General features: G+C 35.2%; 1 pseudogene; it reads right to left on the reverse strand.

Moving 5' to 3' along the window:
* Window positions 1–37,748: 37,748 nt before the first annotated feature.
* LOC111152481 lies at window positions 37,749–39,457 on the reverse strand (annotated as a pseudogene).
* Between the last annotated feature and the right edge of the window lie 32,632 nt (window positions 39,458–72,089).

Here is a 72,089-nt window from a genome sequence, read left to right on the forward strand (position 1 = left end):
TAGAGATAAATGCTAAGATTGATATATAAAGAGGAAGTGCTGATCTTTACAAATATGGTGAACTCATAAGAAACTTCTGTGTATCTATATATCTACTTCAAAGATAATGGAAGAAATGTAAAGCCTGATGAAATAAAGACTCAAAATGCAGTATATTGGAAGTTTCTTATATGGGTCTGCATTTGAAAAAGCACTAAAAGAAAGCAAAAGCAAACAACTTGCCTGGTTGTTTGGTGTTCTGCAGACACAATTTCCCCATCTTTAAGAGTTATGGATGATGGATCAGAAGTGAAGTCTGCAGATGAACTTCATTTTTTGGCTAATTGACAATACCTGACCTCCTAAACATCAAGGACTGGATCTTGGTAGGATAATATCACTAAGGCTTGACCCAGCTCTGGCATATAGTGGGTAAACAATGAAATTGTTGAGTTATTGATTGGTTCAGAATTCATTATAATTGGCAATAAAGAACATGGGTTTTTTTTACTTGAACTTCATAAATTTCTTTCCATGGTTAAATTTCAGGAAGTTGTGTTAAATGTTTGAAATGTAGGCAAACATTTACATGGGCTTATAAGTTCTTATAGTAAAATTCTATTCTGGAGATATATCTGATTATTTATACATTGTAAAACTACAGTTCTAGCCGCCCTGAAGAAATAGTCTGAAGTGATTCTACAGCTACTAAATTAAACATATTCAAAGCATTGACAAAGTTGTATCAATAATAGTGTGATTATATACCTCTGATGAGTTTGACTTGCCCATAAACATGCCATACATTTGAATAAAACTGAACAAAAACTTAAAAATATCTATATATTTTAATATATCGGGACACATGGTATTGTTAAAATAAAATACCTAGAACTTGGACTGAACACTTTTATCATATTTTAGCATTATGCTGCATGGACAGTAACTCCATCTACGCAATTTCTGTGGAGTAATGAGCAGCAGGATATACCAGCTGGTTATTACCTGAAAAATCAGGTCTATTTTAACTGCATGGGAAATAACATTTTAGCTACAAAATTGTCATTCTGAAATATACCTCACAGGTCGGCTTGCTTAGTTCTTCAGGAGGTAAGGAATTCCTCCTTGTTGGACTACCACAAAGCATTCATAAATATGACCGAGATCCTTTTTAGATTTTGATATCTAATAAATCCTATCTTCTGTATCATATCATATGGCCTATGATCCATCTCCTGCCAAACACTTGTGAAGGTATCTGAACCCGAGATGCCTAATGAACCTATTCACTATCCATTAGCTCTCCAACCCCCCAGGCCACCAGAATTTGTATAATCACCTTTGGTTTCTCCCAGCATAATTCTGGATTTCTATAATAAAGAAAGATAGATCTATAGAGGTAAAAATCATATATCATTTAACCATTAATAGATAAGGTCTTTTTACTCATAACATAGGGGAGTCCTATTTTTTTTAAATATTTATTTATTTATTTTTAAAAAGATTTTATTTATTTGACAGACAGAAATCACAAGGAGGCAGAGAGGCAGGCAGAGAGAGAGAGAGAGAGAGAGGGAAGCAGGTTCCCTGCTGAGCAGAGAGCCCGATGCAGGGCTCCATCCCAGGACCCTGCGATCACGACCTGAGCCGAAGGCAGAGGCTTTAACCCACTGAACCACCCAGGTGCCTGGAGTCCTATTTTTTAAACAAAATTTCAAAACACATTTTTATGTTTGCATTATCTGGATAGCTAGAAATCACATTAGGTAGGCTGTCTCCTTGAAGTAGTGATCAGTTTTATTAGAATGAGGATCCCCCAAGCTGTAAGGAATATAATACAGTACAAGCCATCTATACTGAAGTCTTCTGACAACTCAGTCCTTGGAAACATAGCTTAGAATTTAGGTGAAGGTGAAACTGACCCTCTGAGCATTTAAAAAGCAGTCCTAAAATGCCTTTGGTAAAGCCATGAATTTTATGCTTTAGGTTTTTAATCAGTTTTAGTGTCTCTAACTTACTTTTTATGTAATAGTTACTTTTTGAGCACCTTTTTGAGTTACTGTACTGGGTGCTTTGCATATTTTTACATAAAAGCCTCAAAAATCCTTATGGAGTAGTTTTTCCAAATTAGAAAGTGGGAAAACTGAAGCTCAGACAGTTCAAATAATTTGCACAAGTTCAAACCATTTGTCAGCAAGCTGCCATTAGACCTAAAACCAAAGACCTCATTCCTTAGTCTCTCCATCACTTGAAACACTTTGCTGGTTTCCCAGCAGGTCAGAAGCAGAGAATTAGATGGAAAACTGGAAGGCTGTCTGATGCTGGCACGAAAATGGAAAGAGAAGTGTTGTATGCTTGGATTTCTAAGACTCTGGCTCTATCTCAGAGGTCCTCTTAGGTCACAGCAGGAAATATGAATCATTTCTTTGACCCAAATGGAATCCATTTATGGCTGAGGAGCAATGTCTCTGAGACAGCAGGCTTGTATTCCCAGCTTCCTCCTGTTTTGGAGAAATTGTTCTGTGACAAGTGTCATAACTCAGGGCAGTATATCTCAAACTTCTGCTTGTACAAATCTTTCAAAGAAAATTTTTCTCAACAACCCCTAATGCAGAAGTGAATTCTTTAATTACAGTATACCATATTACTGTATAAACTTCACAATGGGTATTAATTTCTTAGGTTTATAATTCTTATACACCTTGGAAACAATACAGATACACAAAAAGTATAACAAAAATAAAACAATTTCAAACTAATAATATTGATATTTAAAAGATGTTTTATTGAAGTGAAACAGACATACCTATAATAAAGTAAATGAATCAAGTTTTAAGTTGTATGAATTTTATACACTTTGTTTATTTATTTATCTGAGAAAGAGAGAGAGGGTGAGCATGAGTTGGGGGGAGAGCCAAAGGGAGAGGAAGAAGCAGACTCCCCACTGAGCAGGGAGCCCAGTACCCTGACATCGTGACCTGAGCTAAAGGCAGACTCTTAAGCGACTGAGCCACCCAGGCACCCCCACACTATTTACTTTTATATTCACCTGAGTAATGACCTCATGAATCAAGATATAAAATATTTATAGATCCCCAAAGGACTACTTCATATCCTTTTGCAATCAGTACTGTCACCATCCACCGCTTTGCCACAGGTGTAGGCACTATTTTGAAGCTAGATTTCTTCTTCCTGAAATTCATATAAATGGGATCATACAGATTCCTTCATATCTTCCTTCTTTCCTTTAGTATGCCATCTTTGAGACTCTTCAAAAACTTTCCTTAACACAATTATGAGTGCTTTTTGTTAACATGCAATTGCTTCTGAAAACACAAGCACAGACTGACGACAGATGTGCTTGCTTTGTGGCATTTGAGATTCCCAGACTAGCATGTGTCCTCTGATTATGCATTTTCCCCTCCTTTTTTGTTTTGTTTTAGAGTATAACCATCACAAAAGTACAAAATTAAAAATTTCAACAGATCATCTGTGGAACTCCAAAATCTGTGGACTCTGTTTTGGTATATCCTGATTTAGAAGGAGGAATTCTCTAGTACCTACTCATTTAAGCCTTGACAGATATCCAAGTAACAGCTGGTTCAGATGTGCTTTCATTGGGAAACTTTCAGGAGAGAAGCAAAACTTCTCTTTTGCCACTTAACTTGTTTGGGTACCAGTGCTGATTCTGGAAGACATTGGTTTTTTAGCTAATGAGTTGTTTCCTTTTCAGCTTACTTGGGCAAAATTTGAGCTCATCCCATTAATGCCGACAATACTCGCAGGTTCTTCCAAAACTGCATCTAGGTTCAGCATTATATTTCAGGGAAAGTTACAATGGGGACCCTGAAAATAACTAGAACAATAGCCATAATGTCAGGATAATGTTCTTCTTTTGTAACCAAGCGAATTGATAAAAAGGATTGACACTATCCTACCTTTGCTCTCAGGAGGGCTGTTAGGAAGGCTCTGTAATGAAATCGGGGACAATAAAAGGACCCTGTCATGCCATTTGTAAAATTCTTTATAGCAGCCCTTGAAATTAAATGCATTCTTTATAGCTATGCTTATACTGTAGTTTTATTCAAGTACTTATTTGAGATCTTTGGGGAAGAGTGTTCTTACAGGCATGGAAAAAGTTGTAAAAGTGAGGTGAAAGTAGAAATAAATAAGTGGTAGTGCTTAAACAATATTCCCTCAGCTTAGAATGCTCCAATAGAGACGCTATAAAGCAATAATAATTTGTCAGTTAGATAATAATTGTTTTCTTTATTTATATGTAGAGTCAGACTCTCTTTTCATCTGAGAAACAAAACAAACGTGGCATGATCAAAATCAGACTACTGGAGGAAACTACCTGAATGCAAAATATATGTCAGTAGTTTCAATGCTGATCACAAGTTTCACCACTTACTGGAAAATTCTAATGCAGATAAATCAGAACAAATGGGTCAGAGAGTTTTTATTACTTTAATCCCAATGGCCATGTAATGGAATAAAAGTTCTAAATTTTCCTTTAGACTTGACTTAGCTCTCTTAGGTAAATACCTATGACTTCTCAGAGAAAGATCTCTTACCACAAGTTTCAATATTTTATGGTTTGCTAAGTTTGGGGAATTACCTAAATCAAACATAACCAAACTATAAACCAATCCACCGCACAAACAAACCAACAAATATACATAGTTTGGTACTAAAGTCTTTTTCCGCAAAGAGTAGAAAATAGGTTTTCTTTTTTTCTTTTTTTTTTTTTTTTGGTTGTCTGAAGGAGCTACAGATTTATCATCTCATAAAGCTATTTTTCTTGAATAAGAAAGAATGCAAAATAAAGAAAAATTGTATAAAAATTAGTTTTAAATGAAAGGATGAGTATTAGTTTTAAATGTTTGGTGTATACCAGAAGGGATCACATCTCTTATTACTTACGTGTGCGGGTGTAGGGAATCACACTATCTCTATTTTTAGGTTGCTCTTCATAGGAGTCATTAGTAAAATCTCAGAGAAATTTGTAATTATCCTTGAAATCTGTAGAATGGCAATTTCTTGCCTTTTGAAGTTAGCTGTGGCCATGCAACTTGCCTTGTTAGTGAAATGTAAGAAGTGATACTGGTCATTTCCAGAAGACACTTTTAAGAGCTAACTTGTGACTTACCTCTCAGTCTTTCTCTCTGATATGTTGACTCCAGAGAATGGCTGTTGTATTAGCCTGTTTCCCAGACTGAGGATGACATGAGGCAGAGCCTCAGCTAGACCAGGATGGACTATGAGCATGAATGAGAAATAAAACTTACTGTTTAAAAATTGGGGTGTTTGTGTTACTGGGTCTCGACTGTGGGAGTTCCATTTCATCCAGTGTCAATGGCAAAAATCAACACAGACAGCTCACCCACCTGTGTGCTCAGGCTCTAAAAGAGAACATATAGAACATATATGAGGAAAAAAGGCAAGAGAGATACAGAAAGGTAGAGGTGAGTTACGGTTAAGTAAAAGAAGGAAAGAGAAGAAATATTTAGAGAAAGGTAAAGGAAGGCCAGAATATATTCTGATTATTATTATTCTTTAAAGATTTATTTATTTATTTATTTTAGAGAGAGAAATGGTCGAAAGGGGACAGAGGGAGAGGAAGGGTGAATCCCACGCAGACTCCCTGCTGAGTGTGGAGCCTGATGCCGAGCTCAATCCCATGATCCTGAATCATGACCTGAGCCAAAATCAAGAGCCAGCTGCTCAACCGACTAAGGCACCCAGATGCCCCTATTTTGGTTATTTTTAATTCAAATGATTGTTTTCTAGGGTATTCATTTTATCTCACTTAAAGAGTGTATTGTGAAGACAAGAACTTGGAAAGAAAAGAATAAAATCTTATTTTAGGTAAAATTCCATATTATTTTATTTCTGTACACTTGTACACTTCTGTACACTTGTATTTTATTTCTGTACACTTCTGTACTTCTGTACACATGATCAGAGAGTGAAAGAGCCTATAAAATCTCATGATTTAGCATGAAATGATTGATTATGGTCTTAAATGCTCCTGTGGGAAACTCAGAGATCACTGATTGTGACAGCTTGGCAAATGTAGCTGATGAAGACAAAGGCAAAACATACCAAGTCTGTTTGCATCATGACAACAACCACAACACATGTTGAAAAGTGGCAAATTCAGATACTTAGAACATTTTGTCTGAACATCATCAGTCAGCTGCATGGACTCAGTATTTATTTTGCTTTTAAGACACTGCTAAGAAGAAAGAACATTCTAACTTAATAACTCAATTTGTTTGCTAGTAAAATCACCCATTCAATACCAACAGAAGAGATCATACACATTATGCTGCAAACAGACAAAAAGAATCAAAACAAAAAGACAGATGTACTGGGACTCTTTCATTAGATTGTGAAGCTAATTCAATTCAAGAATCATTTAGTATTTGCCACATGCTTTGTTCAGAATCCATGATGTGCTACTCACATCATCCAGTGAAGCAAAATGACAAGAACACAATATCAACAATTAACTCTCTCAGAATTCTTACTAATTGCTGAGACTTTTTCTGAAGTGCTTTAATATAAAAATATAAAGTGCTTTAATATAAAGGTTATCTAATCCTCTCTACCACACAGTTAGGTTGTTACTGTTATAATGGTGCTTTATAGATGAAAAACTGGGGCAAAGAGAGGTTAAGGAACTTGCCTGAGGTCTCATGGTTAGTGAGTAGAGAAGCCCAGAATCAAACCCAAATAATAAGGCTCCAGGGTTGGGGTACCTGGGTGGCTCAGTGGGTTAAGCCTCTGCCTTCGGCTCAGATCATGATCCCAGGGTCCTGGGATGGAGCCCCACGTCGGGCTTTCTGCTCTGCAGGGAGCCTGCTTCCTCCTCTCTCTCTCTCTCTGCCTGCCTCTCTGCCTACTTGTGATCTCTGTCTGTCAAATAAATAAATAAAATCTTAAAAAAAAAAAATAAGGCTCCAGGGCTTGTAACTTTTCTGTTTTGTTGTTTTTTGGAAAGAGGGCAGCAAATTAGAGAAACCCAATCATGAAGTCAGAATCTGATTTCCGAAGAAGGTGATTGGTTCATTATTTTGAATGTAAAATTGCAAAATAATATAAGAATTGCAAAAATGCTTTTTTAAAAAAGAAAAAAAACCATTCTTTATGTTCTCACTCTCCATGGTTACATCATTTTTTCCATTATAAATTTATAATTTTCCATTATAAATTTTTCCCTTAATATTCATTGTTATTCTGGACTTTATTCAAATGCATAAGGAATTTTTATATTGTTGGAAGCTTAATATATAATTTTATATTCCATTTATTTTGTCTTTCTCCTAAGTAATTACATATCCCGATGCAGCTTTTAATAATTACATTGGAATGGATGTCTAATATTTCATGGAGTTGATATACCAGAATTTATTAAATTATTTTCTGTCAGCCATTTTAGTTACTCTTTATTATTATTTTGCAAATAATGCTGCAATGGTTTTTTCCAAAATAGTTCCTTAGGAAGAACCTACTACCATAGATTTACTTATAATTCATGAGTCTCCTTGTAATTCATGCATTTCATTGCTAAATTATGTTCTAATTATTCTGTCAGCAGTGTATAAATACAATAACATTACCATGACTTTACCAGCATTTAGAATTATCATTATTTTATATTTTTGTTGCTTTAGAAGGTGTGAAACGGTATGTGCTATTTAATTAGTTTCTTTGATGTAGCGGGGCCATAAACTGGTGCCCTATGCTCTGATGCATAAAAAAATATGCAGTTATTTTTATTTCCTAGGCAATCTCATCTCTTTTTATGTGTCAGTTGATACAGTATCTCTGTCTAAACACTTGGTCTATTCAGAGTTTAATTCTTTACTAGAACTGATTTAGCTTTGTAAGACTGTTCAGTCTTAGGTAAATGGTAAGCCTTAGGTAATGCTCAGTCTCAGAATACGTCCTTAGGGAAATGGTTAGTCTTTTATGGTTGCACCCAACCTCCTCCACCTTTTCATATTGGAGTCTGGAAGTCTAAGGGGAACTATTTTGTCCTTAAAGGGAAAGGACAGGGGAGGCCTCAGCTCTCTGCCTGTTCCCCAGATACTCAGTAATTTCTGTTGAGGAGTGGCTGATGTGGGTTCTGATTTTTGTATTAGTAAATATTCAGGTATGGCTGATGCCACTGATGCTTTTCCACTTCTTGGAGTGACTATTGGCACCTCCTACAGAAGCTGGTGCCCTGAACAGTAAATCCCAACACACAGCAGCCACTTTGTTTTCACAGGAGACCCCTGCTTGCTCTGCTGGAACACAGCCTCTGCCTCCCTGGCCGCTCCCATAACCACTGCCCTGCGGGTGCTCCTGGCAACGTCTGCACCTCCGCTGTGGGAAGCCTGGAGGGCTGCCTCATGTAGGTCATTTATCTGGACATCTTCCACCAACAGCGCAGCACCATTATCCTCCACCGTGTTAATATTAACCATGGGAGGGGTTCCTCTGCTAGAGGCTTTAAGCTGCCCAAACTTAACAGGGAGAGAATTCCAGCACCATCCAGGCTTTCCAGTGGTCCTGGTCTCTCTAAATATAGTTTAATATGTTTTACTGGACATTCCCTCTTTGAGCTCCATTAAAAGAGGAGGCACAGAAGGATATGTACTGTCTGTATTCATTCCCCCATTCCTTTCTTTTTCTTTTGAAATCTGCTAAGCAAGAAGGGACAGATTTTATTTTTCAGATCCTATATAATGTTACATCCTGTTTCTTCTAAAGTGTTACTCACGCTCCCTCCTTCTGTGGGTTCAGTGGCAATCAGGAGACGGTATAGGGAGAGCAGTAGGTTGCCAAACAAGAAACAGAAATTTATCTTTTTAAACTTTTAAAACTTAAATGCATTTGTACTGTAAAAAGCACAAATCTAAGGGCACCTGGGTTGCATAGTCAGTTAAGCATCTGACTTGTGATTTTGACTCAGGTCTTGACCTTGGGGTGGTGAGATCTAGCCCTGCACAGAACTTCATTATCAGTGGGGAATTTGCTTGAGATTCTTTCTCTCTCCTCTCTCTGCCCCTCCCTGCCCTCTCTCAAATAAATAAATAATTTTTTTTAAAGTACAAGTCTTGAACTTTGTTAATTTTTTCTAACACAGTGAAAATACTTGTATAACCACCAACTGGGTCAAGAGATAGAATTTAAATGGCATCTCAGACATTTCCTTTATGCCTCCTTCCAGACATCACTATTCCATCTCTCAAAGCCTGTGACTAGTGATGATGGTTTTTCTTTCTTCCTCCCTCCCTCCCTTTCTTCCTTCCTTTTTTTCTTTTTTTTTTTTTTTTGCTTGAAGAAAAAAATTTTTCTTTAAAGTTTGGCTTGATATCTTACATAAATTTTGGAGACTTCTTGGCTCTCTCTCTCTCTTTTTTTTTTTTTGAAGAAAGAGAGAGTGTGCAGGAGGAGGAGCAGAAGGAGCCAGAGAACTCAAGTAGACTCTGCACTGAGCATCTGAGCCTGACCTGAAACTTGATCTCAGGACCCTTAGATTTTCACCTTGGCTGAAATCAAGAGTCGGTTGCTTAACTGACTGAGCTACCCAGGTGCCCCTTGTCTCTCATTCTTTATTGCTTCTGCCTCATAATATCTACTTCTGGGACTCCAAAGACTTTCTCCATTTGTTATATTGAAGTATTTTCCATCTTAAATCAGTGGTAATCCTAATTTCTACTAGTCTAATCTGGTTTGGAACCATTAATTGAATACTTAATTTCAATGATAGTATTTTAAATTTCCATAATTATTGTTGGATTTTCTATATAGATTCCAATTATATGGTAGAAATCTTTACTTTTCATCCATCCTCAAATACATTAATCATAGTTTTTTACAACCCATGTCTAATAACTCCAATATCTCAATCATCTTTGTATCTGTTAGTATTTGGTTTTTTCTTTTGTTTTTAAGTTCCTTGGTTCTGTATCATGGCATGTCTATTTTTAAAATTCAATTCTAGATATCATGTATGTAAAATTGTAAAGTATTGATCAATGTTTTCTCTCTTTGGCCCAAGTTTGTATGTATCAGTCAGACTTACCTTCTTGATTATGAAATGTAGCCTACTCAGTAGGCATGACCGTTGATATTCTATAGAGCATTTGAAAACGAATATATATTCTCTACTTAGTAATTGATATATATCTATTAGGTTGACCTTATTAATTATATGTGTCACATTTAATATTTTGTGTTAAAATTCATGTAGTTTGATATTCAGCAATATTAATTTTTATTTGTTTGTTTACAGTTGCCTATCACTAATTCTGTGTGTTTCCTATATACATCCTAGAGTTGGTGCTTGGCGTAGGATCAAATCTGATTTTTCTTAATAGGTGAGTAAGCTCATTTACATATAATTTACATATTGGGTTTTAATTCCACTATGTAATATTTTCTTTTTATTTTTTTTCTTAAACAACATGGGCTGTTTTATTTTTGTTTGTTTTTGTAATTCTTTTTATATTTAAGAAATTTAATACTTTTCTTTCTCTCTCTTCCCTTCTTTTCATCCAGGAGGGATGCTTATTCTTTGGTGTTAACCTTTCTTGCTTTTACATATGCTACTACTCTTTTTTATTTTATTTTTAAAAATTTCTTTCTCTTTATTGTACATACAACTTGCAAGTCAGGATATAATGAGCTTGTTGAAACTTTTGAATGTAGTGTGTTTATACACATGTGTAAGAGCTATGTGAACCTAATAAAAGAAGCAATGGATATTCATATGCACTTTCCTTTTTGTTTTTTGTTTTTGCCTTTGACTATACTTTAAATTCAATTAACTAACATATAATGTATTATTAGTTTCAGAATTAGAGGTCAGCAATTCATTAGTCTTATATAAAACCCAGTGTTCATTAAATCACAGCCCTCCTTAATGTCCATCGCCCGCTTAGCTCATCTGCACCCCCCCACCCCCCACTCTGCCATTCAACAAACTTCAATTTGTTTCCTATGATTAAGAGTCTCTTATGGTTTGTCTCTCTCCCTGATTTTGCCTTGTTTTATTTTTTCCTCTCTTCCCCTATGATCCTCTGTTTTTGTTTTTTAAATTCCACATATGAGTGAGATCATATCATAACTGTCTTCCTCTGATTGACTTATGTCACTTAGCATAATACCTCCTAGTTCCATCCATGTTATTGCAAAATGGCAAGATTTCATTCTTTTGATTAGCTGAGTAGTATTCCATTGTGTCTATATACTACATCTTCTTTATCCATTCATCTGTCAATGGCCATCTGGGCTCTTTCTATAGTTTGGCTATTGTGAACAAATATACTGCTGTTATAAACATTGCTTACTGCTTTTATAAACGTTGGGGTGCAAAAGCCCCTTGGATCACTACATTTGTATCTTTGGGGTAAATACCCAGTAGTATAATTACTAGGTTATAGAGTATTTTCAACTTTATTAGGATCCTCCATACTGTTTTCCAGAGTGGCTGCACCAGCTTGCTTTCCCACCAACTGTGTAAGAGGGCTTCCCTTTCTCTGAATCCTCCCTAACATCTGTTGTTTCCTGACTTATTAATTTTGGCCATTCTGACTGCTGTGAGGTGGTATCTTATTGTGGTTTTGATTTGTATTTCCCTAATGCCCAGTGATGTGGAACATTTTCTCATGTGTCTGTTGGCCATTTGTATATCTTTTGTGGAGAAATGTCTATTCATGTCTTCTGCCCATTTATTGAATGGTTTCTTCATTTTTTGGGTTTTGAGTTTGATACATTCGTTATAGATTTTGGATACTAGTTCTTTATTGATAAGACATTTGCAAATATCTTCTCCCATTCTGTCAGTTTTCTTTGATTTTATCAACTGTTTCCTTTCCGTCAGATTTTTTTTTTAATTTTATCAACTGTTTCCTTTCCTGTACAAAAGATTTTTAACTTGAAGTCCCAATTGTTCATTTCTGCCCTTGCTTCCCTTGCCTTTGGTGATGTTTCTAGGAAGTAGTTGCTGTAGCTGAGGTCGAAGAGTTTGCTGCCTCTATTATTCTCTAGGATTTTGATGGATTCCTGTCTCACACTGAGGTCTTTCATTCATTTTGAGACTATTTTTGTGTATGGTGTAAGAAAATGGTCCAGTTTCATCCTTCCGGATGTGGCTGTTCAGTTATCCCAACACCATTTTTTGAAGAGACTGTCTTTATTCAGGCTTTCTATTTCTTCCTGCTTCAGTTTTGGTAGTTTATCCATCTCTAGGGATGCATCCATTTCTTCCAGATTGCCTGATTTGTTGGCATATGGTTACTCATAATATGTTCTTATAATTGTTTGTATTTCTTTGGTGTTGGTTTTGATCTCTCCTCTTTCATTCATGATTTTATTTATTTGGGTCCTTTCTCTTTTCTTTTTGATTAGTCTGGCCAGGGGTTTATCAATCTTCTTAATTCTTTCAAAGAACCAGCTCCTCGTTTCCTTGATCTGTTCTACTGCTCTTTTGGTTTCTATTTCATTGATTTCTGCTCTAATCTTTATTCTTTCTCTTCTCCTGGTGGGTTTAGGCTTTATTTGCTGTTCTTTCTCTAGTTCCTTTAGGTGATAGGTTATGTTGTGTATTTGAGACCATTCCTGTTTCTTGAGAAAGACTTGTATTGCTATATACTTCCCTCTTAGGATCACCTTAGCTGCATCCCAAAGTTTTTAAATAGTTGTGTTTTCATTTTCATTTGTTTCCATGAATCTTTTCAATTCTTCTTTAATTTTCCGGTTGAAGCATTCATTGTTTAGTAGGATGCTCTTTAGCTTCTGTGTATTTGAGTTCTTTCTAACTTTCCTCTTGTGATTGAGTTCTAGTTTCAAAGCATTGTGGCCTGAAAATATGCAGGGAATGATCCCAATCTTTTGGTACTTGTTGAGACCTGATTTGTGACTCAGCGTGTGATCTAGTCTGGAGAATGTTCCTTGTGCACTGGAAAAGAATGTGTATTCTCTTGCTTTAGGATGCAATGCTCTAAACATATCTCTGAAGCCTATCTGGTCCAGTGTATGTCATTCAAAGCCATTGTTTCCTTGTTGATCTTCTGCTTAGATGATCTGTCCATTGCAGTGAGTGGCATGTTAAAATCCCCAACTATTATTGTATTATTATTGATGTGTTTCTTTACTTTTGTTATTAATTGGCTTATATAATTGACTTCTCCCATGTTAGGGGCATAAATATTTACAATTGCTAAATCCTCTGTTGGATAGACCCTTTAATTATGATATAGTGTCCTTCCTCATCTCTTATTACAGTCTTTGGTTTAAAATCTAATTTGTCTAATATAAGGATTGCCGCCCCAGCTTTCTTTTGATGTCCATTAGCATGATAAATAGTTTTCCACCCCCTCAATTCCAATCTGGAAGTATCTCTGGGTCTACAAGGAGTGTCTTGCAGACAACATATTGATAGGTCTTGCTTTTCTATCCAATCAATTACTCTGTGTCTTTTGATTGAGGCATTTAGGGTAACTATTGGAAACATTCAGAGTAACTATTGAAAGATATGAATTTAGTGCCATCGTATTCCCTGTTAGGTCACTGTTTCTGTATATTGCCTCTGTTCCTTTCTGGTCAATGTTACTTTTGGGCTCTCTCTCCTCTTAAAGGATTCCCTTTAATATTTCTTGCAGGCCTGGTATGGTGATCATGTTTGTTCTGGAAGCTTTCTATCTCTCCTTCTATTTTGAATGACGGGCTAGCTGGATAAAGTTTTCTTGGCTGCATATTTTTCTCCTTTAGCACGTGAATATATCAGGCCAGTCCTTTTTGGCCTGCCAGGTCTCTGTGGATAGGTTTGCTGTCAGTCTACTGCTTCTCTACTTGTAGGTTATGGACCTCTTGTCCAGAGTTCCTTTCAGAATTTTCTCTTTGTCTCAGATGTTTGCAAGTTTCACTATTACATGTTGGAGTGTTGACCTATTTTTATTATTTTTGACAGGTTTTCTCTGTGCCTCCTGAACTTGAATACCTGTTTCTTTCCCCCAGATTGAAGAAGTTCTCTGCTATAATTTGCTCCTATATACCTTCTACCATGTGCTCTCTCTCTCTCTCTCTCTCTCTCCTCTTCTGGGATCCCAATTATTCTAATATTGTTTCACTTTAAGGTATCACTGATTTCTCCTCTCATGATCCAGTACTTGTTTATCTCTCTTTTTCTCAGCTTCTTTATTCGTCATCATTTAGTCTTCTAGATCACTCATTCTCTCTTCTGTCTCATTTATCCTAGCAGTGAGAACCTCCACTTTTAATTGCATCTTATTAATAGCCTTTTTGATTTTGACTTGATTAGATTTTATTTCTTCTATTTCTCGAGAAAGGGATTCTCTAGTGTCTTCTATGCCTTTTTAAAGCCAGTATCTTTATAGTGTCCTTATAGTCCTTATTCTGAACTCTAGTTCTGACATCTTACTTATAGCTATCCATACTGATTAGGTCCCTGGCAGTCAGTACTGCCTTTTGTTCTCCTTTTTGAGGTGAATTTTTCCATGTTGTCATTATGTCCAGAGAAGAATAGGTGAATGATTGAACAAAATACTAAAATGACAATGACCCCCAAAACATAAACTAAAGAAACCTGAAGAAATCTGATGCAAACAAAAATTAGAAATTAAAAGAATAAAGAATTTTAAAAAGAGGTTCCTGTGTGCATTCTGCTCTGTTCATTAGAAAACTGTATCCCCAAATTGTAAGGAAATAAAAACTTATATATGTGCAAAAATAAAATTAAATAAAATGAAAGGATAGCTTGTAGCTGTAAAAATGAAAATTAAAAAAGATTTTTAAAAAAAGCTTTGATAGGGGCACCTGGGTGGCTCAGTGGGTTAAGCCTCTGCCTTTGGCTCAGGTCATGGTCTCAGGGTCCTGGGATCGAGCCCCGCATCGGGCTCTCTCCTCAGCAGGGAGCATGCTACCTCCTCTCTCTCTGCCTGCCTCTCTGCCTACTCGTGATCTCTGTCTGTCAAATAAATAAACAAAATCTTTAAAAAAAAAAAAAGCATTGATAAGATACAAAATAGGTTGAGAAAGGAAAGAAAAAAAATTTAAATGGAAAGACTAAAGAATCCTGAGGGGAAAAAGCATGAATTCTGTACACTATTTTCCCCTAGCACTGGAGTTTTGCAGTTTTCTATAATTGGTAAACTTGATTTTAGCCAATTGTTCTTGCTGATCTTCTGGGCAAGGGCTCTGTTTATGCTGATTCTCAGTTGTTTTTCCCTGGGTGGAATTGCATCACCATTGCCAAGGAGCCAGGCTAAGTAAATGCTCCAGATTTCTTTATGTGGCTTTTGTTCCCTGAAGGCTTTCTGTTCTGCTTTAGAAGATGGGAATGAAAATGCTGTCTCCCAGGTGCTGAGAGCTCAGGGCCTCACTCCTCAGTGTGCCCTCAGGGAAAAGCAGTCAATCATCCTGTCTCCCTAGTCTCCATCTGCACTCTGTGTTCACCCAGCCTGTGGCCAAGTGTTTCTATCTCAGGCGGTGACCCTGTTTCAAGTCTCCAAACCCTGCAAGCTCCTGTCTTCCTGGGGGTGGAAAGAGGATCTCCCTGGTTCTGTTGCTTACTGAGCCATTGCATGAACATAAGCCACCCAATTGTGCCATGGTTGAGGTTTATGGCAATGCCAAGCTGAAAACCCACTCCTGGGTTCCTTGATTGCAGCTAGCTTACTTGCTCTGATGCCTGGGAACTCTGCTACACCCAGGCAACCCCCAGTCCTCCTATGACACTGGTGATCCTGATACCACTGTCCCAACCAGGATTCTGCCCCGCTTTACCACCTGACAGCCTTTCAGGCAGGGACATTCTTCACTGGAACAGACTGCTAAAAGTTCTGATTTTGTGCTTCTCTGCTATATCACTTTCTGATGCCAGATTACAGAGGCTCCCTCTTCTGTGGTTTATCTTTTGATATATCACCTCAGATTCACTTCTCCACACATCTTACCTTGTAGAAAGTGGTCACTTTTCTATCTGTAGAGTTGCAATTATTCTTTTGTTAGATTTCTGGTTGAGTTTGCAGGTGTTCAAAATGATTTGATAGCTATCTAGCTGAATTCCCAGGACCAGAAGAAACTAAGGCCTTCTACTCTTCTGCCATCTTGGATTGTCTCCTTTGTGCTACTACTCTTATTACTTGAGTTATTCTAATTGATATTTTTCTTGCCTTTTAATTCTTAAAATGCATTAAGCAGCCATCTTTTTCTATGTCCCAACTTCTTTCAGAATTACACATTTTGTGTAGAACTCCTTTAAAAAGTTATATTTTTAAGCTCCCTTTTCCCATAACTTTTTGTCTTACTCAGTTATATATATTATTAAATGTTATTTTTGGTTTTTATGCTGAATTTCTGTAGTCATATTCTAGTTAGCTAAATTTAAATATCTAGTAATTTCTTTAAGAAAAGCCTATGAAAACATTATTACCAGAGTTTTTGCATGTTCAAAATTGATTATCTGTAGTGTTTATAACAGAGGTAGATTATGGCTGGTTATAAATTTCTAGGCTCAAACTTTTTAACTTGAATACCTTGGAAATATTGCTTAATTACCTTCTGATACTGAATGTTGCTACAGAGAAATCTGAAGTCATCCTATCTTTTCTTTTTATACACAGAGTGATTAGGTAATAGATCTTCAAGAGCAAGAAATTTTAGGTAGAAAAGAGAGAAATAACCACACAAGATGCGGGGTAAATCGTTATAAACCAGAACCATCTTCATCCAATTGTTATGTATGGGCCCCCAACTTATTAGAGTATTTTCATTCACATATAGCTGATTTTGTTTTCCCTAGGGAATTCAAATCATGTGAATTTTGGTTCTCTTTTGATTTTACATATTTAAATTATTTTATCTTCAGTATGTTAAACATTTAAAAAAATTTCCATTTTACTTTATTTCTTTCTCAATGTCCCTTATGGTATTTCCAAGTGTTTAGTCCTTTTTTACTTCTTTCAGTTTTGTCTTTATATAGAGTGTGTGTGTGTGTATGTGTGTGTATGTTGATCTACTTTTTTTTTTTTTGAGTTCTGTTAATACATTTCATTTCCAGTTGTCTTGCCATTTCTTTGCTAAATTCTTTTATTTATAAACAGGTGAAGGAGAGTCTTTTTATTGATCAAAACTAGAATACACATTAAAAGAACACCATAATATTTAATAAATACTAATTAGTTCTTGGAGATATCAAATAAACTCTCATAACATAGTAATATATAGAGTAGTATATATCCATACATAGAAATCTGCTTCCTACTGACAGGAACATGTTTTATTTTCAAGCTTCCAGGTATCACTTACTAAATTTTTCTGTGTATTGTGAGCAAAAGTTCATTCAGTAAGAACAAAGTAGAAAATGATCCAGAACTCTTTTGCTGACCATAATACAATAAACTGGAAATTAATAATTAAAGTATAAACACAAAGTCTTGGCAATTAAAGAAACTCTCTCTAAATGACTCTTGGGCACAATAAAAAATTAAAATTGCAATTACAAAATAGAGAATAAGAATAATTAGTACATTCTTTATAAAAATTTATTAGATATAACCAAATTACTCAGATAAAAATTTGTAGTCTTAAAAGCTCATATTATTAAATGAGAAATAATAAAAATAAAGCAACAAAACTTTTACCATTAGAGGCTAGAAAAAGAACAAAAAAAACTTAAGAAGAGAAAATAAAAGGAACAAAAATACTTAAAATCAGAATCAATATATTGGGATAGTAAAATAAGAGATGGTGAAAATGATGGGTTAATTCTTTGGAGAGCAAAATATCTTATGAAATCAATAATTAATTCAATTTTTTAAAAAAGGAAAGTTAATCTGAAAATAACTTTGAAAATTAGGCTTTGAAAATTATTTTAGAGAATCTCAAAAGGTAAAAAGTGTTCCATTTTAAAAAGCATGATTAATTTTTGTCTAATTATATCTAATAATTAGAGTTACCTTGAATTGCCTTTAAAAACAGAATAGTTTCAGGACACCTTGGGTGGCTCAGTTGGTTAGGCACCTGCCTTTGGGTTGAGCCAGTATCCCAAGGTCCTGTGATCATGTCCAGTGTTCTGCTTTCTGCTCAAGAGGGAGGCTACTTCTTCCTCTGCCTGCCAGTCCACCTGCTTGTGAACTTGTGCATGCTCTCTCTTTCTCTGTCTTTCTGACAAGTAAATAAATAAAATCTTAAAAAAAAACAAAAACAAAAACAGAACAGTTCTCCAAGCACTTCTTATACTTCCTTACTCTGCTCTATTCTTTCCATGGCCTTGTTGGTGAGGATGTGGAGAAAAAGCAAGCTTTGCACACTGTTGGTAGGAATGCACATTGGTGTAGCCACTGTGGATAACCATACGGAGATTTTTCAAAAAATTAAAAATAGAATTAATATATAATCCTGTAATTCCTCTACTGGGTATTTAGGCAAAGAAAATGAAAACACAAATTTGAAAAGATATATACATACTTATGTTTATTTCACCATTATTTACAATGACCAAGCAACCCAAGCATCCATTCATAGATGAAGGGATACAGATGTGGTGCATATATATGTATTACGGACTATTACTAAGCCATAAAAAAGAATGACATCTTGCTATTTGCAACAATGGGGATGGACCTAGAGGGTATAATCTAAGTGAAATAAGTCAGCAGAGAAAGACAAATAATATATAATTTCAATTATATGTAGAATTTAAGAAACAACAAAAAGGAAAAAAAGAAACAAACAAAAAAACAGACTCTTAAATATAGAGAACAGACTGGTGGTTACTGGAATGAAGTTGCAGGGGGGCACCTGGGTGGCTCAGTTGGTAAAGCAACTGTCTTTGGTTCAGGTCATGATCCTGGAGTGGCGGGATCAGTCCTGGATTGGGCTCCCAGCTCCATGGGGAGTCTGCTTCTCCCTTGACCTTCTCCTATCTCATGCTCTCACTCTCCCTCTCTCTCAAATAAATAAATAAAATCTGTAAAAAAAAAAAAAAAAGATGTGGGGGGATGGGTGAAATTGGTGAATGCAATTAAGAGTACACTTATCTTGGGGCATCTGGGTGGCCCAGTGGGTTAAAGCCTCTGCCTTTGGCTCAGGTCATGATTCCAGGGTCCTGGGATCAAGCCCCGCAATGGGCTCTCTGCTCGGCAGGGAGCCTGCTTCCTCCTCTCTCTCTGCCAGCCTCTCTGCCTACTTGTGATCTCTGTCTGTCAAATAAATAAATAAAATCTTAAAAAAAAAGAGTACACTTATCTTGATTCGTGCTGAGTAATGTATAGCATTGTTAAATCATTATAGCATTGTTGAAGCTCATATAACATTGCATGTTAATTATACTTGAATTAAAAAATACTTCTTACCTTGTAACATACCATTGAATCTCTTTATAATCTTGTTTGTTTTCTCTTCCCTAATCCCAGTTAAAATGTAAAATCCACAAGAATAGGAACTTTGGTTATTCACTAGAACAGTTCCTGGCATATAGTAGGAGTTAAGTAAATATTTGCTGAATAAACAAATGTAACCCAACCTTCAAGCAGCAATAGCAATAAAATAAAATATACAGAAAAGGATAAAAAGCATTTTGTTGTTTATTCCTTCACAATTTACAAAGAGAAAACAGAAGCAAGAAATTAAAATGATTTCACCAACAGCTCAGAGTCACATAGATGGGACAAGAGTTACAGTTTCTGGGCCCCTTATGCATTTGTTGTTTCACTATATATATGGCCCGTTTCATCCCAAACCTAAGAAACTTACTGTTAATTTCCATCTCAGTGGCACATCAGATTCCAAATTTGTTCATGCAAAAGACAGAAACTCCAAAGCATAAGAAAGTCAATATGCTACAGCAACATTTCACAGCTAGGTAGTAAGAGAACTGTGGACCCCATCTCTACAATCATCATTCCTAAGTCTCTCACCCTCCTTATAAAGCAGAAGAATAACAAGTTAACACTGTTTGTCTGCCAATATATTTTATCTTTTATTTATTTATTTTTTTAGTTTCAGTTGTGTAATATAGAGATTCAACAATTCTATACATCATTCCATGCTTATCACAATAAGTGTACTCTTAATTCCCTTAACCTCTCTCAACCATTCCTCACTCACTTCCCTTCTAGTAACAATCTGTTTGTTCTCTGTACATAAGTCTGTTTGTTTTTCTGTTCTTTTCTCTGCTCATTTGTTTTGTTTCTTAAGTTCCACATATGAGTGAGATGATACAGTGTTTGTCTTTCTCTGACTGACATATTTCACTTAGCATTATATCCTCTAACTCCATCCATGTTGTTCCAAGTGATAAGATTTCATTCTTTTTCATGGCTGAGTAATATTCCACCATGTATATATATACACCATGTCTTTATCCATTCATCAGCCGATGGACACTTGCACTGCTTCCAACATTCGGCTGTTATAAATAATGCATGCAGAAAGTGGTCACTTTTCTATTCATAGAGCTGCAGTTATTCTTCTTTTAGATTTCTGGTTGAGTTTGCAGGTGTTCAGAATGATTTGATAGCTATCTAGCTAAGTTCTGGGGACCAGATGAAACTAAGTTCTCCTACTCCTCCACCATCTTGATTGTATCCCCAGAGTATTTTATCTTTTAATCATAAAATCTTCTATAGGACTCCAGCATTGGGCTTCCTCTTCAGGATAAGGGTGGCCATTTTGTGAAATCTGCTTCTGCTCAGGCTCTTTGACCCTCCCCATAGCACAGTTTGTGTGGCTTTTACCATTTCTTGGATCTTTCTGGGAGCCTTATGTATATTTTGGATTTGGTGGATTTTTCTTTCTCTTCATTTCATTAAAAATGGAGTTTGTGTGTGTGTATGTGCTTTCTTTATTTTCCATACTGTTTTGCATGCTTTCCAAGAACAGAAGGGGAAAATTCCTACAGTTTTGTATTGATTCTGTGTTTATTTCTTTTGTTGTCACTCACATTAGAATGAGTTGGATCCTCCTGGATCACTAGCCAGAGCTCACTGCAGCATGTAAAATGAGGCCAGAGTAGCTTTCTAGACTTCGTGATTCCAGTGCTCCCTCCATCCATACTGGTGGCACATTTCTGGGTCAACACACCTCCTCTGATTCTCAGAAATTAACCTGGTTTTGGATGACTTTTGCTTCTGTCCCTTGGTTTTCCCAGTCTTTCACTAGGAACATGGGGCCCATTTCCATAGTAATACCTTATATGCCATAAGTGATCTTGCTGGTGCTTCCTAGATCTGTCACCTATGTCTGCAGCCTCCCTTCTGTGCCTGTAAACTCTGCTTCTGCCAGGGCTCAAGACCAATTCAAGGCAGCCTGAAGAGACCTTCCTTCTCAGGATGGGGCACATTTTAGTTAGGTATCAGGTATTTTGGTAGCATGAGCAAGATAACTGTTGCTACCAGATAACTTCATGGTTGTCTTCTTTGCTACAGGCAGCAGGCCCAGCATTTCCTGAACATGTTGTTTTGCCTGTCCCATTAGTCTCAACTGCCAGTTGCCATGCACTCATATAATTTGAAATTGGTGAGTTTTCTGTCTCTCTGTTTTAGTAATTATGTCCTTCAGGTTTTTATCTTTCTCTTTGGTTTGCCCCTTATGTTTTCCAGTAGGACAACTCAGAATGAAGCTACCACCATTTTCCTAGTAGAAAAAATAGCTCTTTTTTGAGTTTTGTGTTTCTGCTTCTTTATGGTCTTCCTTCATATTGGTTACAATCTAATATTACATATTAATCATATTATATTAGTTCATGTTGAAATGTTTATAACAGTTGCCATCTTAATTATAATATTTTTTGGTTTTCATTTTTGTTTTTTGGGTTTTTTTTTTTTTTTTGGACTGAGGATATGTTTTATGCTTATTCCCCACTTCCATGTCCCCACATTTTATTGGCTCTATGATATCTCCATTTTTTTTTTTAATGGTAGGAAAGATGAGTTTTCTTAGAAGAACCATTTCCAAGATATTCTTTCAGCCTGGGAGGGAAAAGTAGTTTCCAGAGCTTGTAATTATAAGTTCTCTCTTTTGTTGCTACTTAGATGGACTCTTTTCTTCATATGGTGCTTCTCTGTATTCCTAAGAGCCAGCTGGCTTCTTCTGTTTCCTCCAACCAAATCACATCCAAAAGAATATCTGCCACCAGCCATGTTCTCCCCATTTCCCTCAACACTGCTGCAGTCAAGGCACATGGCCTCTGAGTCCAAGTTGGACCCTCACTCAATGAATAACTGTTAGTTCTGAGATCTGCTGCTGGCTTCTCCTCTCACTTCCCTCCAAGAGCTCTGCCTGCTCAATCTCAGTTCTGTTTGATCTTGGCAGATCCCACCAGAGTTGTGGTGGACAGGACTTCAGAACTGTGCTTCCTCCGCAGGATGTGAGTGCCACTTTGGGAAATCTGCTACTAGTCAGGCCCTTGGATGCTCTTGATGGCATTGTGTGCATGGCTTTTGCCAGTATTTAGATATTTCTGGGAGTCTTATGTATATTTTGAATTTGGTGGATATTTCTTTTTCCTAATTTCACTGAAAACGGAGTTTGTGTTTGCATGTTTTCTTTATTTTCCATGGTGCTTTGCATGCTTTCCAGGAACGGAGGGGGGAAATTCTGATGCAAGTGGTCAACATGTTCCTCTCAAATTATTCATCTCAAATAACTTCATGTTCAATTTGTTTAAAACACTTTTTAGAGTTAACATCTTTTCCTAGCTATTTTCTTGGTGATGAAGAAATGATTATGCCTTTGAAACAGTTGCATATAAGTGGTCTGTTAATTTCTGCTTTTATTCATATACAAGATGTCTTCTCCCAATACAAAATATTTTTTCTTCATTATCTTTATATAATTTTTAATAAACTAACTTTTAATATCTACACGTTCCTTGTGGAACAAATCAAAAGCACCCCTGCTGGTGACATTTCTGTTGTTTTAACTTCAATATTACATCTGAAAAATATTATGTTTCCAACCACAATTAATGGAAGCAAAGAAATTTCAGAAAATGTGTCCTGATATGCTATTCCTTAGTCATTTATTTAAGTTGCAGAAGAGAATTAACTTTGGAAAGAAAAATATCATCTTTTCCTTTTAATTGAAAAGAAAAATATCAAGAAATTAACCTAAATCATGTGTCTTGTTAGCTCATCAAGGAAGATGTCAGGAACAGGTATTAAAACACAAGACAAGAGACTTAAGAAAAGATGCTTCTTGGCATTCACCTCATTTGGCAATTATGCTTTCATCAGAGTGAAGAACTGATGTCCCATAAAAGCCCCATCACTTTAGCTAACACAAAAGGATAGCAGTCTGCCATGGAAGGGGAAAAGTTTATTGTCTGATTGCAGACAAGTTATCTAATATTTCTGACTCTCTCTTTCCTCATCTGTAAGACAGGACTGAGAAGAATATACCACTTGAAATAAAACAATAATTTATGTATGTTGCAAAGCACATAGTAAATTTAAAAATTGGTAATTCTTATTTTATGGAATGTGGTGAAAGAATACTTCTCTTCCACCCATTAGAGAAGTGACTGCCATGGTGGATGCTGTGGTGTGCTGTACAGACTCTTTATTTGTGAATGAAACACTCATTCTGCCAGCCACTGGGACATTTGGCTGCTAAGTGATCAAAGCTAAGCCAATGACTGACTAATCAGGAGTTCAAAAGCATGGACCCATTGCCTGAATGTGGACATCTTTGAAAGACCGTCTGGGCTCCAGTGTTCCCTGGTGGGTTGGTTTTAATCTTTGCTGCAACTGCATGGCACTTCTCCCTCTGCTCCATCCTGCTTTGTTCACTCCCTCCTTCCCCCCTCCCCCACCAGGCTGCTTCTGAGAGCATTTCCCAAGACTTCCTTTCAGGAAATCTGTCTCAGAGTCTCTATCTGGAGCACCCAACACAGGACAGTGTGACTTGCAGAATGCTGAAATTTCTTCCTGCTGGCGCAGTTGAAATGTCAAATACTAATGTCCATCATTCATGCATTCACACTTACTATATACTCATTGAGGACCTGCTACATGTCAAATTATTGTATGTCTTTTTCAGAGTTTTTCGAAATGCACCTTTTCTAGCTGGAATGAGGCACAGCTCTTAAACAAGAGCCAAACCTTCTATAACCTGTTGGCAGCAGTGAGATTTTTCCGATTGTCTGTTACCAGTCAGTGTCAGCTAGCAGGGAACTTTCTGTAAAAAGATTTATTAGAAAAGATTCACTAAGTAAAAGAGGTATACACTGGATTTATGTTGAGAAAAATAATGTAGCAGCATGAATAAATTATGAAAATATGCTATTATAACACAGGCGGTACATTAGAATAACAGATGCAAACTTGTTTTATGAATTATGAGGTTATTCTCAAGTTATGTATGATTTTATTCTCAAGCTGTTCATTGCATCTTTTCTCCTATTTCATTTAATTTGAAAGCATGTTTTTCTAAATGGGGACTGGTTTATGCTCTAAAATTAGAGGCAGCAGGGCGAAATGAAAAAGAGCATAGGTTTTAGCGTATAAGGATTTGGGACTGAATTTCTTTGCCACTTTATAACTGTGACCTTGGGGAAATCATGCTCTTTGAGCCTAGACTTCCTTGTAAGTAAAATGAGGATACTGAATATCTACTCCCTCAGATTTCCAAGATAATTAAATGAGTTAATACATATAGGAAGCACTATGTCACTTAAAAAGAACTCAGTAAATAATAGTAATTACCATTATTATTATAGTATCTATGTTCATACACGAAGCTCAACAGTTGACAAACCTCACTGTACAATTAAACATCACTAATACTTAGGAATTCAGGATTTCCTAATGTGAGCATTTATTCTGAGAAATCATATAAGAGAAAACTCTCATCTAGACCAACTAATTCAAATTTGTGAGGATTAGATGAGTTGATTTATATATATATACACACACACACACATATATTTGCATATACATATGCATTTTAAAATGCAATGCACATGATAAAAATGAACTTTTTATAGTTGTTAATGAGCACATCTCTTAAATAAAACTTTATTAATCATGTAAGTACTAGGATATTTGTTGAACTAAGAAAACATTTTGTTCTGTTATTAAAATTATCAGTCTGCTTCAAGTTACAATAATATGGGCCTTACAATCTTTAGCTATTTACAGGACAGCAAACTGTTCTAAAAAAATGTTCTAACCTGGTCACAGAGAAGCAGAGCTAGGGCTGTATCTATATATTGAGTAGTTAAACTTAGCAAAATTAAAACAGAAACAATTATTGAGCATATATTCTACTTAAAACTTTGAGAGAAATGAAGTTCATATATTTTTTTCTGAACTTTCCAAAAACTAATACTTTCTTTAAATTTTCACACTTATTGAAAAGCTATCTTTTTTTTTTTTTTTTTAAAGATTTTATTTATTTATTTATTTATTTAACAGAGAGAGGTAGCCAGAGAGGCAACACAAACAAGGGAAGTGGGGGAGGGAGAAATAGGCTTCCCACCAAGCAGGGAGCTTGATGTAGGAATCCATCCCAGGACCTTGGGATCATGACCTGAGCTGATGTCAGACGCTTAATGACTGACTGAGCCACCTATGCACCCCAAAAAGCTATCTTGAATACACCCAAGTTGGATCCAGACCAAATACCTTGGCACAAATTAGGAGTGGGGCTCAGTCTATTTCCAAAGTTCCAGATTGAAAAAAAAAGATTTCTTTTACTGATCTACATACTTTGGGAGTTTTGAAATATTTCTTAGAACATTGATTGTTTCTAGAAAATGTAATTTAGGGCAGGATTTTGATGCACTTTGATATAACCACTGCAGTCAGATCTGAACTAAAGACTTCGATATGGCTCCATGCCAAAAAGACCATCTTGAAATATATAACAAATGCATCAGCTTGGAGCAACACAGATTTATGTGTCTTTATATTCTAATACTTTAAAACTCTTCTGTGATTGTGTGTGGCATGGAAAGTAAATGACTCGATAGTAATCATAAATGAGAATTTTTCATTTTACATGGATCACATTTGTAATGGTTCCCAAAGAAGAAAAAATTACTTCATAATTTATGTGCATCTATGGTGAATGGCTTTATTTTCCAACCTTAAAATGATAATTCAATGCTGATAAGGTTATAGCAAAGCAGCAGAGTTGTCAGGAGAGAGGAGGTTCTCTCCTATTCTGTGACCTCAGTGAGCAGGAATCTTCTGGCAGATGAGGGACCTGCAAATGCCAGAATTCTGGTTATGGGGTGGCCTACCTGGCAAAGTGACTGTGAGGCCTACAGTGGGAGTCCCATGCAGTCACAGCTAATACAGGATTTGTCTGCTAGTAGCAATTGTTTCTCCTGGTAAGGTCAGATTTAGAGAGAAGGAAGGTAAATGTGAATCTTGGGGCTCTGTTATAAGGGACCTATATTACATTTCTGTGCTCTTTTAGGCAAGTAACTTTAAGTATCGATGATTGCTCTATCAAATGGGAAATAACGCAGTTAAAAAGATTTTGAAACACATAAAGTGCTACATAAACATAAGTTATTACCAGTATAATTTAATTCATTTTTAGTGGCTTTTAAATGTCAAAGATATTTAAGTGTTTCATTTTCCTCCTCTAGACTAACATAGTGTTGAGAACATCCTTTCTAAGGTACAGAGCAGAGGAGGGTTCTGTTTGCTTTGTCTAATCCCAGAATCCTTCGTTTTAATGAGCAGCTTACAGAGATGCTGTCAGATGGGTTATGTAACTGGCTGAAATTTCGTTTTAACAGAACTTTTCTAAGGAGACAGGATTGGCACTTATTGAAGAATAACCACAAATTCTATTTTTTAAAACATTACTATTCACTCAAAACAAGAGTTGAGAGCAGAGATCTATATATGGATATTGTAGAGAGGAAATTTTTTTTTCTCTTCTCTTGTAGAGACCCCTCAATGAAGCCTCATTCATCTTCACAGATTAATGTCACCCCATTTCACATGTCCACCTTTTCCCCTTCCGAGGAAAATGAGAGTAGTAAGATTCATGAATGAAAGTCTGTTCATTTAAAAGGTCTTCTCTTTTCCCTCTGACAAAGCTGTTAGTTCTATGAACAAAAAAAAAAAAAAAAAGGCAATGCCAACAAGAAGCTAAGCAAAGGAAGAACCTAAAAGTGTGGCCACAAATTGAAAGAAAGCTTTTCCATTATTAATTCAACAGAAGATAATTGGCAAATATGGCATACATTGATGGTTGCCTAACCATTCTTCAAACTCCTAGTTCCTGGCTGGTAGGAGAAACCTCCAATCATAAAAAGTATAAAAAGTCAGACACTCACTTTCCCACCAGCTTGCAGTAAGGGTGTGGGCATAGAATGTAAGTTGAGATAGGCAGAAGTCACTTCATAGGGGTTCTGGGAAAGCTTTGTAAACTGTGCAAACTCAGTTGGCATGACCCTATGGGCTTTGTCTTTTTTCTTCTGTCTGCCTATGATATGTAACAAGATGCCTAATGTTTGTAACCATAAGGACAAATCCATATAATAAGCAAAGTGAGTTGAATTGCCTTGATGGTATGAGTTCTGGACTATTTGCCTTCTGAATTTCCTTAATGAGAAAAATAGAACAACAACAACAAACAGACAAATACAAGTCTTAATAGACTTAGCCTTGTTAGGTTCTTTGGCGTCTGCAGTAAAATTTCTTTGCCCCTAATACAACTAGACTCAATTTATAGTAGTGTCTGGGTTACTATTTTCACAATATCTTCTTTGACCAGTTAATAGAACACGTTTGATAAGAGATACATACTATGGGAAACCAGTAGTGAGTGAATTTGAAGATGGCCTTATAAACTTAGGAAAGGTCAACTCCACTTCTTCCCCTACTTTGATAACCTTTCATAGGTAGGTAATTTAGATTTCACTTAAAATTACTTGCATTGTTTAAACTTTAGTAAATATACTTCATCATTTGTAAAAAATGAAAAATGTGAATAATTTATATAATTCTCATGTTGCTTTCCACCATTGTTGTATTTGATTTTTGTGATTTGGTTGCCAGGGTTTTGTAAAACTGAATATGTTGGGAATTTCATTTGGCTTTTAGAGATATAGACCGAGATAACATTGGCTTAGACAAAGTTTTCAAGCCATTAACATAAAACAAATTCAGGTACAGGTAGTCCAAGGTTGATGAGAAAGGGTCACTATTATCAGGGACTCTACCCCTTTTAAGATTTCTGTTTTCTTATAGTTAGCATATAATTTTCAACCCAAGGATTCCTGATAATGCAAGTGGTTTCTGGAATTCAGCCTTTACAACTGAGTTCAAGGCAGAATCAGGAATAAGAGGGAAAGCAACATGGATTTCCCATTCAATAAATTCCCTTTATATTTAATTGACCATTCCCATGTGCAAGGCAGCTGTTTTTTTAGTATGACACAACACTCAAGTTCTGTTAGTGAAGAAGAAGGGGAAGATGGCAATTGAGTAGGCAATTCTCAGATTCTGTCACACTCAATATGCAGAAATTTTGCCTTAGTACTATTATAAAATGCAAGTTATGGGAAAATCTAAGGGGGAAAAACAGAAAATAATTTGTTCTGATTTTTCAGTTTTAAAAAATGAAATTAAGTTTGCCCAAGAGTCATTTAAAAAATTCCATTCTGTTAAGGATTGCTAGAACATTCCAGGGCAATTAGAGCAGTGATTATAGTTTGGACACTAAAATGATGTTACAGTTGTCCCCCATTATCTGTGGTTTTGTTTTCTGCAAGTTTCAGTTACCTATGGTCAACCACACCTGGAAGCAGATGTTCCTCCTTGTGATTTGTGGTCAAAAGGTCAATAGCAGCCTAACACTGCATTACAATGCCTACACCATTCACCTCAATTCATCTCAACAAGTAGGTATTTTACCATCTCACATTATCAAAAGAAGGAGGGTGAATACAGTTCAACAAGATACTCTGAGAAGGAAACCACCACATTCACATAACTTCTGTTGCAGGACATTGTTATAATTGTTCTATATTATTATTAGTTCTTGTTGTTAATCTCTTAATGTGTCTTACTCATAAATTAAACTTTATCACAGTATGCATGTATAGGAAAAGCATAGTGTATATGGGGCTTACTATCATCTGTGGTTTTGGGGATTCATTGGGGGTCTTGCAATACATCCCCTCAGGTAAGGGGAGACTACTATATTTTTTCTTCATCAAAGAGATGGCTATATCTTAGTCCTTGTTTTTTTAATTGTTTTTAATTGCCTTTTGTTTCCAGTTTGTCTTATCCACATTAATTTAGTTCTTGCAAATGTTAAAAAAATTTAAGTTCCACTAACACTACCAACACAGTATCTCAGGGTAAGGAAAGGAAATATGGGTATCCTATACTACTTGAAATAAAAGATAAAGTAGAACCTAAATAATTAGAAATGCTTATCAACATACCATTGATATATTTTAAATCAACTAACATGGTCTGATACTACTGCCAATGTAGTAAAGTGTACATATACACAGAGTTATGTATATGTACAATGTATATAGACATATACACAGAGTTTAAATTCTCAGTACACTTTCACAAAAACAATTAATCTAATTAAGATGAATTTTTGTTGAAACTGAACCCTATCCTAAGTATGTCCTCAAATAGAATGTCTTCTCTGAAGCATTGCATTAAACCATTTTATTCTCAATGAGATGGGCATGTTATGATCCCTTATATTGATTAAGTAAATGAATTTACCATAATCTTCTTAAGTGGCCTATTAAAAAATAGCCTGGTACATTTATGTTAAAAATTTTAATATCTGGTGGCACTACAATTATGTCATAAAAACACATTTTTTAATGTTGTGATTAAAATTTGATATAATGAATCTCTTACAGTAGTCTTATATAATAATTTATGATTATAACCCCACACACAAACACACATACACATGCACACATCTGGACATACATACATATATGTATGGTCATTCCATTTTTGTTAAGTAGTAGCTGTGCATCCTTGGATAACCTCTGTTGTACTGTTACCATATTTGTAAAATTAGCATTATACCTATCTTTAAAGTTTCCTGTGAGAAAGAAACACATTCAGGATATTTGACTTATACTAAATAATCAATAATTTTCTTCTATCATGCCAATTATTAATATAATGATCATCATGACAACTATCCATCCATTCATTAAATCGTAACAGTATATAGAACACTATACTTGCATCTAGTTCTTCTCTTGGTTTTCTACTAACCTCTTATACAACATAGGCAAGTCACTTAAGTATTCTGTGGTCCATTTTCTTCAACTACAAGGTAGAACTAACCCTCAGAGTCTAATAGTAGTCCGATAGAACTTTCTGCAAATGATGCAGTACTTTGTACTGGCTATACTGTACATACATCCACTAGACACATAAGGAACTGAATTTTCTACTTAATTTTTTTTAATTTTATTTTTTTTAAACATATAATATATTTTTATCCCCAGGGGTACAGGTCTGTGAATCGCCAGGTTTACACATTTCACAGCACTCACCATAGCACATACCCTCCCCAATGTCCATAACCCCATTCTACTTAATTTTAATTGATTTAAATTTAAATAGTCCCATGGATCTGGTGGTTATTGCATCAGACTGTGCAGATTTTTTTTTTTAATTTAAATTTTATTATTTTTTTTAAATATATAATATATTTTTATCCCCAGGGGTACAGGTCTGTGAATCTGTGTGCAGATTTTTTTAAAAAGATTTTTATTTATTTGACAAACAGAGATCACAAGTAGGCAGAGAGGCAGGCAGAGAGACAGAGAGAGAGAGAGAGAGAGAGAGAGAGAAGGAAGCAGGCTCCCTGCTAAGCAGAGAGCCCAATGTGAGGCTCGATCCCAGAATCTTGAGATCATGACCTGAGCTGAAGGCAGAGGATTTAACCCACTGAGTCACCCAGGCACCCCCCCCTTTTTATTTTAAGATTTTATTTACAGACTGTGCAGATATATGGCATTCTAGGATTCTAAGTTTACCTGTATTTATCAACAAAATAACAATGTAACTGGAAAAATATTTTATAGCTCCTTGATATTCATTAATTCCCCAAAGCATTCTACCTTCAGGGAGCATCTGAGGTATTATTAGTGACTGAGATAGTTTACTTCTTTTCACTTATGTACACATCAATTTATTTTCCCCTTACATTTGCATATTTTAATGATGAGTAGCCACTTTCCTATTAAAGTGTTGTTTGTGGTTTTAATTTACATATTAAAGATTTCTTAATATCTGGTAGTCATACTAAAGTTGTCTTACAAAACCCCAGAGAAAGAATAAACGTGTCGAAAATGAAAAATGTAGGCTAGATAGAATATGGGGTTTTCCACCCTGGGTAAACATTAGAATCACCTGGGAGGCTTAAAAAAAAACCCACTCTTTGAACCCTCTTCCCAAGGATTCTGATTCAGTTGGTCTAGGGTGAGGCCATGCATTGGTATGTTTCCACATGATTGAAATAGGCAGTCAGGGTGAGAACCACTGGCTAAAACCTTTGGGGAAGAATAACATGTCATTAATTCTCACAGCATCCCAGGAATTAGTGCCATGTGTTGTTATTCTCATTTCAGAGTCATATTTATCAAATTTCAGTATGCATAGAATTCCCTCAGGAGCTTTGTCTTGACAGGCTCACTAGTGATTCTGATGCAGAAGGAGCTTGAATTACATGTTGAGAAGTACTGCTTTGACGAACACAGAGTTTATGCCAACTCATTAAGCTTGGGACGAGATATGAAATAAGTAAGAGAAAAAACTTTGACTACTGCAAAATGCTATACTAATATGAAGTCTTTTATATTTGTTATATTCCAGAAAATGGATTAGGAATGAATGCAGCATGAAAGAAAGTGGTGGTGATGATGCAGGTAAGATGGTGATAACAGAGACAGCACACTTAAATGGATGAGGTCTGGAGGGAGATAATGGGTGCCTCTATTTGCCTCTTTGATGGTGATGGCTGGTGACATCATACCTTTTCCATCTGTGGCTCTAGGAATTTAGACAGGAAAGGAAGGCTTTGGTTTATAACCCATAACAGTAAGTTTTTTATTTTGCTGCATGTTCTCTCCTGAAAGGCCTACTAGGGTGCCATGTGTTACCATGGTAAATTTAAAATGGCCTGGTTCTGGTCCCTAGTCTTCGCAGACCTAGAAGCCCTACTTTGTCTGAAAGTATGTACAACCATTGGAGGCTATATGTTTATTAACCAAAGTAACTCAACTGATGAAAACAAATAAGAATGCCAATTTATCAATTCACAATGAGAAATTATTGCCACATAGAGTGAAATACTTATGTCTCATTGATTAATGCATTTTATTGCTGTAGATCATGTACATAAGAAATGAAAACATAACCTAGAGTTTTTTGCCAGCCATGATATAAGAACAAAGAGAGTATTTAGATTAATTGAAGTGTCATGCCTCCAGACAAAAAAGAGATGGAAGCATCTGTATCACAACAGACACGGTCTAATAATGGTCTAGAACACCACAGTCCCATAGCTGGATTTCCTTTCCTCTGGGCAGTGTGAGGATAGTTGCTGCCAACATTTCCCTCTGTGACTTTCCTTCCATTGTGCTTTCATGGCTAAAAAACTATTCTTTTATAGGTACATGCTTTCTCTAGATAAGATAATGCATTGAACTGGGTTTTAGTCTTCTGTTAGCACTGGCTCACAGAAGTTGCAAAGGACAGACACTCTTAGATTTCCACAAGTGATAATGAAAGCTGGTGTATTATATGATTTCAGGGAAGGAATAATTTTGTATATGATATCTATCAACTGTGGAGGAATTGAATATATTTCATGATACAACAATGACTCCAGTGACCTTATATTAACCCAGCTTTACTTTATATTTCTCTTCCATTGCTGCCAGTCCTCTTTGAGAATCCTGAGAGAGGTTATGATTTGATCTCATTCTTACTAAGAGAAATTCCCACATTGGGTGGGGTTCCTAGGTCATCTCTTTCCATAAGCTATTTGTCTTCTCTATGTTCGATTTGTTGATGGCTGCCTTTGTTAGAATGCTGGTCTGTGATCTCAATACAAAAGACATAGATACGTGTGACGAATTCCTGCTTCCGTCAGCTTCCTTCACAAGGGGGCTGTAGACTTGTTAGGTTTTAGGTCCTCATAGCCTTTATAGTTCATGCCAGGTCTTGCAGGGCTAGAAGTGAGTGTATTTTTTTGAAATGCTTCCTAACTCTTTTCTTGTACCTTGATTTTAAAGTTTAAGTCTCAGAGAGCAATCTAATTTCCTCTATTTAAAAGTTCTTTTTTGATCAGGATGACATTGAAAGTATAGATCGCTGTAGGCAGGATAGACATTCTAATACTGTTTATTCTCCCAATCCATGAGCATGGAATGCTTTTCCATCTTTTTGTGTCTTCTTAAATTTCTTTCATGAGTGTTCTGTAATTCCTTGAGTACAGATCCTTTACTTCTTTGGTTAGGTTTGTTCCCAGGTATCTTATGCTTCTTAGTGCTATAGTAAATGGAATAAATTCTCTAATTTCCCTTTCTGTATATTCATTGTTAGTGTATAGGAAAGCAGCTGCATTTTTCAAAGTGCTGGAACAAACAATCCTAAAATTTGTATGGAACCAGAAGAGATCCTGAATTGCTAAGGAAATGTTGAAAAAGAAAAACAAAACTGGGGGCACCATAATGCCTGATTTCAAGCTTTACTACAAAGCTGTGCTCACCAAGACAGCATGGTACTGGCACAAAAACAGAAACATAGACCAGTGGAACAGAGTAGAGAGCCCAGATATGGACCCGCAACTCTGTGGTCAAATAATTTTCGACAAAGCAGGAAAAAATATACAGTGGAAAAGTCAATCTCTTCAATAAATGATGCTGGGAAAATTGGGCAGCTATGTATAGAAGAATGAACCTTGACCATTCTCTTACACCATACACAAAGATAAACTCAAAATGGATAAAAGACCTCAATGTGAGGCAGGAATCTATCAAAATCCTAGAGAAGAACATAGGCAGTAACCTCTTTGACATCAGTCACAGCAACTTCTTTCAAGATATGTCTCCAAAGGCAAAGGAAACAAAAGCAAAAATGAACGTTTGGGATTTCATCAAGATCAAAAGCTTTTGCATAGCAAAGGAAACAGTCAACAAAACAAAGAGGCAACCCACAGAATGGGAGGTAAGATATTCACAAATGACACTACAGACAAAGGGCTGATATCCAAGATCTAGAAAGAACTCCTCAAACTCAATACATACAAAACAGATAATCACATCAAAAAATGGGCAGAAGACATGAACAGACACTTCTCTAAAGAAGACATACAAATGGCTAACAGACACATGAAAAAATGTTATTCATCATGAGCCATCAGGGTGATTCAAATCAAAACCACATTGAGATACCACCTTACACCAGTTAGAATGGCCAAAATGAACAAGACAGGAAACAACAAGTGTTGGAGAGGATGTGGAGAAAGGGGAACCCTCTTACACTGTTGGTGGGAATGCAAGTTGGTGCAGCCACTTTGGAAAACAGTGTGGAGATTCCTTAAGAAATTAAAAATAGAGCTACCCTGTGACTCTGTAATTGCACTAATAGGAATTTACCCCAAAGATACAGATATAGTGAACAGAAGGGCCATCTGTACCCCAATGTTCATAGCAGCAATGGCCACGGTCACCAAACTGTGGAAAGAGCCAAGATGCCCTTCAAACAGACAAATGGATAAAGAAGATATGGTCCATATATACAATGGAATATTAAGCCTTCATCAGAAAGGATGAATACCCAACTTTTGTATCAACATGGATGGGATTGGAGGAGATTATGTTGAGTGAAATAAATCAAGCAGAGAAAGTCAATTATCATATGGTTTCACTTACTTGTGGAGCATAAGGAATAACATGGAGGACATTGGGAGAAGGAGAGAAGAAGTGAGTTGGGGGAAATTGGAGGGGGAGACAAATCATGAGAGACTGTGGACTCTGAGAAACAAATTAAGGGTTTTAGAGGAGAGGGGGTCAGGGGTTGGGTGAGCCCGGCAATGGGTATTAAGGAGGGCACGTATTGCATGGGGCATTGGGTGTGATGCATAAACAATGAATCTTGGAACATGGAAAAAATAAAATAAAGTTTAAAAAATAAGTAAAAATTTTTTAAGAGTTCTTTTTAAAAAGATTTTTATTTATTTATTTGTCAGATTGAGAGAGAGAGCAAAAGCAGGAGGTGTGGCAGGTGGAGGGGAGAAGCATGCTCCCCACTGAGCAAGGAGCCTGATACAGGACTTGATCCTAGGACCCTGGGATCATGACCTGAGCTGAAGGCAGATGCTTAATCGACTTAGCTCCCAAGGTGTCCCTCCTTTATTTATAAGTTCTTGAGGGAATTCCTCCTTAACACTACAGCAGAGATTAAAATGGACCAACTTATTTAAAACAGAATTGATTGACCTAGCAAGAAAATGAGATATGAAATCTGATCAAACTAATTAGGAAAATTAAAAAAACCAATTAGGAGAATCAAAAAGAGGCTGCAAAATAAGACACTTAACAATGGAAAATTTTTACAATCATCTTAAAAGTTATGTTTATCATTTGGATGAATTTTCATATAAAGGTAATATAGTCAAGTTTACAGATTATACACAAAATACAAATAACTATGTACAAAATAAGAAATGTGCAATTTTATTCATTAAAAGAAGTGAATGAACATCTATTATGTAGTAAAATGTACTTCTTGTTCTTTATTAAGCTGTATAAATTTTAAAGAAACCAGGGTCTGCATGCATGTAAAATTGGTATATATATTCTATATTTCATAAATATTAAATTTTGAATCCAAAGTCAAATGCTGTATGTAACAATATTCAGTAAGTTCTTTATAAATGTGTCAGTTAAATTTTTAAAGGAGATAAATATTAATATCTTGTATGTATTGCCATTTTAATTTTCTCAAATGACTTATTAATTATCCTTCCTACAGATTTAATTTTTATCCAGAGTATCGTACAGAAAGTATATCATGTTGGACAAAAAGATCTTCTATTTATATTTAAAGTTAGATGATCTCAGATGTTTGTGTTTTTGACATTTGTCATTTTTATAAAATAATTCCAGTAACTTATTTCAGTATTATATATCTCAGGGGCAAGAGTAAAAAAAATAAGTTAAACTTAACCTGCTTTGTATTTCACAATACTATCTTTCATATATTCCTCACATAAATGGTTTGTGTAGCTCAATTATGCTGGTATAAATGTTAATGTAAGTAAATACTCAGAGTGTAAATCTAAATCTGGTTTGCTATACCTCCACATTACTGAGAATATGATGACATTGAAATAAATGATTTTTAAAAATAGAAATAGGAGATGTTTTTCCTACCAGAAAAGGAGTAAAAAACCTGAAAGAACTGTCAATGACGTACTCATGATTTCTCTTCTTTGTTAAGAAAATTAAAATATAAGCAAGTTATATAACTTTTAAAATAGCTTTTGCTTTTATAACATTTTTACAAAATATTCTGGTACTTAAGTGTTTTAAGTGTACTATTTTGTTGCCATTCTCCACCATACCCATAAGACCAAATCTTCAAGGTCAAAGGTGGGGAAAACCTTGAACCACCTGTATCTTAACTTTCATTTTGCAGATGAGAAAAATGAGTCTCAGAAAGTCTTCAGAGCCTTGATCACAGTCACATATTTTATTGATAAGAGTTGCCAGGAATTTTCACAGTACTGAGAATCAAGAGTTCTTTCCCTCACCCCAAAGCTGTCATGCTGTTGAATTAAAAATATTATTTTTGATAAGGTCTTCTATAGTAGTTTATTTTTTATCTTAAGTTTGTTACTGTCCTTAAGAGGGGCAATCTCTTAGGTTTGGTTGTACCATAAGATACTAAGTATTCAATAACCTGAGAATGTTGTCGAAAAGAAGGATTTGATAGCAAGTCTAGGTTCTAAGACTCTAACTAACCTCTTTCACAAATAGGTGGAGAATTTGAAATGCTAAAAGAAAAAAAAAATCCTAGAAACCTTTTCAAAGTGAAAGAGTATTTGGGAGTTACATAATCCTTTCTTTAAAATGTCTTTATGGCTAGGGATTTAGTTAGATTATTAGCAACATTATTTAATTTACCTGGCTGATTTTTAATATGAAGGAATTCTAAAATCTCACCCACATGATTTTAGTATATTAACACAAATATCTCAAAACTTTATCTTAATAAAAGTGAAAGGGATTAAAGAATTTTGAATTCTGAAAAACATCAAAAGTGCTTGATTTTATTCTTCACGTAGTAGAGTCTCTCTAATTGGAAGTGTACATATTTATGAATTTTAGATTCTTCTAATTTACTAAAATTTTATCACTGTGAAATACACCTTTTACTTTCTGGTTATACTCTGTGTCCTGAAGTTAATATATTAATATAGCTACTACAACTATTCTGTATTGACTGTTTTCTTGGGACATCTATTTTCCATGTACTTACTTTCAACTGATTTGTTTCTTAATACAGACATAACTCAGAGATATCAGGAGTTCAGTTCCAGAGCACAATAAAGTGAATATCACAGTAAAACAAAACACAAGAATTTTTTGGTCTCTCAGTACATAAAAAGTTATATTTTGCTGCAGTCTATTAAGTGTATAATAGCATTATATCTAAAAAAATTTATATTCCTAGTTAAAATACTTTATGACTAAAAGATGCTGATCATCATCTGCTTGCAGAGGGTGTTGCCTGGGAGTTTGATGGCTGCTGAGTGATCACAGTGGTGGTTGCTGAAAATGGGGGTGGCTGTGGCAACTTCTTAAAATAAGACAACAATGAAGCTTGCCACATCATTTGACTCTTCCTCTGATGGCTTTTCTGTAGTATGCAATGCTGTTTGATAGCATTTTAGCCATAGTAGAAGTTTTTTCAAAATTGGAGTCAGTCATCTCAAACTCTGCTGCTGCTTTATGAATTAAGTTTAGGTAACAGTCTAAATCCTTCATTGTCATTTCAACAATATTTGCAGCATCTTTGCTAGAAATAGTTTCTATCTCAAGAATCCATTTTCTGTGCTCATCCATAAGAAGCAACTCCTCATTCATTCAAGTTTTATCACAAGATTGCAGCAACTCAGTCCCATCTTCAGGCTCCACTTCTGTTCTCCTGCTGTGTCACCATTTCTACAGTTACTTCCTCCATTGAAGTCTTAAACTCCTCAAAGTCCTCCATGAGGCTTGGATTCAACTTCTTCCAAAGTCCTGTTAATGTTGATATTTTGACTTCTTTGCATGAGTCACAGATGTTCCTAATGGCGTCTAGAATGGTGAATCCTGTCCAGATTTTCAATGTACTTTTCCCAGATCCATCAGAGGAATCATTGTCTACGGCAGCTGGAGCTTTATAAAATATATTTTGTATATAATAAGACTTGGAAGTTGAAATTGCTCCTTGATCTAATGGCTTCAGAGTGGATGTTGTGTTAGCAAGCATGAAAACAACATTAATCTGGTTGGGCATCTCCATCAGTGCTCTTGGGTAACCAGGTGCATTCTCCATGAGCAGTCATATTTTAAAAGAAATCTTTTTTTTCTGAGCAGTAGGTCTCAACAGTGGGCTTAAATATTCAATAAGCCACGTTACAAACAGATGTGCTGTCATCTGGGCTTTATTGTTTCATTTATGGAGCACAGGCAGAATAGATTCAGCATACTTCCCAAGGGCCCTAGGATTTTCAGAATGGTAAATGAGCACTGGCTTCAACTTTGAAGTCATCAGTTGCATTAGCCCCTAATGAGACAGTCAGCTTCTCCTCAGAAGGTCTGAAGCCAGGCTTTGACTTCTCTCTAGCTATAAAAGTCCTAGATGGTATCTACATTTCATCTACATTGAAAATCCGTCGTTTGGTGCAGGCGCCTGCACTAATTCTCTCAGCGAGGTCTTCCAGATGACTTCCTGCAGCTTCTACCTCAGCACCAGCTGCTTCACCTTGTACTTTAATTGTATGGAGATGTCCTCTTTCCCTCAACCTCATGAACCAACCTCTGCCAGCTTCAAATTTTTCTTCAGCTTCCTCATCTCTCTCAGCCTTCACAGAATTGAAGAGAAATATAGCCTCGCTCTGGTTTAGACTTTGGCTTAAGGGAATGCTGTGACTGGTTTGATCTTCGATTCAGACCCCTACAGCGTTTTCCATACTAGCAATGCATTTATTTCACTTTCTTATCATTCATGTGTTCCCTGGAGTAGCACTTTTAATTTCCTTTAAAACTTTTCCTTTGCATTCAGAACTTAACTAACTGATATAAGAGGCCTAACTTTTGGCCTGTTTTGGCTTTCAACATGCCTTCCTCACCAAACTTAATCATTTCTAACATTAAATTGAAAGTGAGAGACATGAAGCTCTTCCTTTCACTTGAATACTTAGAGACCATTGTGGGGTTATTGATTGACCTAATTTCAAAATTGTTTTGTCTCAGGAAATAGGGAGACCTGAGGAGAGGGAGAGAAATGGGAGAATGACCACCTGGTGGAGCAATCAGAACACACATCTGTATTAGGTCCACTGTCTTCTATGGGCACAGGTCATGGCACCCAAAATAATTATCATAGTAAATCAAAGATCACTGATTACAGTGATATATAACAATAGTGAAAAAGTTTGAAATATTGTGAGAATTACCAAAATGGGACACAGAAGCATGAAGTGAGCAAGGGTTGATGGAAAAATGGCACTGATAGATTTGCTCAAGGCAGGGTTGCCATAAACTTTCATTTCCTACAAAGCACAATAAAGCAAGGCACAATAAAATGAAATATGCCTTTATTTAATGTAAGTTCTGAAGGCAGCAGAGTTGGGTTTCATGTTTGTTTGTTTAAATCCATTTTTGTAATCTGTGGATTTTAACTGGAGCCCTTAGTCAATTAGCACTTAAGTATTGATTTGATTGTACGTAGGTCTACAATTTTACTATTTGTTTTTTGTCTTCTCTATTTTTCTTCTTGTTGCTCTTGGTGTTATTTTGCTCTTTTTCATTTTTTCTTTTAGAATTATTGAATGTGTATCCAAAGTTTGTTTTAACTTATCTATTGTTTTCACCTATGCCACTTCACATTTTTTTAGTATTAGTTATGGGAATGTTTATCCTTAAAATCTCACAGTATACATAGAGTTAATATTGTACCACTTAAGATTAAACATAGAAATCTCACTACTGTATAGGTCCATTTGACCCACTTCTTATCCTATGGAGAGTTACATAAGAGTTATCATATTAGAGTTACATAAGTGACACACCTCACAAAACAATATTATAATTTTAAACAGTTAAATTTATTTAATTAATTTAAAAGGAATAATAGTCTTTTAAATTTACCCACACATATATTATTTTTAATGTTCTTCAGATTTTCTTAAAGATTTGAGTTTCCACCTGGTAATATATTCTTTTTGTCTACTTAGCCTTTGTTGTAGTACGTGTCTCCTGGTGAAAATTGTACACATTTTTAAAACCTGAAAATGCTTATTTTTCTTCATTCTTAAAAGTTGGGTTTTATGGGATATAGAATTCTGTGTTGACAATTTTTGTCAGCAGTTTAAAGATGTCTTCTGCCCTCAGTTTTCATAAGCTAAAATATATTCAAAGATGTTTCTAAGAGATCCAGTTAGATAATGGCTAACATTCTAGGGTACTCTATTTTACCAGAAATTTCCCTTTTCTTAAAAAAGATTTTATTTATTTATTTGACAGACAGAGATCACAAGTAGGCAGAGAGAAAGGCAGAGAGAGAGAGAGGGAGAAACAGGCTCCCCACTGAGCAAAGAACCCGATGTGGGGCTCAATCCCAGGACCCCGGGATCATGACCTGAGCCAAAGGCAGAGGCTTTAACCCACTGAGCCACCCAGGCACCCCAGAAATTTCCCATTTTTAACAGAAGTTTTTGAATATAAGACATTCTTAAGTCAAAGAAGTAGAAATAATATTTTAAGATATCATTAGTTTAAACAATAATCCATTTGTACGTTTTGTAAGTGACTCGCCTGAAGTTCTCAGACTATTGACGGCACTGGAGAAATGAAATAGGTTGTTTTTGTTTTACCTGGCTAACATAGAAGCCATCTGTAATATTAAAATACATGGATGAACCAATAACTATAACTTTCTTTTCTTTTTTTTTTTTAATGATTTTATTTATTTATTTGACAGAGAGAGAGAGATCACAGGTAGGCAGAGAGGTAGGCAGAGAGGCAGGCAGAGAGAGAGAGGGGGAAGCGGGTTCCCTGCTGAGCAGAGACCCTGATGCAGGGATCAATCCCAGGACCCTGAGATCATGACCTGAGTTGCAGGCAGAGGCTTAACCCACTAAGCTACCCAGGCACCCCAATAACTATAATTTTCAACATTAAATATATACTATAATTTACTTAGAGATTACTTAAGAAGCTGTGTAATTTAGGATGTTTTAGACTACAAGATAAAGAAACATGGAATGTAATAGTGTTTCTTATCCATAACACAGAGAAGGAAGTCTAGAGGTAGGACAGGATCCTGGCCTGATACCATCAGGGTCCTAATTCCATTTCTCTGTCACTCAGTATTTCTTTCCTTTGGTCTTGATTTAGGCTTTGTCTTAGTCAGAAGATGGCTGTCAGCACCCACTGAGCATGTATCCTGTTCACTGATGGTAAGAAATGGAAACTCTCTTCTAAATACAGAATAAGTCCTCATCTTGAGTCTGATCCCTATATTCTCTCCAAACCAATAACAATCTCTAGGAGAATGCTACATACCATTGGCTTGAGTCTGGCTTTTTGAAAAAAACATTGTCAAAGCTTCGTGATTGGCATAATTAAAACACAGGTTAAATTTTTTTTTTAAAGAGAGGAAGGAAGGAATGATGTTTGCGAGATCACCTTAGGATTTATGTAAAGGATATACTGCTATTGGTAACATAATAAGTGTAGAAGCAGAGATATAAAAGACAAAACCAAAACAAATAAAGCACTGTATATTCTATTTTTATGTATTGAAATACCACTTAATTCCGTGTTACTAACTGCATTTTCCCATCAAAATAAATTCAGTTATTCAAATGAACAGAAATATGTTTAAAGAACAAATGCCATTTTAAAAATGCCTTGGGAATTAATCACTTTTCTTTTTTAAAATATGTGAGAAAACACCCAAGAACACAGCATGATAATCTTGCTATCTTCAAGAAAGCCTAAAAGTTTCACAATCCTTGTTCTGAAAGTTTTCCTGTGGTTACTCTTTTACAATTTATAATGCATATCTCCAGATTTATACAATGTGCAATAAAAAAGATAGAATAATAGGTCAAATGTATAAGCTATGTAAGGAAGTTGAAATATTTCAAATGATTTTTTTTAATGGGGCTACTCTAGGTGGCTTATTTTGGGGACTCTTAAATCATAATAGAACTTCCTCAGGGATGGAAAATATCTTTTGAAATTTTTCATGATTAGCAGAGGGTCTGACACTCTGAATGACTATTTATGACTAAAACAGTATAAAATGCTTAACCCAAATTGGCTCTCGTGTCCAAAATTTTTGTGTATTACAGGTCAAAATTTGTGCCTTGGACCATTAGGTGTAAATCTAATGCAATACATTTAACCAGTCTTAATTCTCTCTTAGAAGTTGCTGCTGATTTGCCTAAACCTTTAGCAGAATGAGCCTCAACTCTTGGCTGCTGCATTTCTCCCACCACGCACAAATCCACCTGGCAGCTCAGGGGAGCCAATGGGTAAGGTCAACCTTAGAAAAAGTGTAGGGAAAAAGAAATTTTCTTCAAAGTAAAAGTGACTTGATTTGGTGCTTACTTCTTTCATAGGCTAGGAATTGTGCTCTCTCTAAATTCCAAACCACAATCTATGGTCATGACTTACAGTAATTAGAAAGCTGGAGGCAGAAATAGAATCATGAAAGGGAAGGGATACCTCATTTTATCATTACTCAATATTCATCTGATTTCTGCTTAGAAATTTAATAAGCACCAAGTCTGTGGAACTGATTCTACAACAATTCTCACTTCTTAATCTGCCTCTAAAGCTACTGTAACTCCTACTTCTCAAAAGGAAATGAGTTGAATAGAAATAGATAACAAATAATAGGCAACCTGAAAAGGTATCTCTTTTCAGGATCACAAAAACTTTTTAGAAAGATACTAATCAAGTTTATCCATAAACATGTCAGAAAAATGAGGTAACCCAAATGTCAAGGAACTTTGAAACTGAACTACAGTACTTAAAATTAAATCAATGGCTATTGTTTCATTTATAGAAACTTAAATCATTATGGAATTAAAGTTGGCAACACTTTTTTACTGAGAGCTCCATAGAAAATATTAGAAAAACATGGAATGTGTGGAAGATGAATAACAAAGGAAACCAGCTAAATTTATCTGGCTTAATGTCAATAAAATATATTATCCTCATTGATATTTATGAAATTTTATAGTAGTAAAAATAAGTTCTGTCAACTCTCAGTAGACAGCCAGAATCTTTAAACCAATTTAATCAATTTTTAACCAGATTGTATACACAAAGTATTTGTTAAATGAATACAACTAAATTAAATATAATTTTGATCATTGAAAATAAAATGGTAAACATTTTCATTCTTTGGGGGAAAATATTCTCCAATATAGAGCCATTAACTACTGTATCAGTCTTTTTTTATTACTTCAAGGAAGAGTTTATCAAATCTCTATGAAGATTTGTCTTTTTGGTTTATAAATTGGTAAGACAAAGAATCTGATTCTTTCATACCAGAATGTTAAAACCTAAATCAAACCCAACAGCAAACAAACTAAGATTCTTATAGAATAATTTGTAAGTCTCTCTCATGAAACATTAAAAAGAAGGTGGTATAGTCAATAGGTTTTTCCACATTACTATTTAAGTGAGAATGACTATATACATGTATATTTAAGATATAACCGATTTTGACATAAACAATATATTAATGTAGTTTTAGTAATATATTAAATATATGCTTAACATAGATTTAAAAACTGTTCTTCAAAGTGAACAATTATTATATTCCTTTTCCATGTCTCAGAGATTTGCAACCAGATTATGAAGTAAATGAGCAAATGAATGATAATCCAGTAGTAATATACACAAGAAGCTACACTGAACACAAATATTTTTGAAAGTACAATGTGGAAAACTAAGAATCTGTTTCTAAATGTGTAACTGCTATTTTTTGTGATATAAAACAGGCATAAATATTTAGAATTTGTGCTTTCAAAACAGACTTGTACCCAATATTGTTTCTGGTTGAAATTATATTTAGGATTGATTGCATTGGAAAATAACTGTATATGTTTTCTTAAATAAGGCTTCTTCCACTTTCTTTTTTTCTTCAAAGCAAGTGCAATGCTAACTCTGTTTCACTGTATTAAGTATGGAGTATTTAATATACCTAGATGAATAAGAATTTATTCACAGCTTCTGGGAGTATTGATGAGTTTATACTAAAAAAAGAAAATAATGTCATGACTAATTACAAAAAGAGCCAGGAAAGGGGGGCAAAACATATCTGTTTCAGCAGACACTTAGCAAAAAGAATGCTGTGTGTTCTCCACTGACCTTTGGAGTTCTTCAGCTCCAGTACTGGGCAACATTAATAATGTCTTTGTGAAGAGAATGGCGGTAGCTGAGTGGACAAATCAATAACTCAGGGTGAGTCTATACACAACTGTAGAGCTAAAAAGACCCGAACAGTCGATTCTTTCATTCTTCACTAGAATCCTCACTGGCTTAAAATAAGGATAAAGATGAAAGCACCAACCTCAACAACTATTCAGACATTTTTACAAGTGTCTCTCTACTTCCATACCAATGCAGAAACATAGAGACCTCAAAGACCTCAGAGTATACAAAATATCAGAGAATATAGCTTAACTCTAAGAGGACATAAAGGAATTGACTTCTAACCAAACTGAATTGAATGATTGACATATTTACCAGAATTGATTCTCTGCCAACTCCTTTGAACTTCCTGAAAGAGTATATCAGAATGGAAAATCTGATTTAATTTGAAAACTGGTTTTGGGTTTTATTGGTAAAATTACATGATACAAATCATTTTGGAGCTAATGTGATGATCACGTTAAAATAAAAAGAGTGTATTTAAAAACGGTATATGGATGGTATTCTTAAACGTAAGTTGAACCTAACGTATTGTGTTATTGACAAACTTAGACTTTTGTATCTCCCTGAAAACCATGCTGTGCTTTAATTCTACCAGTTGCATCATCACAAAAGTGAAGAAAAGCTACGTTATAAGGTTTAGCTATTCATTCAATAAATATTTATGGATCATATATACAGACGGCCTGCCATGGGCCTATGTACGTTGTGCAAAGGTTTACAGTCTCATGGGGAAACATCATACACAGCTAAGTCTAAAGTCATGACTGCCGGGGATAATATTTGAAATTACTAAGAGGAAATTTTCTTCTATATAAACTTCCTAGTAGATTCAAGATTTTCTTTAGATCCAGTGGCCTTCATTTCCTCAGGGAACCTATTCTCTGTGGCTTGCAGGTGAAGACAGTGGACTCCCTGGCGAGGACCTAGGAAACATCTTAACTCTGCTCAGATTCCCTTTGATGTTCTCTCAAAATCTTTTCCTTCCTTGCTTGGAAAAGGCCTTGATCATCTTTGTCTGTACAAAGAAATTGTGTTATGTTGTATGCTGCATTCTGCCAGACTCTGATTAACTTTTCTAGATCCTTACCTTGTCCTCCATATTTGGCCTCAGAGTCTAAAGCTAATTTCTTTTGAAACTCAAAAACCGTAACAATAACATTTTTTTCTCTCCAACTTTAGCAGATTGCAAATATAAAATGGTTCAGCTTTAGACTCTTGTATATGCTCTGACTAAAGAAATTCATTCATCCTTTCAATATTTTAAGCTGGTATTATGCTATTGCCGGGGTCAGAAAATGAGGAAGAGCCTTTGGGTCCCTAAGAAAACGGAAAATGGAGAAGTGGGACTTGAGGTTAAAATATCTAAATATTATCCAATTCTATAAAAAACAATCACTACATTTCTGCAAATTCTGACTAAAATAGATATAACTTGCTGTTCGGAGACCCTGAGACTTTGTGGGCTTATCTTTACACAGTTTACTGAGGAGAAACTTTAAAAGGAGAGCAAGTGAGTAATCATTCAATGGTTGGTTGAAAGGGCAATACTTTTGAATTTTATTAGTTATGGTCACCACTTAAAAAAATTGCTTCACATGTTTCTAGTTATCAGCAACACATAGAGGATGTGACCTGAAGTAGGCTCTGGAAGAACATGCAGGTGTGGACATAAACCAAAGAAAATGGTAATAAGATACATTAAAGTGATGACTTATAGTAGAATATAAGTATTTCCTAGAATTTTGGTTCTGGATGCAAATGCAGAACCCCATCAATTTAGAGGTCTTCCTTGAGAGCTGAGGAGGCTGGGGCCCCAAAGGGCTGGCTGACAGAGGCCAAGAAACACAGATGCGTCTATATTAAACATAAAGCTGGGTTTCCCGACTTTCCTTCCTTTGCTAGGGAAACATCTAGCCTTGGATGGAGAAGCTAGGGAATAAATAATAAGTTGATCATACTCTTTCTTTCTCCGATTTGTTGTGGAGCTCCCCATTGATTAACTATAACCAGAAGCCAGAGGGGCAAGGAAGCCCTTTTCCTGTACAATGGTAAATGCTATATAGGTGAGAGACAGAACAGGTCGATAAGGGTGGAGAATAAATCTGGAGGGGAACTAGAGATAGCCAGCATGCCAGATTTTTGTGGGTTTTTTTCCCTTTAAGCTTTTATTATATTAATTAAAAATAGTTTATATTCTGATCACTAGTCTCTTTTTCGCTTATATCGTTTTTTAAGATACAGAGCAAACAGTACATTTCTCTTTAGAAAACCTGGCCCACCTATGTTTGCCCACCACTCTTACTTAGTTTAAATGGTATATGACAAAATTACAAATAATTTTGAGATACGGTGTCATCAGTGAAGTAAAGGATTAAAAGTCATACCTCACCTGCTGATTATGAATCAGAGTTCACTTACTCTTGTGTTCTAAAGGAATTCTAAAAGTGAGGAATTTGTTTCTATATTCTGCAATGCTTGTGCTATCTACAAGGGTTTTTTTCCTCCTAAAAAGTGTTTTTATGCTCCAAAAAGTAACTCTGCCACATCACACACACACACACACACACACACACACACACACACACACAAATCAAATGCCAAATATATAGGCAAAAGGAAAATCATTCCTGACCCATGTAGGTGAATGGTTTGCATCTTGAATATAATATTTCATTACCCATATCATTGTCCTAGCTTGAAAATATTTACGAGTGGTCATAAAATTAGCAATCCCTTCTCAAATATTCAACTTGCAGCATGCATGCTGTCCACCTGCAGTGGAAAGTATTGCCCTGCTTGACTATTTTATATATCTTATTTTAAAAGTGACTTATTTTTATTGGCTTAAAATTTACCAACTTTAATTTTATTAAAATTTTCACATTTTTAACAATTTCATATTATGAAAAATTTAAGTTGAGAGCTTAACCAGTATCCTTCAAAATAGTTTCCCAGACAAATATATTTTCATGCTTAACCCTTTCAGACAACTAAACATAATAGATATGCACCTTGTACAGAGAAAATTAGAAAAACTAATTTCTAACTATGGTCTTTTTTTAAAAAAAGATTTTTATTTGTTTATTTGACAGAGAGAGAGATCACAAGTAGGCAGAGAGGCAGGCAGAGAGAAAGGGGGAAGCAGGCTCCCTGCTGAGCAGAGAGCCTGATGTGGGGCTGGATCCCAGGACTCCGAAATCGTGACCTGACCTGAAGGCAGAGGTTTAACCCACTGAGCCACCCAGGCGCCCCTAACTATTTTCTTAATAAGAAACTAATTTTACCACTTAGCATCTGTACCTTTTCTGTAGAAGGAAATGTTGCCTTCAATCAAGGTCTTAATGCAGAGATTTACATAATTGACACTATGTCCTAAAAATATAATACAACAGTTCAGAATTCTATTGTAATTGTAATTGTAAATGAAATAGGTTCATTAGCTCATGAAGGTGAAAAGTCTATGTAACAGAGAGGAAAATACAAAACACTGTTGTATTGAATTTTTAAGTACTGTGTTAGACTTGGTCCTTTAGAAATCAAGGCCTGCGGGCGCCTGGGAGGCTCAGAGGGTTAAGCCCCTGCCTTCGGCTCAGGTCATAATCTAAGGATCCTGGGATCCAGCTGCATCGGGCTCTCTGCTCAGCGGAGAGCCTGGTTCCCCCTCTCTCCCTGCCTGCCTCTCTGCCTACTTGTGATCTCTCTCTCTCAAATAAATAAATAAAATCTTTAGAAATCAAGGCCTGGGAGCACCTGGGGGGCTCAGTTGGTTAAGCATCTGACTTTTGATTTGGGCTGGGATCACGATCTCAGGGTCGTGAGATCAGACACAAGAGTTCCTTGGTCAACAGGGAGTCTACTTATCCTCCCTCTGCTCCTCCCATGGCTTGTGCTCTTTCTCTTTTTCTTTGTCTAAAATGAATTTTTAAAAAAATCTGTAAAAGGAAATCGAGGCCTGAGGGCAAACATTAAAGTGCTGCCACTTTCTTTGGGAAGTGCAAACCCAGAGTGCCCGGGATGAAGAAAAAAGAAAACAAGGCAAACAAAGATGTGAAACTGGCCTCTGGGTCACAATTAGCCAAGTGAAATAAGGCTTTGTTCAGCCAGCAGACATGTCTTTTTCACATGTGAGACTTTCTCTGGAAGAATTTTAAGGAGAAATCAGACCTTAGAGAAGAGTTGGGAAGGAATAAGGAGAGAACTGCATCTGTTCCTCTTTCATGCCTCATTTCTCATTGGTCAAGGATCATTTTATGGGATGGAATTTAATTTCTGGGTTTTGTTATCCTTCCACTTGGAAACCACTCAGGAAGCTATGGCCCATGCTCAACAGAGCGACAATCCATTTAAGCAAGAAAATGTCACAAGGGTGAGGAATTCAGTGTTTGTAGGGCAAGGCACATGGGATTTGAACATAGGTGTGGAACTGAAACTTGGGCACCAGCCAGTTAGGTGAGTTTGTCAGAGGGAGGCTTCTTTGGAAAGAAGGAATTAAGGGAAAACATCTGAGAAGGCATATGGTTTGTGCACAGGAAAAATAAATTCAACAAAATAGTTTGAACTTGATAACGGCTTTGAATAAGGAACCATTCAAGACAATGAAATGACAAATATTTACTGATAATCGTGTTATATTAGAACTACATCTATACTTGTCTGTCTCACTGAATTTTGAATATTTAGACAGGATGTTTTTTCTGATTTAATTCTATAATCCTTGTATACTTAGACTTTATAATTAGTGGACACAAATATACACACACAAATATAAATATATATTAACATATTTTAGTTACCAAGGTATTTCAAATACTAGAATTTCAAAAATATTTTGGATTTTGTATTAATCTCTAATGGTGGTAATTTGGAGGGGAATTATTCTGTTTTCTATTTAAAAGTTTAGATAATAGTTGTAGGGAAACTTTATTGGAGTGCAGAACACTCACAAGATTAAAAAAAGTTGGAAATTTAAAGCAGTGAATAAAAGAGTACCATACATCATTTCATTTTATAAGTTCTTGGTTGGATACTAGTAAAAACTATGATTTATTTTATTCATTAAAAATTTATTGAATAAAATTCATGAAATACCTTCTCAGTTCTATATCCCTATACTAACATTGAAGATGTCAAGATGAGTAAGACAATATTCCTTCCAGAATCTTAGTCTAATGAAGGAAACAAGCATATAAATAATTTATTATTCATTACAATAACTTTTAAGAGGTCCTTTAATAGACAAATAATTAACAAGGATTCCATAAGCCAGCTTTTTACAGCTGCAAAATTACTCTGGACTAGTTCCACCTAAAATCATAGCAATGACAAATAGAAAATCAAAATGATTCTGAACATTTACAACACCTCCAACATATATAATGAAGTAAACAGAATGAAAATACTAGAATAAAATCTGGTATACAACACTGGCATTACGTAATTGTAATTTAGTGCACGCAGGCTGCTATCATTTTCTGTAGAATAAATCAAAATTTCCCAACATCCTTAGAAACACAAATGACTGTATATAAGACTCCCATATAATTTATTGAGGAAAAAATGAGTTTTATTGTAAATATCATGTAATCTGAAGTTTCTCTGAAGATTTTTTATCCTATATTTCAATTCTAGTGCCTGAAAACAAGTACATGCAGTTGAATAAGGAGAAAAGAAGAAATGCTAAATTATAGTCTTGATAATACGGATTAAAAAAATTAAAACAGAATATACTTACACCTTTTCTTATTTCCTGCCACCCCTCACCCACCCCCCCAAGATATAAGGTAATTTATAAGGACAAATCAAAGACAAAAATAGGAAATGAAAGGTAGAGGGAAAATAGGGCGTTAAAAAATGTAAACAGGTGGGGCACCTGGGTGGCTCAGTGGGTTAAAGCCTCTACCTTTGGCTCAGATCATGATCCCAAGGTCTTGGGATTGAGCCCCACATTGGGCTCTCTGCTTGGTGGGGAGCCTGCTTCCCCTCTCTCTCTGCCTGCCTCTCTGGCTACTTGTGATCTCTGTCTGTCAAATAAATAAATAAAAATCTTTTAAAAAATGTAAACAGTGTAAGTTATTTTTATTAGTTTATGGTATGCTTATCAAGCAGAGGGCACAAATGTGACATTAAACAAATATTGGCAGCTGTGTGTGTATGTGTGTGTGTGAAAGAGACAGATGCAGAAAGAGACATTGCAAGTCTTAAAATTTAGAGTTTATTAGATAAAATACTTCTAAACAGAAACATGTTTATGTTGATACTGAAATTCAAATTATTGCTATAAACCTAGTGACATATTTCATAGGGTACTTTCTTTATATTAGTTGGTAGCATAATACCAAAGCACAAAAACACACAGAAGTAAAAAAGAAAAAAAGAAAAAAAAAAAAGAAAGTAATGGGACTAAGGCATGTGGCTCTCTGATGATCTATCTTATTTCAGGGATAGATTTTAAATTATCTAAAGAAGGAATGAATTGCATATCCTTCCTGCTATATTGCTGGAATAACGAACTGAATATCCATTAACTCCGTTTCTCTCTACTGAGCTTTTGAAAGCTTTCTATTTAGTGACAGTGCTTTTGAAGTTATACTCCTTGACAAGTGCTAGGATACTTGTATTCTTTATAAAGTAAGTGCACAGCTGTGTGTTTTAATAGCTGATAGGGTAAAAATTGAAGAACCAAGTAAAGAAAGGGGAGAGAGTCTACAAATAATGCCATTTCAAGTCTTCATGGAAGTTAAGCAAAAAAAACCTAACTGAGATCATATTTCTATTGGATTTTTGGCTTAATGGATTTTCAAAGCAGATAAAGAGACAGTTTTATTTTATTTTATTTAAATACAATTTACATGTAATATTGTATAAATTTAGGGTACACAATATATTGATGTGATACACATATATTGCAATATGATTACTACTTTAGTGTTAGCTAATGCTGCCATCACACTACATAATTATCATTTCTTTTTTGTGGTGAAAACAAGTAAGAGCTAGTCTCTTAGCAACTTTGGAGTTTATAATAAGGTATTGTTTACTATAATATGTATGCTGTGCTTTAGATGTCCAGAACTTATTTCCCTACTAGTTGCAAGTTTGTTCCTTTATACATCCCCCCAATTCCTCCACCCCTTGGCTCCTGGTCACCATTCTACTCTATGCTCCTACAAGTTTGATATATCCATATATGTGATATCATGCAGTATTTGAAAAGACAGTTATTTTAGTTATAAGAAAAGCCAAGATAAATGCACACACACACACACACACACACACACACACACACACACACATATACACAACATTAGAGAATTTGAGCTTGGAGTTATATAAGTTATTTATGTATACTCTAAGGTAAACAAGTGAAAAATGTATATATGGATGATTAATTGAAGTGACCTGAATAATATGGGGGAGTGCATTTTTTTAGTTTTATTTGCTAATTAAAAAAATCAAATTTAGACATGTTTATTCAAATGGCTTTGCTCATAATAATTAAATTATTTGGTCAATAATTTTATATATATATACACACACACATATTACTAGTTTCTAATGAAAATTAGATAGCAGAAGCATCTATCTACCATGAATATTCCTAATCCATGATAATATCCCCATTTAATTTCTATAAAACTTGTAAATACATATAATCGCATAATAGGCAAAGAACTTGCATTAGACCATCAACATGGTATGAAACAATTAAGAAACAGATTTAAAAATGTGGGTCAATTCCCATCCTTTTTTAAGTGTAATTGTGAGACAGTGCTTTTGAAATACCACACTAAAAAAATCTCACTAATTTTTGTTGTTCTTCAGCACTCTGTTCATTGAAATTAAGGCATTCTTTGTTTTGGGAGAGGGAGATACAGCCAGATAAAATGAATAAAGAAGTTATAGGCAACTATGATCTTCAAAAATAATTTTTAATTTCCAGAGAAGAAGAAAAAGTCTTAAAAATGTGGATTTCTTTTGCAGAAGCCAGAATTTCAAAAGAATAAAGATTTGTGGTCCTCTAAGCCAGGATAAAAAGAACACAGAAAGTGACTTAAGGGAAGTTTCCTGGCGTGCAAAGAAGATATTTCCTTTTCAGGCTGCAGGAGATGAAGTGGGAGAGACAAAACAGAGATAAATAGATTGAGAAGTTATAGGTCTCAGAGATGGCCTGAACCCACTGCCTCCTGGGACTGCAAATTAGACTTTCCTTGTTTCCCAGGACCCCTGGAAAAAGAGACCGACACACTAGGAGTTAGTTGCTGGACTGAGTGCTGGGGAGTGGGGGCATCAGGCACTACCAAGGGGATTCTGTAAGACAGGAGCCTCCAAAGCAGAGGCTGGCTGGGGATGTGGCCTTGTCTCACAAGGTATAGGTATCACCATAGGTTAAGGAGAACAGAGCTGGAAGGTATGTGGGTTTAAGGGGTTGGCTTAGGCAGGGATGGGTGGAGATGGGGCAGGAGGGGTGCCCTCATTGTACATTATTGCTCTGTGGGAACAGACCATATCTTACACAGATCACAATAACTAAATAGCAAGTGGTATGAGGACAGATATTACTGTCACTCTAAAGCATCATAACAATTATGTGCTATAAGAAATCATCTGATTCATGGAGGTCTCTTCCTTATGACATTGACTGGTTGAAATTTTATTGTCATTTCAGTAGGATCATTGGTAACCACAGGTCTACAGCGAGCTCATGGAGGTTAGGTCATCACTGATCTCTGTCCACAGTGTCCAAGAACAAAAGAAGGTCACTGAGAGCTGTTAACAGTCTTACACATGAGGTTTTTTACGGGGCTATACATAATGAAGAAAGAGTGATCTTTAGCAGAGTGCTTGTGCGCAAGACCCATCTATTTGTATTATTTATTGTCTGATGAGATTTGCAATGTACCAAAAGCAAACATTTATTTAGGTTTATATTTTTGCATTTTACCATTTATTACAACTCCCTGTACTTTCCGGTTCTTGAATAAGCAGAACATACAGGATACAGATTTCAAAAGGTGGGGGTATAGCTCAGTGGTAGAGCATTTGACTGCAGATTTCAAAAGGTGCAAAAGGTATACAGTGAAAAATAATACTTTCACCTTCTTCATTTCCCAGACATAGGAGTTTTCTCTCCTAAGGCAGCTAACGCTACCAGATTCTTACATCTCTTTCTGCTCTTCAAATCAACCTAATTTAATCTGGTTTCTGGATCCATCACTTCACGGAAAAAATATCTTAAGTCACTAACTCCAATATATGTTCAAAATCTACCTTATCCAGGAGCTCTCGATAGCAATCTGTGTTGATTCTTGGTCTTCTTGGACTGCTCATCCTTTCTATTTGGAAGATATTTCAAGTCCTAAAAGCTTCGTCTTAGTAAGTCCGTATTCCCTTAGGTAAAATCATCCATATCTGCAGATTCTATTATTATCACATTGTAAGTCATGCTCAGGTCCAGACAACTTTTGGGGATATATAGCCAACTTTTCACTGAATACTTGCTGTTGGGTAGCCTAAAGCCATCTTAAAAAGCCATCAAATAAAAGGCAGAACTCAGGACCTTCTCTTTCAAAGCTGACCTTTCAGTTTGCACACCTCTGAACATCACCACATTTCAGAATCCTTAGAGAAATTTTAGATATCTCTTTTTCTCTCTTTGTCTCATCATATTCAAATCTTTAGGAAGAACTAGTCCCTTCCTTCCTTTCTTTCTTTTTCTTTTTTTCTTTTCTTTTCTTTTCTCTCTCTCTCTCTCTCTTTCTTTCTTTCTTTCCTTTTTTACTGAGAGAGAGCGAGAGAGCGAGAGCTGGGGAAGGGGAGAATGAGAGGGAGAGAGAAAATCTCAAGCAGGCTCCACATTCACTGCAGAACCCAATTCAGGGCTTGATCCATGACCCTGAGATCATGACCTGAGCTGAAATCAAGAGTCAGACGCTCAACCAACTGAGCCACCCAGGCACCTCTATATCTATAAATACTGATTGTCCCTCTTCCTTTTCTACATTCAACCACAATTACAATAACCCACAATTACAAAAACCTGTCTTTTTAACCTGCATTACCACCATGCCTGCCGAAGTGTTCAATATATGCATGCTTGGACTCTACCCATACTTAATATGCTTAATGCTATTTTTCAAATTAAAAACTTGATCATATCGTATCACCCTCCTTCACTGAAAATTTTAATGTCTTGCTCTTGTCCTCAAAATGAAGCCAGGCTTCCTAAAATGGCTTATGAGGTTTTGCATGATCTAGCCTCTAGACATGAAATCACTTCTAGTCAATGTAGCAAATTTGTGTAAATCAAAACATGTTGCCTCTTCTGGGAGATACTCTTCTCTGGGAATTTCTAATTATGGTTCAAAGTAAAATGTTTTATTTGTTTGCTCCCATTCACTGATAACACTTTACTGAATATCATCAGATGCAGGGAAATCTCTCCCATTAATGGGTTTATGCATGGAGCTCTGCAGGTTCAACTCATTCCCAAAGAACCAAAAACCCAGGTCTTCAAGTAGATGTACAGTTGCAATTTCCTTGTAATTATTGAGAAGTTGACATATTTATAGTTTCAGCTTTGAGTAACCTTTCATTTTTGGCACTTGGAAATTTTATGGCATCTTCTTCCAGAAATCAGCTATATATTTAAAAATATATAGAAGTATTTTACTCAGCATTGGTATGATATGTTCCCTCTTGTCTTATCAATTAGAAGTTCATTGGTCAGTTTCTATGTCATCCTTCTGGGTAATCATGCTTGGACATCATTTACTTAATGTACTTTTGAATTTGGTTTTGAAATATTTCATTTACTATATTTCACCTAAACTGATAGGTGTGGTTAACCTATTATTTTATTTAGTTTTTCCAATATATTTTTGGAATAAACACTTTGCTTGCCTTGTAGAATAGTTAGTTTTTTTCCTCTCCACCACCAGCATACTCCAGAATAATTTATGAGAGTTTGACTATCTGTTTCTTGAGCTATAGAGGAGTTTGTGTAAGTGGGGATATCTCTTTCTTGAACTTTTGATAAAGACATCTGGGCTTTCATATTTTGTTCATGTGAACTTTTGGCTACACTTTCAATATCTACTGAGGTTATGATCTGTTATTGTTACTTCCACTTTTTAGACAAGATGAAGTAATAAGGACAGGGTTTATTTTCCAGCCTGTAACTATCAACAACTGAACAAAACATATGAAGCAATGCTTTTCAGATATTGAATAGCAGGCAATAAAAGACTGCAATCCTGAGAAATGGAAATATATGAGGGAAACCTTATAATTGTCACAATTTACTGTCAGAGAGCATTTTCTGAGCCTCGTGCATGCAGGTGGAACCCAAGCCAAGCCAGATGGTCAATCTGAGTTGAGGAGACAAGAGTTGGGAAGCCAGAGAGACAGGAGTGGCTGGAGTTCACAAAGTTGAGTATTGGAGAGAGTTACAGAGGGAGGTGACAGCTCTATAGATTGTATAGATATTAAAGTTATAATAAAAGACCATTATAAACAGTTTCATGCCAATCAATGAACTTAGAGGTACAAAGTTCCAGTTATAAAATATGACATGAAGATGCAATGTACCTCAGAGGGAATATATTTAATAGTATTGTAACAACTTTGTATAGTGACAGATGGTAGTTAGATTTCTAGTGGTGATCAGTTCATAATGTATACAAATGCTAAGTCATTATGTTGTACACGTGCAACCAACATAATATAGTATGTCAACTACACTTCAATCAAATAACATTTAAAAATAAATTAATTAACTTAGATAAGCAAGTTAATAAACTTATATGGGCAAATTCCTTGAAAGACAAGCTACAATCTTCACTGAAGAACAAATCATCTGATTGGCCATATCCATGTTAAAGAAATTTGATTTGTAGTTTTAAAATGTTCTGTAATGAATACTTCAGCCCCATATGTCTTGACTGGCAAATTACAAAAATTTAAGGAAGAAGAACGGTCAAATATATGCAAATGCTTCTGAAAAATTGAAGAAGAAAGAATATATTCCCACTTATCCTGTGGATTTGGGTCAAGAATATTACTTTATCTTTCTTTGCTGATTTAAAATGCATTTTGGGATTTCTCAGTATCTTTATAGTGATAATTACCACCATGGAATTTCACTGGCACTATTCTGGTTACAGCTGTGTTTTTTGTTTGTTTGTTTTTTTATGATATGATGTTAGGATTTTATTTTAAATAGACCAAATGGCTCTTTCATTTGAGAATTTGCAGTGGAGAATTACATCTTGGTGGATCTGAATTTGAAATTTCTTTTATTGTCCAAAGTGTTTTGAATTTGTAAAGCCTTTTAAACACACTTAAGTATTTTAATTATTTGTGAAAACTGAGATTAAAACCTATATGTTCTATGATTGTATGATCTTTGTTTCTCATAAGCGTCTCACCTTATAATACTGAAATATTTAAAATAAATATAAAATAAGCTAATATTCCCCCAAATTATTGGCTTACTAAATGCTGGCATCTGCACTATAATTATAATATTAAGATCAAGTAATTTTTTTTGATAATTTAGGAACAGAATAACCACATTGGTAGTTCTCTCTATAAAAACAAATGTAAAAATATCAATACTTGTAGAAATCTCTTTTGGATAATTCTAAGACATAAACAGAATAGGGAGAGTGAGAAAATAGAAAAAGACATACCAATACATATCAGGAAAATACTATTGAGGAGTACAGAATTTACCATTCTAGTACAAAAATACCAAGGTTCAATAATGATTCAATTTGATGTCATGCTTCTTTCACAAAACCTCAAATACAATAATTTGTATGTAACAGGAGATATTTTTGAGGTATAACTGACAAATATAATTGTAGATACTTAAGGTGTACAATATGATACTTGAATATATGTATAAGTTGTGAAAAGATTCCCCTACTGAGTAAACTGCGTACCTCTCTCTCACATATTTATTTTTGGGGGGGGGAGGGTGAAAACATTGGCGTTCTACCTTCTTTGCAAATTTCAATTATACAGTGTAATGTTATCAACCATTGTCACCATGTTATACATTGGGTCCTCAGATCTTATTCGTTGTGTAACTGAAAGTTTCTGCCTTTTACCGGTGTCTCCCTATTTCCCTTACCCTCAGCCCCTGGCAACCACTTTTCTACTGTCTGTGAATTTGAGTATTTTTGCTTGTTTTTTTGGTTTGTTTATCTGTTCTTGTTTCTAGATCCTACATACAAATGATAGCACCTACCATAATGGCAGAATTTCCTCCTTTCTTGCTGAATGCTCTTCCATTGTATGTACATACCACATCTTTTTTATCCATTCATCCATTGACAGACAGTTAGGTTGTTTTCATACCTTGGCCATTGTGAATAATATTGCAATGAACATGGGAGTACAGATAGCTCCTTAAGATAATAACTTCATTTCTTTAGATACATACCCAAAAATGTGATTGCTGGATCATATGATAGTTCTATTTTCAATTTCTTGAGATATCTCCATAACTGTTTTCCATAGTGACTGCACCAGTTAATATTCTCACCAACAGTGTCAAAGAAAGGTTCCCTTTTTTCTACAAACTTTTCAACATTGATCTACTCTTTTCTTTGTTTTTGATAATCATACTCAACGATGTGAAGTGAAATCTCATTGTGGTTTTGATTTGTATTCCTCTGATGATTAGTGATGTTAAGCATCTTTTCATGACCGTTGGTCATTTGTTGTTCTTCCTTAGAAAAATGTCATTCAAGTATTTTGTCCATTATTTATTTAGTTAGTTAGTTAGCTAGTTAGTTATTGAATTGTAGAAGTTCTTTGTTTCTTATGTATTTTGTATGTTAATGCCTTACTGGATATGTGGTTTGCAAATATTTTCTCCCATTCCACAAGTTGCTTTTTCATTTTGTTGATGGTTTCCTTTGATGTGCAGCTTTTTAGTTTGATAAAGTCCCACTTATTTATTTATTTATTTATTTAAAGATTTTATTCATTTATTTGACAGAGATCACAAGTAGGCAGAAAGGCAGGCAGAGAGAGGAGGAGGCAGGCTCCCCCTGAGCAGAGAGCCCGATGCGGGGCTCGATCCCAGGACCCTGAGATCATGACCTGAGCCAAAGGAAGAGGCTTTAACCCACTGAGCCACCCAGGCGCCCCCCACTTATTTATTTTTGCTTTTCTTTCCTTGATTTTTGGTGTCAAATCCAAAAAACAATTGCTGAGATCAATGTCAAGAAGCTTATCCACTCTATTTCCTTCCAGGAGTTTTATGGTTTCAGGTCTTACGTTCAATCTTTAATCCATTTTGAGTTGAATTTTGTGTATGGTGTAAGACAGGAATCCAATTTCAGTCTTTTGTATGTGGCTGTCCAGTTTTGCAAACACAATTTATGAAAGAGATTATCCCTTTTCCATTGTATATTTGTGGTTCCTTTGTCATAAATTAATTGGACATATAGTACATGATATACAACATGAGAATTTAAGCATTGTACTGGTATTTTATTTTATTTTATTTATTTTTTTTTTAGATTTTATCCATTTATCTGGCAGAGAGAGACTCAGCAAGAGGGGAACACAAGCAGGGGAAGTGGGAGAGGGAGAAGCAGGCTCCCTGCTGGGCAGAGAGCCAATGTGGGGCTTGATCCCAGGACCCCAGGATCATGACCTGAGCTGAAGGCAGACCCTCAACGGCTGAGACACCCAGGTGCCCCTGGTAGTTTATTCTTGATTTGAATTAAGTTAATTAGATAAGTCATATCTGAAATGTGAACAAATGATATAACCGATTGAAAGATTGGGAAAGAATTATTTCTGGGAGTGAATACTGGGTGAAAATACTTTAAGATTCTTTTTAGCATAAAGTTTAGTATGTTTTCAAATAATAGACTTTGAGGCCTAATGTCCTAGTTTCTCCAGTGTCATAGTGAGCCAAGATTTGAGAAAACTTGCTTGTCATTAGAATTGGCATTTTTTAAATGAAATAACGAAACTAGTGGACATTTCCTGCCCATTTTTCCTAGAACATAACTTTTTTCCAACAGATGGTTCTTTTGATGTATAACCTATCTAGTTAGAAAGGATCAAATAACATCAATCATAACAATTAATCTAATTTTTAAGAGAAGCTAGAACCACATTTCAATGATTCTTTATGTATGTAAATCAAATGATAAATCAAATATAAATTAAATTATAAATCAAATTAATATTTAAAATTACTTTAATGATACAATTAATATATAAATATATATTTTAAAATTATTTGTTTTGCTCATTAAGATATAATTTAAAGTAAGAATTTGGAGTTTAAAAGCTACTTAATCTTTAAAAAATGTAACAAAGTTTTAAAAAATTAAAAAAAAACTGCTCTCAAAGGAAATTTTGTGTTTTTAATGATCATTGATAACCATAGTTTTTGATTAAAATATTTATTCAGATTCCCAATGTGAATTTTTAAGAGGTAAACTAGAAAAAGAAACATAAACAGAATGCTATTTAAGATAGAAAGGCCACATTTTTTCAAAAACTTACTTTTAACAACTCAAGTGGATTTTCTTTTCAAGGAAAGTAGAAATAGATTGCTGTGCTAAAATTATTTATAGTTTAAGTCTTCCCATCTATCAGAAAAAAGTTTTTATTGTAATTCAGGTAAGTATATTTTTGATAAAAAATAACAAATCTCTAAATACAATCTGCCATACACAATAAATAAACACCTTTTAAAATTAATGATCTGTATAAAGAAATTATAAAACACTTTTATGAAAATGTGAAGAAAAAATACAGCTTAAAAAATGTCCAAAATATTTGACTAACATGATGCCATGTGATGAATCAAACCAGACAAATTAAAAACTTGTGTCATAAAATTGTCTTTAAAATTGCCAATTGCCAGAAATTCAAAAGTGCCCTGCTTTTTATTATTAAAAACAAGACAGAACAAGAAACAACCAATCATCCATCCAGAAAATCAACCAATACTTTCCTTTGAGTTTTGTTTCAAGTTTTCCCAGGTGTATTATCTGTATTAAATTCAACAAAATTTCTCATAATTATGGGTTGTACATATAATTTAACTTATAAATTGTATATTTTTATGTTTTTGCTGGTTTTACATTTCTATTATAGCTTAAATTTTTTAAATGCTGTTTTAATTGGTGGGATATTTGCTAACATTCTTGTGTACTAATTTTATCCATACCATTTTCTGATTAAAATCTATTTTGTACCCTTAATTTGTAAACAATCTCCTACAAATTCGTAAGTAGTTTAAATGACCTGTAATCTTCTCACTATGCAGTAGGCATCTCTCACAATGATAACACTTCAATATTTCTTGAATAAGGTTTTCCACTTTACCTGAAAGTAAGGGAATAGAAGTGTATGGAATAGAAGTGCTTAATTTCAAGTTTTCATAAATGGAGAATAAGCAAAAAGGCATCATACTTAGCCATTGCACATATTATAAATGATATTATTTTTATCAGTTTTACTTGTATAATCAGTTGTTAATGTCAAAATTTAGAATTATCACTGTAAACTGGTATATTGTTATGTGCATAAGTTTTTTGGATGGAATGTTTTTGAGTATTCTTTCCTATTGGAATTACTAACCTCTATTTTTATTACTCAAAAGATACTTTCTTTTTGTTTTTTTTTTTTTTTTTTTAAATTAAGCCCAAAGCAGTATTGCAGTAGAAAGCGGGCAAAACCAGCTAGCTGATGCCAGTTTCCCGAAGAGGTCATTTTGTATGTCAAGCAGATCAATACAGATTAATTATATTTTGAAAACTGAGATAAATAAAACAACAGATTAACAAATGTTAGTGCTACAGTTTTGAAAGTGAAAAAGTTTCTTTTAATGACTGAATCAGAAGATTTCATTAACAAAATGCACATTTAATTATGTATTTTGAGCAATATTGTACCCAGAATGGAAAAATAGTAAAACTCATTACTAGTCTACAGATGTTTTGTGCAATTTTTAAACTGTACACAAAAATTGATGGTAATTCTTTGTCTATAAGCCATCTGGTCATATTTTATTAAGACATCTGTCTGTTCTTTGTATAAAAATATAATGAAATCAGAATAGATTTAACTTAAATGCAAACTGTGGAAATTGAGATGGTAGTTATTCCAAGAAAAAACAATAAAACAAAATATACACTTTTTCTCTACTGGTAGTATACCTAGAAAGTTGAAATAAAAATTTCAGAAACAGCACAAGGAAAATATATATTTTTTACCTGGGCTATATTTCTTCTTTTTCTTCACCAAATCTTTCCTTACTCTGATCCCATATTACTCAGCCTCTGAAGAACCAAATGTACTGAATCTTTCTATTTTAAAATTGTCATATAGCAAAGCTGGTTGCCAACTCCTAAAATCTTGAGTGATTAGCTGAAGCGAAAAACTTTCATAATTATGGCGGTTTCTTGAGGAGAAGCGTTAATTATATGCTGCAAGACAAAAAGAGCATTTGGCTGGTAGATCTCCTCTCCCACTAGTCTGTTTCTCAGCTCGGATCTAGGATCCGGATCCTCCTATTTCCCAGAACACATTTGATGCTGAATCCCAAGGCTGGTGAAACTCCTGCCTGTTGCTTTTTGATGGTAACTTTTCCCAGTCTGAACTATGGTCTTGTTATAAACTGAATGTTGTGTTCTCTCAAAATTCAAATGTTAAAACATCCCCTCTGCCCTGTACCTCCCCATGACGCATTATGGTACTAGAAAGTGGGGCCTTTGGGAGATCAGGATTAGATGAGGTTATGAAGGTGGCGACCTTGTGAATAAGATTAGTGCTTTTTATGAGTCAAAAGTAAGTTTGCTTCATTTCTCTGGTCTCCACCATGTGAAGAAGCAGTAAGAAGTCTGCAATCCAGAAGAGAGTTCTTACCAGAACCTGACATGCTGGCACCCTGATTTTTTACTTCCAGCCTCCAAATTGTAAGAAATAAATTTGTTATTGATAAGCCACCCAGTCTGTGGTACTTTGTTAAAGTAGCCCTAACTATATTGGTATGAAGAGTAGGATGCTGCTGTAACAAATACCTAAAAATGTGGAAGTATCTTTGGAACTGGGTAATAGGCAGGGTTTTGAGGTACATGCTAGAAGCAGAAATGTTAAGGGTGATTCTGGTGAGGACTCAGAAGGAAAAGAAGAAAGATGTAGAGAAAGCCTCAATCTTTTTAGACAATACATAAATAATCATGAATAGGATGTTGGTAGAAGCAAAGAAATATAAAGGCCATTTGATAAAGTCTCAGACAGAATGACGTGTATGTGCATATGATCAAGGCAGTTTGGAAGTCTTTGGCAAATGATGAAAATAGAGATTTGATAAAAAATATGAGGAACAAATAAAATTCCAAAGGCATACAGCAAAGGATATATCCATTGAGTAAACAGTGATGGAAGGCAAAAAGCCCATGCCATGACGGGAAGGAAATATCTCTGCGGTGTGCACCTTCCGGGCATCTCAGTCTAACTCTACTACTTGATTTGTTTTCTGGAAAGAGGCCAAGCAATGGCCAGATGCATCTTAGAATAACTCCTTCCACAACATCTCAGGAAGTTACCTTCAGAAACCTGTGTGGTTCTATTATTAAGAAAGTCTCTATAATTGAGGATTGTGGGTAAGGAAACAGGTAGCTTACATGTTTGTCTTCTATTATTGGCTAACACATTCCAAGCAAAAGTCCAATGCTTTAAGAGCTTATGATTTAGGGTTATGCTCAGTCAAGAGAGGAAGATACAAATGGTGATAGATACAGAAAAGTGATTTGTATCTTTGAGAGTTAGAATTAATCATGGAAATTATTTATAGTTGTTTCCATTAAGTGTAGTAACAAAGAATGTTGACCTTTCATCAGTGAGCCAGTGGGTAGGAGGACAGATAAATAATATTAATTCTCATTTAACCAGACTTTGATATAAAAAATGTCTGAGCACATATGGAGAAATCATTATCTTACTTTTAGGTTTGAGAATTAAGATGGGAAATAATTGATAAGATTCAGATGGTTCTAAACCCATTTCGAGTAAATGGGATTCAGAGTAGGGGTTAATCTCTCCCATTAAGAAACTGAACTAAAGTCGGGAAACCAAGCCCACATATATCACCAGTGCACATGACTACAGAGTTAAGAAGAAAGAGTGGTCAAGTGCTCAAGGGATATTGAATAGCTTTAAAGGAATAAATTTCATTCTAGAACCCACTTAGTAATTCATAACATAGTTACAGGCTTGGGTAGGACCAGTTCAAATATTGATTAGGGTGATCCCACAAATACAAGGTCTGATAACCAGAAAGAACTAGAAGAAGAAAACTTAACACTTGACATCTTCATCGTATATTAAAACTTCAGGGGTGCCTGGGTGGCTCAGTCATTAAGCGTCTGTCTTTGGCTCAGATCATGATCCCAGGATCTTGGGATCAAACCTCAAGTTGGGCTCCACACTCTGCAGAAAGCCTGCTTCTCCCTCTCCCCCTCCCTCTGCTTGTGTTCCCTCTCTTGCTGTGTCTCTCTCTGTCAAATAAGTAAATAAAATCATAAAAAAAAAAACCTTCAAATTTTTCAATCCACTTATAGTGCCTTCAAATACAGCTGGAAAATGAGAAATGTTCTGATGTTCCCAGAATATCATAACAACACAAATAAATATTTACTATATCATCTTGAGCTTTTTTATTGCTTAAGCATAATATTTGACCAAGCTAAATAAGTGCCTGAAGCATTTATGATTTAATTTAGTAAGAAGCTACAATTATTGAATATCTTAATCCAACTCAGAATCACTTGAAGAATTTTAATATTTAAGTTGGGTTTGAAAATCACCAGTTCTCTTAAAACATTTTCTTTAATTTTTTCCCCTGTGGATTATCCCCTTCTACTTGTATTAAAACCTGATTTGCACAGATATTGCATACTAAATGATCTCTGGACAAAGACTGAAGGTCATTGCGATCCCGTGCAATGGCAGGCGCTAAAGATTGCCTGAATACAGAGGTAGCCCTGCTCAATCCCTTTATCTAATAAATGCCTTCTTAGTACCTTCTATGTGTCAAAGACCATGTACCATGCTAGAAATATTAATAAGAAACAATTGTATAGTCTAGTGAAAGAGCTTGGCAAATATACAAGCCAATTTTTGAATATAATAAGTACTAAATGAAACAAACACAAGGGTGCATTAGGACCCTTCTTGATTCCCTCCTGCTCTTCCAGACTGGATTGGATATCTCAAATAGGAAGGGGGTGAGTTTTAGTAAGGTTTTCCCAAATATATGTCTAAGCCAAAAGTTGAAACAAAGCAGGATTTGGCTAGGTAAGAGAGAGGCAGTGGACTGAAAGATCATCTCAAGTGGAAGTAATAGCATAAACTAATTCCTATTCTCATTAGAGAGCCTGGTCTATTTAGGAATTGATGCGTATTTCAGCAATATTGAAAGATAGTATAAGGAGAGAGGCATAGAGTATCAGGTAGAAAGATGAGTTTTTACTAAATAAGCAGGTGACTGTTTAAATATATTTTCAAGTTGCACTATAACACAGCAGTATAATTGGAACTTCCTCATTCATCTTAGTAAGTAGAGCTTGGAAGAGTTCTGCGGCCTGCTCAAACCTAACCTGTTAACGTATGTGGCCCATCTTCTTGAAGCTTTCTGCAAATATTCTGGTTTCTACTCTTCTGCTCCTTGGTGACAGAAGCTTTTTCTCACTTCTATGTGGCTTGTCCCCCTCATTTTTATAGTTCTTTCCCCTGGTTTTCACATTTCTCTAAACATGGTTGGCATAGTAGGGTTCTCCAGAGAAACGAACCCAATAAGATGTATAAAAAAGAAATTTGTTGTGAGGAATTAACTCATATAATTATGGAGGCTGAGAAGCTCTATAATCTGCTGTCTGCAAGCAGGAGGCCAGGAAAGCCAGTGGTGTAGTTCCAGTTCTTACCTAAAGGCCTGAGAACCAGGAAGCCATGATGTAATTTCCAGTCTAGTCCAAAGGCCTCAGTCGAATGCTCGTCTTCCAGTAATACACTCACAGAAATAATTTTTATCAACCATCTAGGCATCCCTTAGTTCAGTCAAGTTGACATGTAAAATTAACCATCACAGTTGGATCCTGTTTTCTAATGCTTTCCAGCATTGCCTCTCCTGGACCTCTCTGATCATTAGTTTATCTGCTCAAGACCATCTTGGGTTATTAATCAGACTTAGACTATAGTACCCATTCCCATATCTGGTTCTTAAGAATATTAATTCTTATGAAAAATAAGAATTCCATGATCAAATATGTCAGGACAGTTCTGTGAAGGGACAGCTCTTCCATAGGGCCCTACTGAACTTGCACATACCCACATAAACTACAGGGGCTCAAATCATGGTTAATCTGAGCCTTGGCAGAATGCCTTGTGGATTCCTCACGAGGTCTGGGACACTTACTAAGAGCTACTATGAAGTCATCTCCCATTTGCTTGCTTGTGTTCCCTGAGGGGTTTTCAAGAGGCAGTTTCTTATCACCTCCCTAGGTTCTAATGAGGTATGGAGCCCTCTAGCCTTAAAACTGCAGAATATAGGGGCGCCTGGATGGCTCAGTGGGATAAAGCCTCTGCTTTCGGATCAGGTCACGATTCCAGGGTCCTGGGATCGAGCCCCACATTGGGCTCTCTGCTCAGCGGGGAGCCTACTTCTCCCTCTCTCTCTCTCTGCTTCTCTGCCTACTTGTGATCTCTGTCAAATAAATAAATAAAATCTTTAAAAAAACAAAAAAAGAAAGAAAAAGGGAAAAAAACTGCAGAATATAGAACCACTTAGCTTCAGTCTAGAATTTGCTCCTTAGCCATGGAGTCCAACAAAACTCACTGGAGTTGTCTGGACCCTTTTATTTCAAATCCCTTTTGCTGTATGGAGACTGCAGGGAGCTGATACCATTGACTAATCTTCCTTTCACTATTTAAATAATAAACTGAGTCTAAAAGTTTCTTGTCTTGTCTTTACCAGTCATATCAGATGATTTTGTCTTGCTTTGTCTTGTGTGTGTATTAACTTATATCAGCCAATGTGCACCTCCTAGAAACTCACAAGGGAGGATATTTAAGGATCTGATCAGTCCAGTAGTAAAAGCATCTATTTAACTTTGCTCATATCAGTATTTCCTAATTTATTTAAACACAAAACTTTGTTTCTCTCACAAGATCCCTTCTAAAACTACATGGAATGCACTCTTAGAATCAGTGGATAAAATAGCGCTTTGGAGTTAGTATTATTCCTTCTTTTGAGAGATTTCTAATTTCCATTTATGATCATTTAAAATTGATATTTTGGGGGCACCTGGGCCGCTCAGTTGGTTAAGCAACTGCCTTTGACTCAGGTCATGATCCTAGGATCCTGGGATCAAGCACCATGTCTAGCTCCCTACTCAACAGGGAGCCTGCTTCTCCCTCTCCTCCCTACCCATGCATTTTCTCTCTCTATTTCTGTCACTGTCTGTCACTCATATAATTTTTTTAAAAAATCTTTAAAAGAATATTAAAAAATAAGGGGTCTGTAGACCATAAAAGGGATATTTTCCCTTTTATGGTCTACAGACTCTTCTCACATTCAAAGAGAAAAGCTCTAATTCTCTAAAGTAAATATCTGTTTTTAAAAATAGGTTTATTTATTTATTTCAGAGAGAGCATGTTGGGGGTGGGGGGCGTGCAGAGGGAGAGGGAGAGACTCAAGCAGACTGTGCTGAGTGCAGAGCTCCATGTGAGGCTCTATCTCATGACCCTGAGATCAGACCTGAGCCAAAACCAAGAGTCAGATGCTCAACCAATTGCAACACCTAGGCTCCCCTAAAGTAAATATTTGATTTTAATTCATTCTCTTCAGAATTCCTGTAAACATGCAACAAAATTATATTTTCTGGAATAAAATGGCACAGGTTTTCCATGCACATTCCTAGTCTCAGATTCATAAGCCAAACATGATCTTGGATAGTGAATGGTCATTGAACTTGAGGCACTTGCTATTCCTATACAAACTAGTTTTCTTTAGCAATAGCCTCACCAAAGGGTGTTCTGTGCTGTTTAAAATGTTAGGTTAGCTGAGAGAGGGTGGGACTATTGCAATTATATGGACATATCCTATTCCTCTAAACTCCTAAATTTTGTCCACTAATAATGAGGTATGGTTTAAAACAGTACATTTAATCTATACATTTGAAAGACAATAATCCTTTTTGACTAATAAGTGACCAACTGCTTTTGTGCAGTTCAAGGGATAGTTTTGGATGGTAAATGATGCCATGACTAATGATGGTTAAAGAAAAAGTATATCCGGAAATATTTTCATTAATTAATGTATAAATTTTAAAAAGTCAACTTTGAAAAGCTCCTCTCCAGAATCCAGAAAAAGATATGAGGAATATTGACTACTTAATCTTAAAATCATATTTTAAGATATGATTATATTTTATTTTTAGCTGAAGAATAAAAAGTAATAGAAATGAAGCAGTATTTTAATAGTTAATGTAATTAGTGAGTGGGTTTCACAAAGGCACATTGACATTTTACTCACTGATCAGATTAGTAAGGACTTTTGGTTGGCATCTTACTGTTGTGTGAATATTAACCAATATAAAACTATGAATACAGTAATGACCTATAATAAAAGGAGAGGCATAGATTTTTAATTAGTTATTAAATGTTTATTTAATTAGCACTTTATGGTTAAACTGATATTCAAGAATAAAAGCCTTGGGCCATTAAAAATGGGTATTATGAAGATATATATAAATGTGTGTGTGTGTGTGTGTGTGTGTGTGTGTGTGTATCCTTAATTTAGAGTTCTTAATAGTTAATCAAATTTGATTTCATTATATGAAGTTTATAAATACTTAGTAGTCACTTCATAAAATATCTGTTAAATGAGTGGATGATTTTAATATTGGTAGTCAATTCTAATAGGTGCTATTGAGTGGAATAAAATCTTTTAGTAATTTAAAAATTTATAATATTTCTGACTACTAGATCTTTCCTTCCCCCATCCTGCACCCACCCGTCTTCAACACAAACACACTTTCAAACACAAGTAAACTCTTGTCCCTGAACAAATTTAAACGATGCTTTAATGAGACATACAGTTAATTGAAAACTGTCTATTCACCTGATCCCATTCTAAAGAGATAATGGTCACTGGATTCTCCTTAAGTTTGGAAGATTTGGCAGATAGACAGGGAAATAATGATGACTTCTCAAACGTGGCCCTAGGACATAAAGAAATGATAAATAAGGGAGGTAAAGCAAATTACATTGACATGAATGAAAAGCTTGTGTTATGGTGTTGTAAAAGAAGTTTGTGAAGTGAGGGTAGCTTAATATAGAATAAAATATTAAAATTTTTAAAGCTTATTTTACTATAAGGAGAGAAAAAAAAAAGCTTCCAAAAAAGAAATGAACAATTTGCAAGTTACCTGAAGAAGGAATTAGAGATTATGAGTTGTTGAATACATTTGCCTGTGTCTGACATAATGAATGCTCAATAGTAATGACCTGAGTCAGACTAGTAGCTTCCTGGAAGAGCACCGATAGTGGGTACAAACAGAGTTTTGAGAGCCTGATCGTATGGGCTCAGATTTGGATTCAAGCACTTACCAAATATGTGACCTTGGGCAATTTTCCCACTTAAGAAAAAGAAATCATAATATTGTCAAGATTAAATGAATAAATATATGTAAAATGTTTTAAACTATGCTGACATATTAAGTGTTATATTAAGTTTAAGATTTTGTTTTGTAAGTTAAGGACAATCTCTATGAAACCCTAAGGAACTTGGCAAAGAAAGTAAGAAATTGATCCATTTTCTTTTTCTTGGAGTATTTGATTAAATGCTGATTGAAGTTGGACTTATCAGAAAACTTTAGTAATCAAATATGGGACCTAATTCACAGAAAACTGCAGTAAATATTCCCCAAATTTCTTGAACAAGAGACAAAAAGACCAATAACTTAAAGATACTTTTATAAGATATGGATACAAGTTATATATATAAGTATATGTAGAACTTGTTTGACTTCATAATTAATTCTAGGCATTAGTAATAGAATTTTTTAATGTAAGAACCAAGAGGAAACTCCATACTGTTTTGTAGAGTGGCTGCACCAGTTTGCATTCCCACCAACAGTGTAAGAGTGTTTCCCACTCTCCTCATCCTCATCAACACTTATTGTTTCCTGTGTTGTTAATTTTAGCCATTCTGACAGGTGTGAGGTGATATCTCATTGTAGTTTTGATTTGTATTCCCTGATGATGAGTGATGTTGAGTATCTTTTCATGTGTCTGTTAGCCCCAATGTTTATAGCAACGTTATCAACAATAGCCAAATTATGAAAAGAGCTCAAATGTCCATTGACTGATGAATGGATAAAAAAGATGTAGTATATATATACACAATGGAATATTACTCAGCCATAGAAAGAATGAAATCTTGCTATTTGGAACAATGTAGATATAGCTAAAGAATATTATGCTAAGTGAAATAAGTCAGAGAAAGACAGATACCATATGACTTTACATATATGAGGAATTTAAGTAACAAAACAGATGAACATAGTGGGAAAAAAAGAGAGAAGCAAACCAGGAAACAGACTCTTAACAGTAATGAACAAACTCTGGATTGCTGGAGAGGAAGTGGGTGGGGGTTGGGCTAGATGGGTGATGGGTATTAAGGAGTGCACTTGTGATGAGCACTGGGTGTATGTAAGTGAGGCATCACCAAATTCTCACCTGAAACTAATATTATACTGTATGCTAGCTAACTGGAATTTAAATAAACTTGAAAAAAATACATAAGACCCAAGAAATTCTTAGATTCTTTCCTTTACCAGATAGAAAAATAAAGACTCAATGAAAGTAATCAATATTTCGAGGAAACACAGCCACAAATATGGAATAGTTCCAGATCTCAGTGCCTTTTTCACTAGCACATGCTGCCATACAATTGCAAATCCTTTTTTAAAAATAGTCCTTTTATAGAAAAATAGAATTCATAAATATCATTTACCTTAAGCCATGTAAATCTTACTCTCTAACTTTTTAAAATAAAATTTCATTAGCTATTTAAAGTTACAGTTGTGCCTTATATATTTCCAGCAAGATAGAAAAGTACAAAAAGATCTTCTTCTGTACATTCCAAAATAATAAGCATTAATAGAAGGTGAATCACCTTCCATACATCTTTCTAAAGATAAGTAGAGATACAAAACCAAAGAGTAAGATACATAGGAATTGTTTTATGGAAATACTGTAATATTTCTATGTATTGCTATATAGTTAGTGTATATTTTAAAATTAAATTATTAATCTATTTAAATTTCATTTGAATTTAACTTGAAATATCAATAAATTGAAACTAAAAGAATTGTTGAATTATAGTTAGCTTCTCAAAACTCAACTTATTAATTTTGATTCATGTTTTCATTAATGAATTTCATTATTGTAGCATTGATAGTTCTTGGTTTACAAGCAATAGAAACTGGGTAACATGAGAGAATGAATTTTATTCTAATGATATTGAGTATCTCAAAGAATTTACAGGATTATTAGAGAAGTAGGCTCAGGTGGGGATCAAGGAAGGCAAGGCATGGACAAGATGCTGCCATGTGACCAGTATCCTCAGTATTGAACCATTTGACAGTTGGATACTTGACACTGCTTCAATCATTGAAATGATTTTTAAACTGGAGACTACATTCAATATTGCATAGGATTATCTTAGCCACAGGCCAGCTGTCAGAGTATTGAGAAAGGGAATTACTAATATCCTATATATATTATCTTTTGTCTGTAGAGGAGACTGATCTCACCTATCTGGGATTCCTTCAAAGTAGGTGGTGGATACAAAAGCTAAACATCTAAACTGACAATTATCCACTAAATATAGTTGCTGTATTTAAGCATTCAAAAGTTCATCTGTTCTGAGTTCACTTTGCTTGAAGGAATTACTCTTTGTTATCCTATACTTCCAGTGCATTTTGAGTTGGCTATTTGTAAAAGTCTTGATTTATACTTGCCCTTCAGATTTTGAAGTTATTGTTTCACTACTATCTGTCATCAAGCATGATGCTACTTCTTTCATCACAGCTTCTGTATTCAAGGTGACTTGTGTTTTTTCTCTAAGTACTTTTTTGTTTATTCTTGGAAGTCAATAGCCGAATGAGAAAATGTTTCTGATACAGGGTGATAAAAAATTATTTGTCTTAGAACTTAGTATACCCTTTCACTATGCAGATATTTTTTTTCCATTTAATTTGGGTAAATATTCTCCATTGGAGATGTATATAATCTTTGTTGAGAAGCCTTGGGGTTTTTTCTGGAATTTTGTGAA

This window comes from Enhydra lutris, unplaced genomic scaffold, assembly GCF_002288905.1.
Source record: "Enhydra lutris kenyoni isolate GAN:26980312 unplaced genomic scaffold, ASM228890v2 scaffoldscaffold28, whole genome shotgun sequence".
NCBI lineage: Eukaryota > Metazoa > Chordata > Mammalia > Carnivora > Mustelidae > Enhydra > Enhydra lutris.